At 32.6% G+C, this 72,089-nt stretch overlaps 1 protein-coding gene across 1 annotated transcript; it reads left to right on the forward strand.

Annotated features, from left to right (window-relative positions):
- Window positions 1-6,752: 6,752 nt before the first annotated feature.
- Window positions 6,753-48,086, forward strand: LOC119633312 (protein Wnt-6). Its single transcript, XM_038026804.1, has 4 exons — window positions 6,753-6,814; window positions 37,864-38,084; window positions 45,669-46,090; window positions 47,566-48,086. Exons 1-4 carry the CDS (start codon window positions 6,753-6,755, stop codon window positions 48,025-48,027), a joined length of 1,167 nt encoding a protein of 388 aa, XP_037882732.1. The 3' UTR covers window positions 48,028-48,086.
- The last annotated feature ends 24,003 nt before the right edge of the window (window positions 48,087-72,089 follow it).

A 72,089-nucleotide genomic window follows, 5' to 3' on the forward strand; every position in this document is an offset into this window, starting at 1 on the left:
CTTTGACGAGGTCTTCGCAACTTTCTCTCTTCTATCAATCATTGGCACCACATAGATATCGTTGAATAAATAAAATGTAATGTATGTGAGCGGTATAGGAATCCCTGATAAGCCCTTGGCGGTCTTGCAACCGGAAGAAAGTTCATTGAATACCACGACTTTCCGTGGCCGGATAGTCGGCTAAAAAAAATCAGAATTCAACAAGACAAACTCCCTCTACATCGTTCGCTGGTCTTTTACATTTACTTTCTATAATTTTCATATTATGGAAGAAATTCTTTTCATTTATTTTACGTTACTAATATAAAAGGAAGTTTTTCATGATATGCCACAAATATGAAATCTGAAAATCTCTCATTAAATTTATCGCTGCGCTGCATTTTATTACTTTTTATTTATTATTTATTTTATTTCTCAGAGTGAATAACTTTTGCTTTGTTTACAAAAATTACTTTTAACGATCGATCAAGTGAGTGTTTTTTTTTTTTTTGCTTTTGTTTATTTTTTTTTTTTTTTGTTTTAATCATTTTGTAGTAAAATCATTTTTAGCATTTGGCTGAACGCAACATCTGATCGAAAGCAATATAATGATGAGCACCTTCGCCCTCATCATTATCGTCATTACGATCAGCCTCATAATCTTGTCTATTTAGTTCATTAATAATTGTACAGAATTCTTTAGGTTTGTTGCCAAACACAAGTGTCTGTTTTTATTTGGTTTTCAATTCGTTGTGAAGCAGAACAACAACATAAAACAAAAGCACTCCTACATACTTACATATATATATATATATATATATTCTGACATAAAACCATCATCTAACAAGTAACGTGTTTTTCTACTTATAATATATTACTACAGATATCTATATGCTTGCATGTATCTGTAAGAATCATAAAATTTTTATGAGCAATTGATAGTGTGAACAAACGTTTTCCTTGCATAAAGTTATTTTCCAAAAATGAAAAACAATCAGCTAAAGAAAGAAAAAAAATGATTTTAAAAATTCGAAAAAAAAAAAAAAAAAAAATTAAATAAAATTCAATTAACAACGCCCAGCATACGTCTGTCTGTGCTTGTTTTTACGAAAAGGAAAACAAAAAGCTTCTGCAAGTAATTAATTAACTGACCATATATTCAATGATTATCTGGTTTGGGGAGCAGCACAAGAAGATAAGATTTTCTTAATCTCTAGGCTTACCGCTCAAGATAAACGAAACTTATTCATCTCACTACGCAGTTATAAACAATTTTTGTGGAAATTGAAATTTGTTTGTTGTTGTGCTATTTTCACCTACACTCATATGTACTACGAACTCAGAGGCTGTGCAGTTATCAAAATGTAAACAATAATGAAATCTTCAGATGTCCACAACACGTTACCAAAGTTTCCTACACATACAGTGGGTTTTAACATTAATAAATATTTCCAAAAAAAAAAAAAAAAAAAAAAAAGAAAAAGAATTTACCCGCACTTCGCGATTTAATTTTAACGGCATTCAGTCTTTTCCTCTGTAGAAAGCGACAGCAAACCGTATTGTGTTAATTCTTCTTCTTCTTCTTCTTCTTCTCTTCTTTTTTATTTGCCTCCTTGAATATTATTTCTGTATGTACTCTTTATATGCTGTTATTGTTTTGGATATTGCAGCCTTTTAGATAACACAAGTTGATGCGAATTAACCAGTTAGCGGCGCTGATCTCTTCAGCGATATACCGGCATACTTGTCAAACACCGAACGTGCGTTAATGTGTACATTAGGTGCATAGGTAATGAAATGACAAAAAATATTTACTAAAAAAAAACATTATTATGGTAAGCATACATTCATAATGATGAAATTTGATAAAGAAATCCAACAAGGACGTATGGACGTACATACTCGTCATACACAGTTAAGCGGTTAATGTCTACCTTCATACCTTATAACATTTTTTTGATTGCAAGTAAGTAAGTAAGTAAGTAAGTAAGCATAGCTTGGCTACGTAGGAAATATGCTATGTACGTGAGAATCCAATAATCTGCCGTAATTAAGATTTTTCGATTTTCATTACCAAACCATTATACTTTTGTCTCTGTGCTAAAGCAGTGTTGAAAATCTTCAAAAAGTCCATTAGTTTAAGAAATGGATTGAATACAGATGAAACCGAGGATTGAGTAAAGGAATCGACGACCGAGCAATGACCAGTTTCTTTCAGGACTTTTTCTCCTTTTTTTTCTTGATCATGAAGATAGGATTTTTTGAGCAAAGGTATAGTCCCCCCTAAGCTAACTTCGCTAATTGGTTAGAAAATTTAACTTCGAAACTGCAGCTAAAAATTGGAAAAAGCTTGAAAGCTGAAGGAACCAGTGGTATAAAGAGAGGGGCGTTTAAAATTTTAAGATTGAAAATTAAAGAAAGACCTGTGTGATAAAATTTGTTTAATACTTTCAGACATTTCTGAGAGAGCATGGCAAGGCTGGTTATCGTTAAAATTCCACTTTTCATCATAACTGCCGCCTTGCAAAGTCATGCAAATAAGTATCTATGTTCGGAAAATCGATATCTCTTTATATCCTTTTAGGACCTTTTAGAGAATATTTTAACTAACAAAAAAGAAAATCAAGATGATATGTTCCCTTTCTGTAAGTCCTATTCCTATTGAACTCGTCTAACAGAGTTTATAATGCAATGACATTTGCATATATAAAATGAAAAATCCTTATGTATCCAAATCTCAATTTCATCGCCCTCACAACGCCCAGCGATCCAATAATTATTCCTTCTTCATATTTCCATCCGATGGAAGAAGTTTATAATGCATAAGATCAAGCTAATCGAAGAAAGCTGAAAATGTGATCTTGATTCGCCTTTTGCCCGATATTGGATTGACCTGTTGTTTCGCGATCGTATACATATGTAGTCATATAATGACATCCTGGTAGATAGAAGCCATTGTCCCAAAAAGAGAGCATCTTAAATACAAAACACGTATAAGTCTGCAGCAAGATCTTGATATGAACAACTTACGAAAGAAGTTATTACATAACTTTATAAGCCAACGCGAAGTTTAAATGAAAAAATCAAATCCAAACGCGCATTGTAAACGAATAAATGCTTAGCGGATAACTGCAATATTGGATAAGACGATCTACGTGCATAGACTTCAAATAACGAAATAACTCGTAGTGAAATTTTGATGCTCTAGTTGCCATGTAAGACGTCGCAACGCTTTGCTTATAGTTATGTCTGATATATCAAAATTCATTAATAATGATCAATATTTTCCCATTTTCAACTCCAGCCGACAGTTAAATATGATCGACCTGACATTAGCAGCCGCTTGTTAACCGGACTACTCATCAAATCCTTTTAAAGGCAAATGCAAGGATTACCAAACATTCTGAAGGCATTGCCAGTGTAAATCCCAATAACAATTTAGATTAGATGAATTCCCATTTTCCAAAAGTACAATTTTCTGTCTGCATGCAACGGAAAATTGGTTATCAAACTTCGTCGCCTACTTATACATAGTACTCGCAAGACTTATTTCATTTTTTATTCCCAGGGTTAATTTTTAAAACGATCAAAAACACTTTTTCTTTCTTTAGAATGAAGTTCTGTTCCAGATCCTTAGCACAAAAGACGCTTACGAAATGGTGTTAGTAGGTCATTACAAAGAGCACGCTTATGCTCTATTAAGCCTTTTTATGCCGATATTTAACTTATTAAGATTATGCTCCGGCCTTTCAACGAAATTCTTGCCTTATATTACGCTTAATATAAGATTAGAAAATTACGTACATTTTCTAGTGTTAGACCTTAGCTCCAAACTTAAACTCTTTAATTTTTTTCTTTAGTACTAACAATAGACCTCTGGATTAGTTTAAGAGACGAAATGAATTTAATCTAATGCATATTTTAATATAGTTTTTAATTTGCAGGCCCACTGTTACTTATGACATATATTCTTTAGTAAATATTGTGCCAGATTCCCTAGTAATTTATGATCCATATATCAAATAAGTCTTGACTCTGTAAGTGTGGCACACAAAAGAGCAGAGCACCTACTAACACCTTAATTGAAATTTTAAAAAACAGTTTATCGAAATGATAACAATATTTGTGTGAATAGCGTTTAGAAGCGATCATCGCAATGGAATAATTCACGTGTTTTATGAAAAAAAGAGAGTACAGATACAAAAACTGATGCTTAGTCCCTACACAGCTGAGAGAAGCTAATCAGCATTCGGAAGAGCAAAAAACAAAACAAAATTTAGATAAATTGCTGAGTTCTTTCGAGTGGGGAAAAAAGTCTTTTTACCCATTTAGTAGATACTAAGCAAGCGACACAGAAAAAAAAAAAAAAAAAAAAAAACGTTGAATGCTGCAGAAATGAATTAAACATTTAGAATAAAATAAAAATAAAAAAATTGTATAAAAATAATAAGTTTTGCTCTAAAAAAAACGCCTCATTGCGAATTAATTAACAATTTAGCGGCTGAGGAAAGAAGATGAAAAGAAAAACTTACACAACGTTATAATTGCGAGCATAACATCATAAACATAACAAACAAACCCAAACATTAATAATGACAAACATTTATGAGAATATGTGACATTGTCAGACAAACACTAGAGACGCGGTCTGATCTGCAAGTAAAACTAATAGAAGTGATTCCCCGGTTCCCTGTCGCCCCCCTCCCTCACCCGTTCAGCTCTTTAGGAAATGGGTAAAAAGTGAAATTCTAATTGAGGAGAAGAAAAAAAAAAAAAGAACTCAAAATTTCTCATTACAGCGGTTGATTTTATTAAATGAACGAAATGTTTAAGGAAAACATAAAAAATGTAATTAAATGCAGCCGGCTAAGGCTATGCGGCAATAGAATCTATTTGAAATTTTTTGAGGCAAATTTTTGTGCCACTCAAGCAAAACATATAAGTAAAGCGTTTTGAGTATTAAGAGGCACTCATGTGGCGCATAATGTGTATGTTGTTTTTGTGGGGCAATGGGCGGCGAGTATCTTTTCTATAAATTTGCTCTAAGCTCATCAATATCATCATCATTATCACCATCATCATCAAACAACAACAACAACAATAATAACAGCAACAACAGCAATAGAGTAAATTTACACAAACGTTAGCGGTGCTATTTGCTGTTATTGGTGTCGATCACGACAACAACAGCAGTGTCGGCGTTAGTGAGTGGCGGTGTTTTTCTTTTTTTTTTTTTTGGTTGTTGGTGTGTGTTAATGTTGTGTTGATTTACCTGTAAGATCTAAATGCGATACCGCGCTCAGTCAGTTCATCGTGGCCGATGATTGTGATCAAGTGCATTGTGTGGCAGGTTGTCTCTTAAAGAAGTAATCGCTAATATTAAGCAAAAAAAAATAAAAAATAAAAAATAAAATAAAATAAAATAAAAAAAGATTTTAAAAATATACAAAAACTCTTATAAACTAATCTTTTTTTGCCTTTACTTTTCTTTTTTTTTTTATGTTTTCTTTGTTAATTCAAGAAAGTGTGTACGAAAAAATTCTGTTTATTAAAGTGCATTAAATTTAATTTTTCACGCTCTTGATATTTTTCGCTTAAGAAAAAATCTCAAAAAAAAAAAAAAAAATTCGCCAAGCTACAGCCCTAACCATACCCACAGCTGGTAATAACTTAAAGTCCACAGTTTTACAAATTAAAGTAAAAAAAAAAAAGAAAAAGAAAGAAAAAACAAAAATAAAATAAAATAACCTCTAAACACAAAAGAAAAAGAAGAAAAATGTAAAAGAAAAGAAAAAAAAAAAAAAAAAACGACAGATTAAAGTAAGTGAACCAAAACGTATGCCCTGAAATAACAAAAGGTTCCCAGCTTCTCTTGATATAAAAAAGCGGCTTTTAAAATTATTTCTTATATTATTTTATGTATGCGGCCTTTCGCTTTCGTTCGCCATAAGAAGGAGGAGAAAGATAGAGCTCTTATAAATAAAAAAAATAAAAATAAATAAAAAAAACACCAAGCAGGATCTTCTGAAGCCTAAGCCAGTCGCGGCGCACCAACCAACCGACCTACCAAACAACCATTCATATACATTAAATCAATTCCTGCACTTCGTTTATTGTGTGTATGAAATATATTTTTTTTTTATTTATTTTTTTTTTTTATGCGCATAGAACGCATTGCCACCAGCACTATAACCAACGATCAACGACAACAACAACAACAACAACGCTTGGTAGCCATACTTACGTAAAAACCGCACATAGACCCCAATACAACTCAAACACACGTACACACACAAGTTAAACCGAACAGCTTTGCTACCATCACATATACATCGAAAGTGTTTATGTGCCTTCGATGTCCGAGATTTTCAATATCAAACACTCGAAACGACGGTCAGTACGCGTGCGTCTTTACGATAAGTTTGACGCGTTTTATTAAAAAAAAAAAAAAAAACATAAAAACAAACTAAAAACAAAAACATTATAATAATATTAGAAAAAAAAGAAAAAAAAAAAATGAGAAAAATTAATTGAATTTTTTTTCTTTCAAATAATTTAACAAAAATGCTTAAATTATGTTTTAAAAAAATTAAGATGAATTAAATAAAAGAAAAAGTAGTAAAAATTCACTAAAAACAAATATTTTTTATCGTTTTTGTGCGCGCGTGTGTGTGTGTGTGTGTGTATGTATGTGTGTGTGTGTGTGTACTTACGAGTGTAAAGTTCGAAAAATTGAATAAATTATTTCTTGGCGTGTTTAGAACCGTTAAGATATGCGGTTACTTATGGTTATTGCAATCGTTATATTTGCAATGCCAATAACGGGATTCGGTTGGTAAGTATGCACATTAGTGTGCACCCCTTTTTATCAAAAATTCAAGCATTTCGATTCATTTGAAAAACAACAAAAACAACGAAAAAATTTAATTACTTTTAAGGGAAGCAATTTTCCTTCGCCTTAAGGTCTGCCTACTTTAAGGAAAAAGCAATTTGTTTGGAAATATTGATGACCTTCCAGTCTTAGCTTTTCATCTACATATCTTTAAGCGGACGGACGGACAGACATGATCTGATTTTACTTCGAAAACTCGAAATTCACTTATTCACTTAATTTATTCGGACTAATATGTTGAGCTCGCTACCATTGTCCGCATAACTAATATCAAATTTTTGACGTCACCTAATAAAAAATACCATCACTATCATCGTTTTTTTCTTGTTTGGGCTTGTTATGTGTCACGTGGCCTAACCTGGAACTATATAATAAGCTGCTGTTAAGCCTTAACTTCGTGTTTTCCTAGTAGAGAGAGTTAGAAGTTATATTTTAAAACCGAGTTTTATCCCGATGCGGATGGCGAACTTTACTGGGAGAAAAGTTTACTTCTTTTACGTGAATCGAAAATGTTGGCTAAAACAAAAGCTATTTCGATTTTCATCTGGCTAAGAATTCGTCTCATATTTGCTTACAACAAAAAAAGTGCTTTCGTGTAGGCTTTTTTCGCGATAAGTGGGTAGGTTTAAAATTAGTGAACTTATTAGAGGTACAAAAGATAAAGAAATGAACAAGAATTTTCGACTCTTAGGGGTGACATTTCGGGAACTATCTGTGATTGTTAGAAAGTTGGTGATAAGATTATACCCGCCTTGATATTCCTATCATGGAAAATTCATTATTTAAAATTTTTAGCAATGCTCTGTCACGATTATGTTGGAAAAAAGTCGTCAAAGATTTTGTATGTATATGTTGGCTGCCGTCTGGCATTTGCAGCAAACTCATTTCAACAAAGCGTCGTAAGGTACAATTCAGGATACAATTCGCAAAACAATTCCTGGTATAAATTAGGTAAAGAATTGCGCGAAAGTTACTGCGCCCAGATATACGCTTCTGAGACTATGAGAATATTGAGAACAAAACAAGATGGACGGACAAAAGCTAATGTAATTCATGTGTATATTATGTGTGAAGAGTCTATCTGCACTTTACACTGTGTTAGCGGAGCGGGAAAATAGGTAAGCCATTCACACAAAACAGTTATACTTTACGGGCCCGCCTCTTCTGCATATTCTTGTGTGCGTGAAAAATCTGCATACTTCATACAATCGATAATGGGTGAAATTTAATTCTAATGCACTCTTCTTTAGACATTTTAGAATCCAATACCTGAAATCCGTCGTAAGTTATTGCTGAAAAGGTATTCAAATTTCTTATTCCCCTGTTTTGCCTTTTGATTCGACTATTCGTTTTGTCCATGATTTTTTGGCTTAATCAGGCTCATATTCCAGTCGGACCTGTGAGGAGCTATTGGCGTACCATATGAGACAGGTTTTTTAGTGCTTAATGCCTGGGCTAAGCGAAACACGCACTATAAGCAAGCGAAAGGCTAAACTGATATTTTTAAATGGACTCAAATCTTGAACTGATCGGGAAATGCGAAGAAAAGAGGAGACGGGAAGGGGTAGTTAAGAAGGGAGAGAGGAACTTTTTCATCTTAAATGATCTTAACAGTCAGCGCCAGTGAGTGCCCAGATTGAATAAACCATGCATATGTAACGGTCCCAGCGGAATGAATTTGAAGTGAACAATGATTTTCCTTAACAGCTGTGTTTTCATCCAAAACTAGTAAAAGTAACGGTAACCGGTTGCATCAAAATAGTAAAGATGGAAGCCCAAGTTGTTGTGTAGTAAGCGCAAAAAATTGAAAAGATTAGCAATGTGCAACCAATTTCAGATGACGAGTGGCGCCAGATGGGATGATTCGTTTATCTCATCAAGCGTTAATGAGATTTGCTTTCCCCATGAACCGTTACAAATGTGAAGTTCACTCGACAAGCAAACTTTCATAAAACTCACTGCTACTGCGTCCTTTGATTGGCAGGAAATCATGCATAGTGACTTCTGGACACCTGGCATTTCTGACCATCAATGAATTGTAATTTTAGAGAAGAGAGAAATTATAATAGATTTTTACCATCAAGGTAGTCCTTGAAAATAAAATACTTTCATCCAGGCACAGACATTTGTTGTCCGACTTTTCATATTATTATTAGTGTTATACATAGCAAGATCTCTGCTACAACTAAATAATTTTAAAAAACAAATATTTGTGAATAAAATTAGTATTTATTTCAAACTGTCTAATACTTGGAAAAAAATTCCAAAAAAGTGTCTATGAAATTTTATAAAAATAATTGTATGCTTCACATAAGTAGTTCATTTATCAGATGATTCTGGGTGATCTCTCCGTTTTCAACATTATTTCTCGTCACTCAATTCATTTGAATTATGATCCAATAAAAACACGATATTTCAAAGATTAAGATCTCCATTTCAACAGTAAATATGTCAACATGCCATCAAAATAAACGACAAATGATGTCATTAGAAATTTCCAATTAACTTAAAATAAATCAACACAAATTATCGATACAATAACGCAAATTGAAATCGGTTAAAAAAACAAAGCAAAACAAGAACGCGTTGCACTGCATCTTGAATACCCAACATCTAAAGGAAAACATAGCTGATTGTCAGTTGAGAACGTATCGAACGAGCATAGAGCTTAAAAGAAGGGAAGACGTTTAATACGTTTTTAGCAGTGTGGACAGTTTGAAGACTTCATCACACGACAAATTTCCTTACATTGATGGAACATGGGATCAAAATAGATATTCGAAAAACGTTGATCGAAAATGGATGGAATCATGTTTGCTTGGAGTTTGTTAGCCTTTCAGAAAATAGAAACTGATGGGTTCCGAGAGTATTCGTTTTTTGGATTCAATTTTAATCTCTACCTAAGTGGCAATATATATCCATGATTAAAATTGAAATGGATATCTACTTATTTTGGAAATATTCATATACCAATAAAAATGGATGAGCGATGAAAGGAAATGTATAAGTAATTTCACTACAGTGTGGAAACAGCAAACTTGATATGTAAAATTAATTTTCTATTTGAAAGAGTTATTAGTTGTTGAAGAAAGATTAATGAGAGACAAACAGAAACAACATACCGAAGCATTATCTCTCACAGGTCTAAAACGAATTGAATTGAATTTCAATAGTGAACAACTCTTCATCAATCACTTCATGTTTCGTATGAACCAACAAACTTTGTATACTAATCTCTCGCCATTGTTGCATGCGAAAAAAAATAATAAAAATAAATAAATAAAAAACAAACGTTTTCCACACTCAATTGCAAACTAATTAAATTAGTTTATTTGTATTTTTCCGCTGCCATAAATATCAAACGTTATAGAAGAGAGAATTAAGCAAAAAAAAAAAAAAAAAAAACCACCCAGTCAAATATATGCCACGCCTCAGAATTTCATGTGGAACCTTGAAATCATGCCGCAACTGACTCACTGTACAACAAATACATTAGAGGATTGTATTGAAGCGTGAAAAGTAATGCATCAGATAGACGGCTTGCATGCATTCAGGTCTCATATTCGATGAATTCAAACAATTTTCCACATGTAACTTATTAGAAAAAGAGATGCCGCGCATGATGACATACATATTAATGTTTTTTTTTTTTTTTAATTTTTTAATTTAAACAACTTGAACTTGAAATTATCAATAGGATATCGCTTAACTGTTTCTTTAAAAATTAAAAGCAATTCATTGAAGCCAAATAAAATAAATAAAAAATAATAGCAAAAAATAAAGGAAAAAAAAAAGTGAAAAAGAAGTGAAAAAATTATTAGTTGTCCACCTGCGTTTTTCAAAAATTTATTACCTTTTCCTTACAAATGTTGCAAATGGCACAACAACAAAGAACGAAAAAAAATGAAATTATCAAATTTGTAATTAAAAATAATTAATTTGATTTGGCCGCAATACCCCAGTGGGTGTAAAATATCGTCAGGCAGTCTCATCTCTCCTGACTTTTTCGCTTCTTTTTCACAATTTCGCTGAGTGTTGCTTTTCTCTGCTCGATCATAAAAATCTATTCACGTATTTACGACTGTTAAACAAATGGTCGCACGCTTGCGTAAGTTATTGTTGTATTGCTGCTAATGTTGTTGCTTTGACTAACGTTAGCCAACATACGACGACACACAATCGCACATAATACGGCCACAGCCACAGCTACTTACCAATTGATGCTATGTTGACATCAAGTTAATTTTTCAAAACCATACGAAATAAAGAAGAAAAAACATTTTTTTGTTTTTTTCTTTTTTATTTTTATCGCATTTCTTTTTCGCGCTCATAAAAATAAATTTTCATTAATAGAAAATTTGCCAAAAAAAAAAAAAAATTTCATACAAATTATGACAAAATCAAAAGTTATGAATGTGTTTGTTTAAACCATAGAAAGCATGCCAAAACATTATGCGAAGCCACATGAGCAGGCATATAAATATTCAAAATTGTAGAATAAACAGCGACAAAGTTTTACTTAATAAGCGAAAGGTGGCGAGAGGAGAACAAGGAGAAATTTAATTATTAATTGTATTGTTATTGAAATCGAGAATTAAATGCAAAACTCTACCTGAAGTATAGCGTTATTTTACTAATACAACTACGTTACTAATACTTAGTAGAAGAAATCGAAAGGTCGGCTATGCTTTCTCAAATGATTTTGAACTTAAATTTAAAAGCTAAGCTCTCCTTCCCACTGTGCTTTTCTTAAGAAATAAAGACACTTTGGTGACCCATATCCCACCTGCCCACCAAAATACTGTAACACGTTAAAAGAACTTTTGGGCATTTTTTTTCAGAATGGAAAGTTACAACACATGGACAAATAACATGGACTACATGGTAAACAGCCTATCAGTTCAAAATTTCATCATCAATAAAGAAGCAGATTTATTATGTTCACATTCCTACGTGTTTCCTGTTTCCTTATAGAATTCAACAACTACGTGATTGATTTACGATCCTCGAGAGTCACTTATGTCATAATTGCTCATTATTTCAAACCAATTTTCAAACTTGATTTTGCAGGAATTGACTTCTCCTGTACTTCTTCTTGTATGACTACCTGCAGTGCCTTGAAAGCAACTTATTCATATAATAAGGTATATTCGATGAAGAATACGTAAAAATAATTACATAAGCGCCTTTTTATAACACATTCACGGCATCGGTATTTACATGTACAAAAGCTAATATTTGATGGTGTTCTCCAACTTTATCCACAGCAAACGCATTACGTTCATTATAAATATCACTAAATTACAGAACAATGAGTTCTATAATGCGCGAAGTTTCGATCATTATAACTCAAAAAAAGTTAATAATGAAAATTCTTGTTGAAAATCGCAAGAAATTATCGCATGAAAATGCTTGCGATTCTTTATTTATTTTTATGGCATAAAAATTTTTCATCTCACAGCCGCAAAACGGTAAATATTGTCTATGTATATAACACTATTCTAAGTCAAATTGCATCTGTAAAGGCTAAGGCAGATTTTTTTTTAACCTACACAAAGTATATTTTATAGATTCTAAAAATTGATTTTGAAATTGAGAAAGTTTTAATCACCACAAGACGACAAAAGATGATTATCGCAATGGTATAAATTCTTCTTGAATATCACAAGAAATTATTGCACGAAAGAAAGCAGTAAATACATTCTACATATAGGAACCCATTCGACGTATTCCATCAAAGGGATTGAAAATGTCAAATAAGACCTTTTGTAGATTCTAAATATTTGGTTTTAAAATAAATGTTATATACGCGCTCATAATCTTAGTATCAATTATTGAAGGCATTGTCACATCAAATACTACGCCCATACCAAATTAATCAGTTGCACGCTACATTTTTCAGACCGCTTAGTTTCAGACTATGTCAGAGGTAGAACTTCCTTGCGCATTAGATGCACTATTATAGGATGGAATTACGCAGGCCTTGCTATGCCATTGTGGAACGTAAATTTCTCATTACCAGAACTGAATACATTTTCTCGGCTTTTACGAATGGAAAACAAATCAAGCGTTGTACTGAATTAAGCAAAGTTTGAAATTTACGCAGAGATTTAAACAAAGCACATAGCGTCGTATAGCGCATGTTCACTACGAGGGGCAAAAAGCAATTTCTAAACTTACGACAACATATGCTCCGCCAGCGAAAAAAATGGCTCAAAGAAGTTTAATAAAAGTTAATTTCTAGGCGCAGATTGTGAATTAGAAAGCTAAAAATAGCGGTTAGGCTTAGGAGATCAGTTTAGATTCAAAAACCAAACTTCATAAAAATGGCTTCTCTTTAGAACTGAACACAATCGACCCCTAAAAGTAAGAAACAATTTTACTACTGTCGTACACATTACAACATACTATATTGAATGTATAGAAATTTCTTGTTATACTCGGTGTTCACAATTCGCCTTCAAGGCGTATAAAAAATTTTCATTAGTTTTTTGTTTTCTTTTTAAATCACGACAAACGCTTTTAATATCTAAAATAAATTTTCAGTTCATCTTTGATCATATGTTTATGTTTCTTTTTTTTTTACGCTTATAATCACACACTTTTGCCTAAATTTCTTTTTTTCAATTTTCGTTTCCTGTGTTGACTGATGACGATCAGCATACATTTTATATATGTATATATAAAATATATAAATATATATATATATATATATAAAATATATATATATATATATATATATAGGCGGCTGAGGCCATTTGTGCCATGAAATTTGTCTCTTTGTAAACTTTGGTTTACTTTTCAAATATTGAATATGTCACTTGTGACAGATAGCGTATACGCGCTTTTTATGATCTCTGTATATTTTCTGAAATTTTTTTTTTTTTTTTTTTTTTGAATTATTGCCCAAAAAGCTTAATTCAATTTTATTAAATCAAGCATTACAAAATTTGAAGGTGAAGATGACGTTGTCAATGTTTATTTTTAATAATATATAATCGCAATAATAGCAACAACAATAAGTACACCGCGAACGAATTGAAAGGAAACGGAAATTGTGTAATACTCTCGTGATTAGAATTATAATTAGAAAAAAGAAAAACTAAAAAAAAAAATCTGATTTGACTGAGATGAGAAAGATTACAATTAAATATTTTATAATTAAATCGCAATTAAAAAATAAACATCGTCAGAATCCAATGCAAAAATATGTCGTTAGTGGCCTAACGAATTAGATATGAACGCCACCAGAATATGTTGCACATTATTTTATAATCGATTCTTATAGATTTTCTCCGCTCGGCCTGTATTCCCAAATTCGTCTTTTTCGATCGAGTTTAAGACTCTGAATTCCGGCTTTATCTTGCAACGTTTTGACCAAAAAAACTTTGGTATTTTTTCCCAATTTTTCCTATGGAGTTAGCATTGGGCCGATTTAACGTTTTTCCAAATCGAATATAGATAGCAAATAGATGAACTCGGCATATGATTTGCGTGATTTCGCATCGTATTATTTTGTCATAGTTATTGCTACTATAACCGCATCTGTGGTGCAGTCCAACATACGGCTATGTCTCTTCAGAGAATTACTTATTATCGATCCGCTTCTGCTCGTAGTTATTTTGTCTCTCTAAGGGAATATAGATCTGTGCTACACACACGCTTATCATTATTCATATATATGCACGTTTGTTAAGTGAACTACAAAAAAAAAAACATTTGAAAGGTTTTGGGTCGCTAGGGATATCTTCTTTTAAAATAAAGCTTTTCTTAAGAGGTTCCTTTAACCTCAAAGGCACCTTAATGTTTTTGGCCTTAGGAGCTCTATTTCTTGGAAAAGGATGTAGTCTCATACTAAGCTTGTTTGACTTTATCTATTCCGAAAAATATATATCCGGAAAAATTCATGCTCGTCGCTGCTATTAAGCTTTTAAAATCTATTCATTATTGATTTGATTTGCACATCTTTTAACCTGATGGAAAGTTCATTGAGATGCGGAATAACGATGTTTTTCCATTAATTAATTTCGGAGCAAACAGGGGATATGTGTTCAAATATTACGAACGAGTTTTTGATATACTTCGAGTTCGCAACAGGCGCATAGAACTGATATGGCCCCGTAGTCAGGCGCGAATTTTGTTTTAGTCATATTTCTTTAAATAAAAGAAACGGGTAAAATAACATCTTCCACTCTTTTTGCTTAGCTACATATTTACTTACTACATTGAATCTCTGAAATTGTTTTTTTTTTTGTGGAAAATGTGGGTTGCACCAGCAAAAACGAACTTGTTTTTTTTTTTTTTATTTATTTTTGTGCCCATCACTGCGGGTGATATCCAGAAAGAAACTTCAAAGACCCTATAATAATAGGTATATTTAGTTGGCTAGTAGGGAATTCCAAACCGATTTCGGCTTGTGCGTCTGACCCTGTTTACAATTTTCATGGCAAACGTGTTTATTTTCAAAAAAATTAGTTTATGACTTTTAAATTTAGCAAAAACATGGAAGTGCTTGCAACCAGGTTGGTATTAAAAAAGTGAAACACAAACTGAGACCTCTCTGTTTTCTAAAGCATAAAAAATGTCTTTTGCTTGTTACTTATTAACTATACCAAGAAAAAAAAATGTGCATTTCGGAGAGTGCTTGTACAAAAAATGAAAAGATCTACAGAATATGAAAATTTAGTAAAGCGTTTGTAACACGCAGAGCGTAAGTTCAGAGAATCGACAACGTATGCTATATTCTTGATCAAGATGAAATTCTGAAATAATTGAAACATGTCTGTCTGTCCCTTCATCACTGTAAGAGATATTTCTTGTAAACATTCTTCCGGTCGCAAAGAATTGCGACATAGACTTAAAACAGGCCTGCGTTCGAAGGTAAAAATTAAATTTTTTGTGCTCATTATTTTTCGCGTACATAGGATACAAATTTTATAAGACCAATGTAGAACTCGCTTATTTCATACGCTGCTCTAGCTTCAGAAATGAAATCAATGAAGCAACATACTATTTACAATGCAGTACAGCAATACAATAAACTGCTCGACCGATTGTATGTTCGCCAAGATGCATCAGCTAATACCTACTGATTGGAGTTTTTAGTTCATTTAAAGCAGTCATGGGCTTAACTTCATTTTAAGAATTCAGTTGAATTCTTTGAGTGATTGAAATCTGAGGCTTCTTCTGCAACTGCTTAGATAAAACGACACTTTCTTTCATTACGCCTTAAACACATTGCCAAAAAGTGTTTTTCCAAAGAACATAGAAATTATTGTCGGCGTACGCAACGTGTGCGTTTTAGACGTGGAAATTTTAATTAAAAAACATTTGCATTTTTTTAGAAAATTTTCAAGTTACCCTCTTCACAGCACTTATGGTGCTAGCTTTTGTAACTGACAACCACGCTTTTGAAGCTAAGTAAAAGCTAATGGCAATGCGCTGCTAGGAAATGAATCTATGCACCGAGATTTTTATGTAATCATTCATTTATTCATTTAATTACTCTAATAGTTATATGAACGGTTAAATTGAACGATTAGACTTTTTTCTTTTTTTTTTTTTAATATTCATCGCAAGCAATTTGTGTATTAATTAATATATGAAATGTTCGATGATTCAGTTTAATGTAATTGCATTTAATTTAATTTGATTTCAAGCTAAATGACTAAAAATTTAATTACTTAATTCGATTTAAAAAAAATACATATTCTAGAAGTTATTCAATAATAATCTCGAATACGTTTTTAATTAACATATATTACAATTTGGAAAATGAAATTATAGTTCACTAAGTTTTATAATTAAACTGCAATTCAAATAATTTAGTAAATATATCTCTAATTCAAAGCAAAATATACTGAATAATTTCATTATTTTTCAAGCTTGAGTGATACGCCTTGAGTACTAATCGATGAATTTGCTATAATTGTTCGTTGTTAGAATAATATAAACCAATTATTTCTCTCTCTGTATAAAGAATTATGTAAAGTTACTTTAATTCATACCAAACATCTGTCTGTTAAACCATAAACAAAGCTTAGTATAAAGCTACTGCATTTTTCCGTCCCGAGTGTATACATATATATGTATATATGCTATATATATGTATGCTATACAGTACACAGTAAGTTTTCTATACCATTTTCATTTAAGTATATTTGAATAATTTTTCAAAAAATGGGTTTTTGTTTGCTTAATAGGTGGCTTGAATCTTTTAGAATAAGAAAAAAAATTTTATTACCAGCAAAAAAATTTCTTCTCTGAATTATCGAGGTTTTTGGTAACCAATCTAGAAAAATTGCCAAAGAGTGCTGGGAAGCTGTAGTTGAATGTCCCAACTCCCTGTTGATTCACAGCTATGTTGATGTATCTAACAGGTTTTCTTCAGACAGTATTTAACATTGATTTAAAATCCATTCTAAATAAAAATATGTTAACTGAACATCAGTACGTATGTGAAAAGTACACCATTTTTGGGCATAGCGACTGGCATTGGTGTGTGCAATTTGAAGGGTGACATGACCAGTATTCTAAAAACTAGTTAATCATAAAATTTGTGCAATGAAGGCGAAGCTAACCGGATCGAGAAAGGTGAGCCGGTTTTTGGCAGATACTGCAAAAGAGGAAGACTGTAGCGTAAAATCTTCGAGAAGAGACAAAAAGGAAGCATATTTGAGCAGGAGGAGGAGGAGCAATTTTACGGTACATGAATCGGAGTCTTTTGGAACAAATTATTTAAAAATTTTTGTGTTTGTAAACATATGTCGAAATTTTAAACACCTTCATCCCGAAACCCAGTTTGCCAGATTTTCATTCTAATTTTTTAATATATTTAGAAAACAACATTCTTTAGGGAAATAGTGTTCCACTAGATATAGGAATGCGGCAAAAATGATTTCTCTTTCTTTTTTAATTCAAATTTAGATTAGTTATGCTGTTCGCCATAGAGCCTTTTATGCTTAAGATGTCTCCAGAAAGTGACTTCGGTATGGTCATCTTCTTTTTTAATTTTTCAAAACTACATTTTTTTTCTAACACTTACTTACAAACAAGCTATGCTCAACATAACCTCCGCATATATTATTATTGTTCCTTCGATCCAAAAAAAAAAATTCCTCTTACAATGGCCCTTAATCCCTTAATCGACTTTAATATTCAATGACTTCGGTGACACTAAGATAATAGAGAAATGTTTTTCTCTCTCTGTATATTGAACTGTATTTAAACTTATATTAATTTATACCAAATAGCAAAAGTGCCTTGTCCGTATAGTGGAATAAAAACAACAAAATATTGCATGTTTAGATAGTTTCAATGCCAATGCATCGCATACATTTTATTAATCGACACAATGTGAATTAATAATTAATTGAAAACACATACATCACAATGCAATTCTCTCAACCTTTCTTACTGTTGGATTTTTTTAGGCGGCAATGACGTTACATTAACCATTATTAGCGTGATTCCGATCAATGTGTCTGTCTGCGTTTGGCTCTGTGTGGCTTTGTGTGCGTGTGTATATATTCGCCTATATGCACGCATATATATGTGTACGCGCCGTTTTGAACAGTTCGCCCAATTCGCGTTACTTATTCTTTTTTTTTTTTTTTTTTTTTTTTTTTTTTATTGCCGCTTTGGCTTTTTTCAATTCTAAGTGATCTCCAACTGCGATCGTGTAACGTTTTAGTTGCCCACAAAACATCTTAATTGCATTTTCATGCTGATTTATGTCATCGCCATAGATCTCGTATGCGAATATTTTCGCTGAGTTGTTAGAATTTTCTATAAAGTATGGCGCACTTACACGCCGATAAATTCTATAATATTTAGATATATAAAAGGCATGTTTGGCAAAATTCAACAAGAAATTACAAAAATTCTCACCCATCAAAATTTACTATTTTTTCGTTTTCCTCTCTTTACTGCATTATTTACCATAAAAAAGAAAGAAATGTTATTGTTTATTGTGTGCCAAATTAAATTATATCATAAATAATATAAAGAATATAAATAATATAAGTGCGAGAGAAGAATTTTTCATATTCCAACAAAAAAAAATAAATAAATAAAAGAAGAAAGTTACACTTGTACACTACGATGAATTTCGCATACGCTCTACCTTCTACGAAAATAGACTATATAGAGAAAACCCTATTTTCATTCGCTCCCTCGAAATATTTTATCCTAGTCTGTCTTCCTTGTAAGCTTCTCCTTAGCTTCAACAACATTATCCTACGGCAGAAGCTGCAGCAGCTTTATAATCTCTTTTCTAGGTCTGTTCGCAATAAGCTTCCGTTGATTCCACGAGCTATGAGCTCTTCGACCAAATCCTTTCAAGTAAGAGTCGTAAGAGCTTATTATTCCCCGCCTACGGAATTGCGACAATTTAGACAAATGAGTTTAGCAAGTTGTTTAGCATTGGAATGGAAGTGTCGTTATGGTACATGTTATTTGCTTTCATACGAGTCTAGTTACTTTCTTGGCTTCTGTTGCCTTTGTATTTTCTTTTTTATCTTTCATTCTATTTTTGTTTTCGTCTTTACCTTCATTTTTTTGTTCTCTTTGCCCTCAATCTTCCTTTCTTCGCCCTTAGATTGTTGAAGAATATTTCGTATTATTTTACTTCATTATTGAACCCATGGTAGACGTTGCAGACCCTCAATAAATAAATAAAACATAATTAAAAATCTTAGGCGAAAATAAATTTGAATGTACCCTATGTCGATAAATCCTTGCTGGCATATCTTCTCTATTTTTCAGGTACATACGTAAAGGGATTTGAATCAGACGAAAAGACGACGAAAGGATCAAATTTTTGGAAAGCCTTTAGAGCTTAGAGGAAACGCTATTAATTTGATGGCATTAAAACTGGGCTCACTTTTCTAAGCAGACATTACCTAAAAAAAGTATTAATAAGTGTGGCTTTCATATACGAACTTGCGAGCTTTTTAGAAATTTGAAGGTTAGAAGTTGGGAGTGAGATTTGTCGGAAAACATTAGTTTTTTTTATTGATTTCTCTTATCACATCGCCACAAGTCAGTGTTGTGCATCTAGAGCATGAAGCTGAATATTTTCGGAAAGTAGGGCAGAAAGCCTAGTGATTTTTGTTATTATTTACTTTTTTTTTTTGAAAAAATGAAAATTATGTTCTTTCTTGAAATTTCATCAGAAAAAATTTAATTGATTAAAAAACAAATAAAGAGATGGTCACTCTAGCAGTCACAATTTCAAAGCGAGCTCGAAAAACATGGTTTCAATTCTGGAGGTGTGTTTTTTATTCTATTTTCCCTCTAATCGTATTCTAACTGCATCGTATCACACCACTCAATAAGTCCCCGGTCTGACATATATATAATATCAGATATGAACGCTCTCAAACATCTATCAACCGTGATTTCTAATTTGCATGAATGTTTACTTTGCCACGACTAATTAGGACTAACGTAGTGGTGAGTTCTTAACATGCTTTTTCACTTACATATTCATGATTGTCATCAAAAATTAAAAATATAAAACAATATAAATAAGAATAAAAGGCAATGTAAAAATTGTATGGTCGAAGAAGCTATCTACACTCGCTTGAAGAGTTATCGTCGTTTTAGACACTGCCAAAAGATCTACTATACGGGTCTGTCACTTTGTTGTCAAAATTGACATTTCATGTATATTAATATATACATATATAAGGCTAATAGCCTTAGACCTTTGCTGATTCCTTAACATATATGATTATTAACGTTTTTCTCTACAATGACGCTTGAGCCGATCGATCGGTTGCAAAAAATGTTCTGACCGCTTAATGAAACTTTCTGCTTAGCTTTGATTTATTGATTATGAAAATCAAGGCCTATCTGCGCACTGAATTTCACTTAGACTGGTATCTGCAAGAGTATGTATATTCTGCAGACTTCTTATTCATTTCATTGCTAAGCGTGTTTGTGAATAGATCATGCCCGTCTTTATTAATGGTTTATGGTCATAAAACACATTTACCGGAAAAAACATACTAGTAGATGGATAAAGGAGCTTATCGAGTTCTACACTAATTTTAATGCCATTATTCCAAATAAGCTAAACAAACCAATACAAACCGACCACACTGCTGCCATTATCAGAAAATATAAATATAATAGAAAGCGAAAATTGTCATAAATCTGTGGGAAGAAATTTCTTTTCTTAGTTTCGATTTTATATATATATATATGTTATAAAAGTGAATGAAAACTTTTATCAATGAGAATTGCAAAGAACTTATGAAAATACATGAACTGATTTTTAAGGAAAACAGAAAAAAATTATGTTCGGCCGCGACAGAATCTTCTATATACACGTCACCGCCTAATACTGATCAGTAATATGTAGACTTTATAGGGCCTCTGAAATTTCTTTCTAGATGCTGGGGCTTCGATGAAGTAATGAAATTTGATTATTGTATAATGCTGAGTAGGCTTTTACGGGCAAGTCCTTCAGGACTATAAATACAAATTTTTATCATTGTATCTGTAACGAGGAAAAATCCAACGTTTTTCTTGGTCGTATTCTTTGCCCGATTTAGCTCAATTTCAATAGCAGCCTGAAGATGATTGCTAACTAGGAGAATGTTTACCACAGACCTTATACATTTCCAACACACAGACGAACGAGCAGAGAACGTTAATGCATATTTTTAACGTTGTACATGTTGCGAATCGTCAGGAACGGACAAAAAACCATACTTTTCTTATTTTTGAGAACAGATTACATTGGATTGTGATCGCGTCCTTTGGTTTGTGTTGATTTGGGTCAACTTCAATACCAACCTGCATGCAAGAGCTTCCAATCTTTGGGCAAATTTGAAGACGACTGCAGCATTTTTGCAACCAAGAGATTGTCTATTTACACAGACAAAGTAAGGTATGGACGAACGGACGGATATACAAGTAAAAATTGAAAAGTACAATATTTTATGATTTCCAAATGAATAATAAAATGCATTATCATGTCGATGGCGAAAATGGTAAAAAGATCAAATCTCAGCCAGTAGGACAGAGCAAGCCCCTCCCGCAACAAACAATTGATCGGTCGATCATTGCACATTTGCGGAAATATGGGCATTTAATTGAAAATGAAATTCTGTAGATAACGCAAAATATACAATTCCATTTTCTTCTATTTCTGCTTATCAAATATTGAAAAGGAAAAAATTGTGTATAATAATATAGAATGAATTAAATTTGGCATTAGGCACACACGTATATCCCCATGCATACTTATACATTTGCAATAATCATTTCATCCACTAAAAACCTTATACATACACTACAAATAAATTGAAACGATAAAATGAAACATGTAACGCGATTAACAATGTTCATGTTGTTCATTTGTTCAATTTTCTGAGTATACGACGCTTGGCATGTGGTAAAAGCCGTCACTTGATTGATTTTTTTTTTTTTTTTTCTTTTCAAAGTTCATATATATACACATATATATACGATTGATATCATTTAGAAAAGAAAAAAAATCAGGTCAAACTTAAAGTCATGAAAATTCTGTTAATGTAGGTTAGATGATTAAATCATTTTGGAAAAAGTGAAAGAATGATTTATGTTAATATATTAAATAATATTAACCCATATATATATTAATTAAATTATTGAAAATATTCGAAATGTTGTCGATTGTAAATCACACAATTTCATTTAAAATGAAAATGATTTTATGCAGAAGAAAAAAAAAAGAAAAAATTAAATAAAAGTAAAAGTAAAAAAAAAAAGTTTTAAGCAATTAACATTGGAAGCTTTATAGCGAATACCGTGGACACAAGACGTAACACCAAATTGAAAATTAATGCTTGTCTTTTTTTTTCATGTTTTATCGGCTATATATGATCGTTGTATTACGACGTAGTCCGTTCTTCAGTTATTCATAAACACAAACTTTTAAATAAAACACTTTCATTACTTTGGTGTTCACTTAATTACTTACTTGTACCAATTTCCTTAGTGGGTATCATTGCACTGATTATTAAAAAAAAAAAAAAGAAGTTTTTTATTAAGTATCAAGAAGGAAAGAAATCTTTGACATATCTACAGGGGATGAAACAAAACAATATATACCTTCTTGTTACACGTTGGCAACACTGCTCATGTATCAATAGGGTTACGTGTACATATCGACAGCATAACTCAATACTAACTTGATTACTGCAGGAGATCCCCAACACATTATGCATGGGGTGCGATTGCGAAACCCTTTATAGCGAAAGTCAACGCTAAGCTGAGAGAGAAGTGGTACCATGATCACAAACCCACGACACTTGATTATGGTAAGAATGCGATATGAGACGACAAATTGTCGCTCATATTGTTGCCTCCAAAGGGCCGGGTTTATTTATGAAGAACCACAACCCAGGCCCACGACCCGGATTATCCGCCTACTACAGTCAACCGCTGGGAATTTTCTATTATGATTTGGCCGGATTACTGCAGATGAATACCTCGACATCCAACGTCTAGCAAGGATTATAAATAAATGGCTTTTTCTAGATAAATATTAGACAGTCTCGATAGTAATCCCGTTAAGGAGTTCAAAGAAAGCTTGATAAAATAAGAAAAGCATCAGAAAATTTTGATTGTTTATGCCGAGACAAATGTACGAAACGGTGAACGAATATTATATATATGTATATGTGAATATATAAAATAAAATTATAAATTAATTTCCAACTATAGCTAGAGTTTACTTGAATCTCTATACACTTTTGATACGAGGGTATATTACCGATCTATGTTCTCTCTTTACCTCTCAGTCCCACTAGGCGGCGAATCACTTTTTCAACCTTCCAATCTATTTAGAAGAGTTGTTCTACGAATAACTGCATTAAGCGAAGCAGGGTAGGGTATGGTAGCCCTTTATAATGTCAACAATTTCTATGAAAATGGCGAAGCAAAGACCCAATTATAATACCTACTTAAATCGAATTTATGAATATATTTCATTCATCAACTATTTTGTAAATTTTCTTGTTCTTGACGGTTGTTGGTAACCTTTATTGTTGAGGTTAAGGAAAAAGAATTTTTTTTTTTGCTTGACTTAATTAGCTTTTCAATCGATATGTAAAAGTTTATTGCATTGCGAACTCCTTTCCTGTTCCTATTTAAATTTGTACTCTGCCATATGCAATGTCTAGTGAGTATGGCCGCCACTCTATCATTTGAAAAACTTTTCCATTACATGTATTATATAATATAAGATTTTGATCCTGTCGGCGGTGATTTTGCGGACTTTTTACCGAAAAATAGTTGAATTGACATCACCAGAAGTTACTTATAAATGCAGTAACATTACTGTAGGCAAAAATTTTCAAAGCCAATAAAACAAATATTTATTAACATATGATTATCTATCTATAACATATACCCCACAATTATGATTATAATAAGGAAATTTTATCTTCTTTACATAAACGACATTAAGAAGTCAAATAAGTGACGAGCGATCAAATTTTAAAATATGACGTAAAGTGAATTATTAACGATAGAAGTCTTAGTATATCGTTCGCACCTGCTTTTGGACCATATATGCACAAGTTCTGCAACTCATATCTCATTTCTTCCAACAACTTGGAATGAATTGATAAAGAGATTGGATAAAGGACATATTTATATACGTATACACGCTTTTTAAATATATAAGCAAGCAGTGTTGCATATTGTATCGCTTATATACTTCTTCGTTATTATATTGAAAATCATCAAATTAGCATAACCGCCGATACTGGTCATAAAACATAATACAAAAATATGACGTGAAGCGTAGACGTGAAAAAAAAAACACACACACGCACACACACACCAAACCGAAATGGATAAAAACGAAAACAATTGTTGTATTTAGACAAGAAAAAACGCGACACGTTATAGTCACGTACCAATCTAGAAAAGCGAATAAAATAGAAAATAAAGAACAAAGTGAAGTTAATAGTGCAAGAACGAGCTTAACCGAAGACCTAGCGAACAAGCAATCTAGGCAATTACAAGGATGAGAACACAATAACGACAGCAATAATGAATATCACGACAATGATGACCGTAGAGCAAGAATTCAGGTGATGGTGCTGACTATGTTTTGATGATGAGAAGAATACAGAAGAAGAAGAAGAAGAAGAAGAAAAAGAGAAAAAAGTCTCAATTTTTCATTGAGACAAATTTACGTTAGCTATGGTTAAATGTAATTACCTTAACTAACAACATGTTTAAGATAATTACGTACACAGACTACACGAACAGCAACGTGGTTACAAATTGCTTAAGAAATTGTTGTAAATAATATTAAAAAGTAGTGAGTTGATTAAATACAAAAAAAATAGAAATGTTCAACAAAGAAAGCAAAAAAGAACAAGCAATTTTTGTTCAAATTTTAATTTCTGCGATCAACTTAACAATACATTTATTCATATAACGACAATTCAAAATAAGGTATTACCGGGGAAATGATTGAAAAAGTGGTTCGATCTAAACCATTTTCAATGACGTTCGTCACAGCAATGTATCAATTTTCCCCAATTATCTCAACGATGGCGACCTATAGGTTGACTACAAAAACACAAGATAGACGGACGGACGGACAAGGTTAAATCGATTCTGAAACTGATTCCGAATCTATCGGTATAATAAAGTGGAGTCGTTTCGCGTGTTCCATACATCCGCACAAACCACGTTTATACCACACGCAATGTGGGTTATAAGATTAATTTAAACACATTCTGCTGGCATTTGAGCCTTAGATAAGTAAATAAGTATATAAAAGTAGAAAAGATTTGGAAGCTAATAAAAACTGTGATACAATATAAAAACGGTCGTAAAAGAAATATTACGAGATTTCCGCTTGTCTGGTTTTTGTGGTTAATTATAATGTCCACACTTTGGTATAATCACTCAACTTGACGCATAGGGGTTCGTTTTTTCCTTTTCTTTTTCTTTTTCTATTTCTAATTTTTTTTTTTATTAATTTTTTTTTTTTTATTATTAATATAATAATCTTTTTGCGATCTTCATAACCAACAAGCCAAGATAATTATCAATGTGATGGCAGCATCTTCACCATCATCATCATCATCATCATCATTATTATTATTAAGCAACAGAGAGAAGCATTATCTGTCAAAATAAACAAATTACGTTTATAAAAATATCTAACTTACACGCCTTCGTGACACTTAATTAAATTTTTACAAAAATAAGGCAAACTGTTCTACTCGCATTTTCTCATTAAGATTTTATCTACGTTTATATACATATGTATATATATGTATATATGCATTGCTAACGTAATATCCTGTTGGCACTAATTCGTCTAGCGATCATATAAAAAAATCAATGATCTCAGTGTCTTTAGAAACCGTCAACTTGAACGTGAAAATGAACTACATTCATGAACTTGGGACCGAGTATCAAATAATAATAAATGAAAAGGTGACATTTCAACAAGGAACAGCTAGACAGAAAACACTTATAAGAAATATTGTCAATTTTTCGTTTTTTTTTTTTTTTGTTTTTTTTTTGTTCGTTTTACATACACCACAGACACTGTGTATATCTATGACATAATCTTTAACATCATTATCAGCATTTTCATCTGCAATTGAGATATTTCTTCATCTCTTATATTTAGTGCATATATTCTCTACGCTTGTCTGCAACTTTTGTTTACTTACGTTACGTTTAGACCTAAGTACATATATATATGTAAGATTATACATATATATTTATATATGAATATCTATAAGAAGAACGCCTATGACCAGTGTCTCAATAAACAAAATTGGCATTGGTCCCATATTCTGTCTGTCTACCTTACGGTCGTTTCGATTGTCTGCTTAGAATGCCTTACGTTGTCATTTGTCTTCATGTTGCTTCTCAATGATGTACAAAATTTGACGTTGATTACTGATGAATTGTTGTATGCTGAAAATTTAATTCTTTATTTAATTATTTTATTTATGTTTTGATATTTTATATTTGTCTTTGCTTTTTTTTTTTTTTTTTGTTACTTCCTGTATTATAAATGATATATTAGGTGGCCATTATTTAAATGTACATTCGCGAGCAAGCATTTTTCACAAAGGCAAGGTAACAATAGTAGTAAATAGTGAAAATAGAAGGTTATGACTTGTACTGATGAAAAAATGTTGCCAAGATTTTGATCATGTTACAATCGTTCGAAAAATTTTGATCGTATATGTGGGTAATTATTAAAGCTATTTACCGTTACAATTTTATAATCTTATCAAACGACTTTCTTAAGCGACAAATAATAAATCGGAAATGAATTTTTACTTAGTTGAACACAAAGAATTTCTTTAAAATTATTTATATTATAATTAATTTACAGCCTTACGTATGTGGGGGAAGATTTACACATCATATTTTTAAAATAAGACTCAGAGGATACCTGCTAATCATGTAACACTATGATCGTAGTCTACTAGGTATGCGTCCACTCAATAATTGTTATGCCTTTAAGGACTGCTACGACCAACGAGAACTCTACCGCACTTGAGGTTGGAACCCTCGAACACTGACTCGGTAGTCGGTAGTAGCGGTACTTACCTTCTCGAGCTAATTAAGTGTATATGGAGTTTTTCGGTATCGATGGACCTTGAACATTGCGATGAAATTTAATTTTTCAGATATTTTTTAATATATGCAAATTTCTATAAAATTTTTTATAAATGGGATTTTTAATGATGATGGGTACGTAATAGCCCAAACAAATTAGATTTGTCTGACAATATCGTTTAAAAGGAATTAAATATGTGAAGTTCCACTCTTTGGGAACTTTTCCAGTTCGATTTGTACGTTGTCCTTTTTCAGAAACGGTACTGTAGCTGCACAAGCTAGTTAGTAGCGTTAACTTCGTTGTTTGGCTTTGCAATGATAATGATGATCTTTACTATGTATGCACGCTTTCTGTAGTTATGTAATTTTAATTTTTAAAATTTTTTGGTTTTTGTAGTTCGGGATAACTTCAGGATAACTTAGCAAAGACATCTTTGGCAAAAACTCAATCCTAAAGATAAGTGAGCCGCTTTAGTAGGCTACTTCCACTTACTTTTGAATGCTGGAATAGTTCCAGTTATATGAGAAAAGCTCCTGTTTGAGGCAAAGGTTACTTTTCCAGGCTGAAAATGATACCGAAACATGAAAAGCTACTATTCGGACTAAACGACACCATAATATCTTGGGAAAAACTCAATATTTACTTCACGATAAGCTCATGCCATGGTTTTTGTGAAATCCATCGGGCACACAAGGCATGATGGACTGCTAAAATCAAATTAACCATCATCAGAGAAAAAGTTATCATGAAAATTTCATGCAATTACGCCAATGGCTTAAGGACTAATGTTACTTTGCGTAGTTTACCTTTTTTGTAATTGGCTTAGATAAAGACTGAAGAATGACATAAAACGACATTTGCGAATGTGAAAAAATTCTGTATGGTCGGACAATGGTTAGTTGTATAGCCACACTAAAGGTACTTACTTAGAACGTCGGTTTCTCGAAATCATGCGCGCTTCTAACACTCTCACTTATTTTCATCCGATTTTTTCATATCAAATTTCCGAGAAAACCAACTGTAATGATCATTAGATTTTTAGTCATATTTTCAGAAAATCTTTGCTTTGTCACACTTATAAGTAACTTATTTTTTAAAAATTCGGAAAAAAAAAGTTTACTTTGTATATAAATTAAAACATGAGCCCATATTTAATGTTGACAAGACGATATTACTCACAAAGGTAGAGAAAGTACAGCGGCCAACTGTGGATAATCAATCAATTGAACCAAATTCCTGACAACATGTTTTTCCATTATTGGTACTTCAAATATCATGGATATCTCTTAGATATTACAATTACAATTGTTGTTAGGAGCAAAAGTCATGAAAGCTTCCTATCAATTTCAGAAGCAAAGCTTATATTTAGATGTGGGTTTCCAATAAATACGTCCAAAATATTTTAAAACTAACCTTTGAAAATTCAATTCTTTCATAGGGAAGCATTTTTTATGGAATTAAATCCAATATGTTATCGAAGTATTTAAGCGAGAATGTTAACTATGTAAGAAGCTAGTTACACGTAACACAAGAAATAGAGAAAAGTTTGCAGTTAAATATTACCCAAGTAGCAGCGATCAACAGAACATATTTTATAAGGCTCTAAAAGTATTCAATTGATTTTCCCCAACGATGTCAGAGAAACCAGGAGTCTGACCATATACTGCAGAGCAGAAGTAGCGACATGATAAACTAACGTAATAAATAAATAAACAAAGTATCCTGGAGTTACAAGCGATCAGTAATTATAAAATATATATCAACATATATTCCGAAGGAGCAGTCACAGTCCGATATCAGTTTTATTATAGAATAAAGCTGTTAACTGCCTTAAGCACTACAGACAAAAAACTCGTTGTAGCTTGTGCGGTCTCTGTGATATGGCTCAGAATAAAACTTATTCATGAAAATGTGATTACGTGAAGTTTTCTACACAAAAAATAACATAATAAATAGAAAATAGCCATAAGTCACTAGCCGTAGTCTCTTTACAAAAAGCTTCGGATGTTAATCTTTAGTTGACTTATTTTTTCCAATTATACTGAACACCGCGTATTGGCCGCGGTTTTGCAATCGTAGTCTAGATATAAACTTGGACACTGACGTTGAGGGGAGGAAAGACAGCCACATTGGGCCCACTGTTCATCGAATACATAAAGTAAAGCTTACGAAGTCATAATTAAGCGATTCCAGGATAAAACCTCTGCGTTGGTTGTAGTAAGTAAGTAAGTAAGTAAGTGATGAAATCGAAAATCGAGCGATTTGACCCAAGTCAGACAGAAAATATTTTTCTTTCTTTTCAATGACCAGCTGGCGATTATTTTAAATTCCCATAAAATGCAATGAAATTTTACAGAGATTTTTGAGTTTTTTTTTTTTTTTTTTTCCTTTTATATATGTGTAAATATATATAGATATATGTATGTTTTACGCAACAGACAAAAAGCATAATAATATTTTACCGAATACAATCGCACATAATTTTCATTAATATGTCGATCATTTCAGCTAATATTTGCTTAAATAATAACAAACCGTTTAAATTAAGAACAATTTTTTTCGCCAATGCATTTTACTTACTAGCGTCTACGTATGTGTGTGTGCGCCCGTATGTATTTACATATATATATATATATATATAAGAGAATGATGTTGCGTGAATGCAACATCTCATTCACCATAAGAACCAATTTACCATTTTTTTATTGCAAATTTTTTTCCTTTTTCTTTTTCTACATATACATATTTATTTATTTGCTTAACATACTAAAGTTTATTTTCTCACGTCGTTCGGTGGAACGAGAGGGAAGAAGAAGCTGCATAAGCAAAACAAAACTTGATATTGATTATATTTCTTTTTCATATATCGATGTATATTTATGGGTGTGTATGGGTGTGCATGTGTGTGCATGTGTGTGTATGTTTGTAATGTTTTTATTATTTATTTATTTATTTAAGAACAAATAGTTGATGAGAAGAGTTAATAAGCGAAAAATAGCCAAATATGAATATATTGGATTTTTTTTTTATTCATATTATGAAGAAATATAATTATTAAGCAAGTTGTTTATGTTTACATTGAAGCAATGATTTTTAATGATTCATAGAAGTGCTTCTTCAATTTAATTTTCAAAATTCGGCCAATACTTGGCAATAGATTATCAAAAAAAGTATCGAGTCTTTACGAATTCAAGTTGAAATTGTTTATGTTTATTACAAGTAATCCGCATTATCTTATTTAAAGACCTTCTCTCATTATCTTAGCATATTCCCATCAATAAGAAAATTTTACGTTCGTTAAGCGAAAAATGCATAAGATTTCTTAGACGATTATTCAAAGGATTTCGCTACCACGAAGATGCCAAGTTGAACTAATGACTTGACGCATCAGACTATCTCTTAATTTTCGACCTGAGAGCTGCAGAGGTTCGGTCTCTACCATTACCAGAAATTTTGTAAGAGGCAAAACTTCCTATTGTAGGAGAGGAACCAACAGCTTAGACTGTGCTGTGGTCTCTTTCAGAGAGTTTCTTAACGGCGCCTACATTTCTCTAAATACCTGGTAAGGGATGTTCGATTCTTTGACCACGCCACAACTGTTTACTCACTGCTCTTTTATTATGAGATCGTCGTAGTTGGTCTACATCATCTATGTTTTTAATGTACTATGATTTATTCTCACCACAATACCTTACTTCTTACTTACATAATAATTAAAAAATGGTATTAGCTTGAAAGGCCAGTTCTTCGATGGCTTTCAGCTCGAGCGGTCAAGCAACACTGCACTACCTATTGATCACTGGCTAAACACTTTTGAAGATCTATAGATAAAGTTTGAATGATAGTGAAAGTGCAAGTGCTATACACCCACCGCAAATATTTTGAATTAACAAAGAATTTTTGCGATCCGCAATTTTGTGGCTTGTGCTTGCAAAAATGGCTCATCCAGTCGCTGCCTGCTAAGCAAAGGAAGAAAAAATTCGATCGATTTTGGATCAGCATAGCCGCCCAGGTGAATAATTATTGCATTGTCCACCAATTTAACATAAACCTTGTGTATTATGAAATATCAAAAAACTGCAATTGAGTTTTCGATTAGCAACTCTCATCTTAACAGCCGTCGGAAATCGGGAATACGAAAAAACGATCAAAACGATTACAACCACTTTGCTTTGAAATTAAGATAAAATCGTTCACGATAATTTATTGAACGGCACAATTGACGTTTGCATGACACACATACAGATAAATTTTTTCTAACAGCAATATTCAAAAATTGAAATAAAAAAAAAAAAGTAAAAATAAAAAAATATGATCACTGCCCACGCATTTGCTATTTAAGTTGCATGGAAAATTTCGTAATTAATCAATTATCATTCCATTTCAAATTCGTTCAACATATTCCTTTTGCTATACATTACAATAGCATTTGCAGGAAATATTATCGCATTGCAACAATTTATTTAAAAAAAAAAAAAAAACAAAAAACTACAAATCACAATATGTAAGAATAGATATATGCGGTTTAAAACTGTCGTACTTAAGGGCAAGGTGATCGGGAACAGAAGAAGAAGAACAACAATGAAGGATAGACGAAGAATTGCCAGAAGTATTGGTTGTAGAGTAAAATATTGCGCGATCAAAATCACGACATATCCAGTTTCAAAAGCAAATGGTTTGGTTATACGATGATTAAGTGAATTATCCGCTGAGCGAATTATTACTAAATAAACATTAAACGCAAGATTTTTCGAATGATAAGAAAAAGTGAATTCGCAACATAAGAACTCTTAACATAAAGATATTTTTCTATGCTAAGCTTTTGCTCATTATCCACGGCAATGTTAATGTCAATCGCTCGCTGATGCTCGATAGGATCGACTTTCTTATCAAACTTTCCCAGGCAATCAACGGAGAAACAGTTATAAGCCACAAAGTCTGCACTACGCCTAAAAATCTTCTTCAGAGGTGTTTTAACAAAGCAAAAGACTCATTGTCAATTTAAGTTCAGATCACGATCCATATGCTTTCAGAAGTCAGATATCATATTTAAACTAATCAGAAAGGTGTGACTAAATAGCTTTTCAGCTCTTTCGAAGACATCAGAAAACAATGTAGTCGTGGGATTGCCTCGTAAGACAAGCGTTTTCGAATTCGGGAAAATACTGATCATATCTTCCGTGGCTGTGAGAGTTCACTAGACTTTCAAGATCAAAAGAAATGAAAAACAATGCTATTCCTCTTAGCAGACGAGTAGGCAAAGGGCATTGACTAACTAAGCTCAATAAAGCTGGATAAGCTTGGATGCTTACCCTTTAAAACTTTAATCGTAGAATTTACTTCTTTACCTAAATCATTATTATTATTATTAATTTCGCCAGAGAAATAAATTCTAAGACTAAACTCTTAAAAGCATTAGCATCTAAGGCTATCGGCTTTTATTAAAAACTCTACCGCACTTGAGATTCGAACCCACGACCATTGACTTGCTAGTCGAGATTCCTCGCCTTCGGCTACTCAGGCGGATTTTACCTAAATTAATTATAATAGTACTAATGATAATAATGATAAAAACAAATGCAATCAATTCGTTTATTTATTGAAAATCTAAATTGTTTAGTCATGAAGAGAGTAGTTTTACTTTGAAATGTTTTTTCCATTGTAAATTTGCAAACATTTAGTTTAGTTTTTAACACGGGGCGTCAACATGACCACCCATCATCATCATCATCATTAGTAGCATTACCAGCATGAATAATTTAGTACAGCACAAGCTAAGTTTTTTTTCTAAATAAAGTAATTTTTATAAACATATATATATATATATATATATATCTATATATATATATATATATGCATAGCCGGTTTGTCTATCTGTTTGCCTTTATTGGCGCTAGCTAGCTACTAAATGCTTACTTACTTACCTATTAACAACGATCATTTATTGTTGTTAACATGTTAATTCGCTAATTTAGCAGCGACATGACACTACTTGATAATATACAAACTGCAACAAATCAACCAACAGGCAGGCAGTAGTGGTTGCGATTTGAATAAAAATGAATAATAATAACGATGATAATAATGAAACGACAGACAACTCGTACAACTGAACGCCTACTTGTTGTATATTGATCAACACTCTGCCTTGCGACAGGCGGATCACCAAAGAAACATTTGTGTAAATCTCCGTAAACGCGTATGGATGTGTGTATATTATATAAATGCTAAAAGAAGTGAATATATTTAACACTTGCAGGCAAGCAAAAAATTTTTTGCATACACAAATTGACAAACTGCGCGCGTCAAGTCCCCAGAGGGAGGGAGAGAGAGAGAGAGAGAGTGTGGATAGGAGGAAGAAATAAAAGAAAAAAACTTATTATCAATAAGTGGACACCCACCATATTTATGTACAAATGCCGATGTTTCGGTGTCTTTTTAAAAGATTTAGCTTTACATACGTACGCGTATGTATATACATATATGTGCTCAGGCAGAAAAATGAAGCAGTTTTATTTGATAAGTAAATATTTGTTAGAGAATTGAAAGTTTAAATATAAATATCAACACAACACTGACCACACTTAATATCAATCTGCTTAAGATATCGTCAGGCAAAGACATTCGAACGGAAAGACAATACAAGCCTTACATATATATACGCGAATCTAAAGTATGTGTCATCTTAAGTAAACATTTGTATATATATATAGGGAAGAGTCCTTCTCTTCTGTTGCTTACATACTCGAGAAGCAAGAAAATGATCTTCAACTCTTAAGTTTGTTTTATTTATTTAACTAAAACTTTTATTGATTTCTCTTCTTCACATTCAGAATGATTCGTTTGGCTTCCCTAATATCAATAACTTATAAGTTCACCTCTAAGCTTTAAATATACAACGTATGTTATTCCTTTTGTAACACTTAAAAAACTTTTGTATCAGATTATAATCTAGTGTTAATTTATTAATGTCCGTCCTTATGTCCCCCCAAAACAGAGGAACTCTCAAGGTTACAGAAATTGAAATAAAGAACGGAAAACAGCGGAACATGATGACCGATCTTTAATTTTTAAATAAAAAATTAATATAAACCGTACAAACACACTCACGCCAATAACCTAAATACAAAATATGGATGAGAAAATATTGCAAATAAATTGAACCAATAACTAAAAACTAACAGTGGATGTGGATCAAAAATTTTGAGTACATTCTTAACTGGAACTATTAGTAAAGCTATTGTCGGTGAAAACATGGTCTCAACCTTCTAATCGATGCGCATATATTTATATCTAACTTTGTAATATACTAGCTTTAGCAGAGATCAAAGAGGGCGTATATAGCTTTCACTTTTGATTTTTTTTTTTTTTTTTTTTTTTTTTTTTAAGAAAAGTGAATGAGTAAGTTTTTGATTCACGTTCACCCCTTCATTTTCTGATCAGAAATTTTCTTTTTGGTTTTCAAATTGAGTTAAACTCTTTAGATGTAGCCGCCAACTTTGAAAATGCATTTACTATTAGAGTCAACGTCAATTTATCGCCTTGTTTGGTTTAACATAAGCATACAAAGTGTCTGATGCGTAAACGTGTGCGATCCTTCCTATGAATAAATGATTTGAATAGACAAATGAAATTCTGTAAAAACTGTTTAATATTCAAATAACTAAGACAAATAGTTAAGTGGCGTGGTTAAGTTAGCGGTTTAGAGAGTACGTGAGAATTCTTTTCTATATTTATATTGATCTTAAAGATTAGTGTATGCCGCAGCAGTAAAAGTTATTGATTTGACGATTTATTTTTTCCAGAGTGATGACAAGTTAAAAAAAAGCAAATATTGATATATAATGGTATCGATCAATGAAGGCATGGACAAATTGATCGAATACCCTATACTTTCGTTTTATCAAGATATCGGATATGTTCGTGTTAACTTTCTTGCCGATTTTGAGCAATGTAAGCTTCGAAGTTTTTCGAATCAAATCAAATCCTATACAAAAAGCAACGAAGTTGTACCAGCCATCGAAATCAAAATTCAATTCGCTTATTGCTTATCTTAGTAAATCAGTGTTCTCGCAATGTCACTCACATTAATACAATAGTCACAAGAATTTTATCGCCTTTCATTAGTAAGACGACAGCGCATTATTACACACCAAATCCTAGCAAGAGAAATTCTCACAAAAGACATGTCCTGCATTTTTCCCTACTGAGCTAAAAGAAATTTGCGGCTTGATTTTTTAACTGAGTTCCTACCATCATCAAATTATGTCTACTGAGCAATTCAGTGACTAATTAATGTGTTCGAGATAATGAGCTAGATATGTTAGATAGTAAGTGCTTCGTTTATCTAGTCCCACCGGATGGGCTCATCCACTTTGCTTGCAATTTCTCGATCAGTCGCCGTCTTGCCTTTTAGAATTTTGTCCTTACACTGAAACTTAGTATAATGCCCTTAACTATAGGAGCACTACTTTCTTTTCTTTTAGCAAAGATTAAAACCTCCGTAATTCTAGAAACGCACGTTACATCCTATCCTTCTTCTTAAGATGACAACATATACTTGAGTGAGTAATTCCTTAACCATAAAAGGTTTCGTTGAATTGCAAAAACTTTCTCTCGAGATCATGTCCATCCACCCATGTGTTATTTTGTGTGCAAATACCTTACGATCCAATGGCGTATTTGAACCATAGTTAACAATTGCTTTCAAACTATCTGCCATCAGATCATTGGCTACGCAATGTGTCTACGTCGATATATTTCACCTTCTAGTAGATTATTACCGATTTCGTCGAACCTACTTTAGTACTCTTCACATAATCTCGTGTAGAAGAAGGTTTGCAAAATACGTTGCTTTATTTCTACCATTTAAAAGTTTTTAAAAACAGACCAAGAATCAAAAAAGTATAATATTTTGAGGCGAACCCTCAATTCACTATCCTTTAGATTCCTAGCAACTTAAAGAATCTCTCGTGCTCTTTATGGAATGAAATACATTCTTGAGATTCTTCTGAATTTTCATATCCTGCACTATATATGGTAAGAGTTTATCAAATTTGTGATTCAGAAATCTATGGAATAAATGCTATGATGTTTTATGAAAGCGAGAGAGAGAGAGAAAGAGAGACTTTCAATCTACTTTAACCTACATTTGCTTGTCTATTTTGATGAAATTTGACAAATTGGTATAGTTTGGTGAGAATGCTACGGGAAATGATTGTAACGGATGATGTTCACGAACACTCAACGAAAATCAGTGCAATATAGTTTTTCTTTGCCTTAAGTAGAAAGCTCACATCTTACTGATCCTTGCTACCACTTTTAAGTAGTCGTTCACGTGGCAAAGATCGTTGTATTGAGCTCGATTTATGAAGACAGCAAGTACTGATAATGATCATCGATGCCGTTCCTGATGTGATTGCGTAGAGCCTGACAGGTTTTTGCTGACCGTAAGCCATATCTCTTTTGCTCCATTTTTTGAATTGAACGCGTACTCTGCGTCCTCTGTCCAATGTAATACAAAGATGAGATATGAAAATTCTGGATCGCCTGCGACCAATTTTTAAAACTGTTTCACCAGAATTGTTGTTCATCGTCACCATTCAGAGTCTTCATATGGCAATAAGATGTAATTTTCTCTATTTTATGATAAAAACTAATTCACGATTTGACACAACGATTCATTCTTTGGACGCTTCATATATAAAAAAGAGTTTTCAAGAAATATAAACCTTTGTATAGAAAGAAAATAAAATTTTTTATATAGATAAAGATTTGCATGAGGCGAGTTATTGTAGGGTATTTAACGATCCTAGCTATAACATTTCAACTATTTCTTTTTCACTGGCTTTGGATATAAAACGCCAAACTCAACAAATTAGAAAGAAGGAAATTTTTCTATAAATGTATCCGCAATTGTTATGTAATAGGGATGATCATGGCGATCATTTTTCTACAATAATATAGCAATTCTTTTATTTCGCTTAAGTTGAATACACTACACCTCATATAGCTCATTAAAATGCCAGCAAGTCATTAAACGTCATCTTGAACGCTTTTTCCATTTGTATACTTAAGTGAATAATGATCAGTTGATTATCGAAATCATTAGTTCTTGGCATATGATGTGGGTAGCGATAAATATTGTATATGTATACAATATATATGAATGCACATCCATTAAAACATTAAATGAGTGTTCTTGAGATTTTTGTAATTGGAATAAAAATTGTTAAATAATAAAAAAAAAAAAAAAAAAAAAAAACGATTTTTTTTTTGTAATTTTTTCACTTCCGGATTAAATAAATTGTTTTCCCTACTTAGTCATATTATCATATAAATATGAATTTAAAAGAATTTTATATTTTCTTTGGCATTTTTATAGGGCTGAGGGCTCTAATATATTACTTGATCCATATTTAATGTGTAAAAAGACACGCCGGCTACGTGGTAAAATGGCTGAAATTTGCCGTCACGATTCTGCTCTTCTAAAGGAGATCATCAACGGCATTAATCTAGGCTTCCGAGAATGTGAATTTCAATTTCGGAATCGTCGCTGGAATTGCACTGCTTTACGTAAAAGCATGAGAAAAATCCTAATGAGAGGTAAGCAATTCTTATACACATGCATAAGTATAATAAGCAAAATTTCTCTTAAAAACAATAACACACAGTTACGTATATTTTTGTTTTTTATTATTTTTTTTATTTTTTACTTATTGCGCGCTGTGTGATGTGCAATAAGAAAAACGTGAAAATATTTTCTGGAACTCATATAAAGTAGCATTTAAATATCCTTTCATTGCTTGGTCATGTTGACATAGGCCTCTTAACCCATTATCTGGTAATGTAATTTGCATATAAAATTGTGCTTAATACAGACAGCCGGTCGATGTAAGAGAGTGTTTGTTCTGACTAAAAAAAGAAAACAAAAAAGTAAAAAAAAAAAAACAACAACAACAAAAAGCAGAAAGAAAGAACCAGAACATTAACTGTTTGTTCTTATTGCGTCGTTTTGTTGTTGTTGTTGCTGCTGCTGTTGTTATTGTTGTACATTAACATGTAACAAATTAAGTTCATTATTATGCAGTGTTGACAACATTGCTAGTCAGCCCTCATACACACATAAGCACACGAACGCAATGCAAGAAAGATCTACACATGCACATATTTATTTGTACAAACATTTATATTTAGATGTTATTTTTTTCTTTTATTTATTTATATTTTTTTATTTTTTTATTTTCTTTACTTTTTTTTTGTCTTCTGCTTTTTCGTTGCTGTTGTTGGCAGCTTAGATCAGTGAAGAGACATCAGCTTGCACTTGTTGTTTATATGCATTGCAGGTTGTGTTTGTTGTATGCATTTATATGCAGATATCTGCGCTTGTCTGACTGTTCATTGCAGTGTGTGATGTAGATCGTTTAGTTTGATCTCAGTTGGCCGTTCGGCGGCGGTCTATGAGGCGGCGCTTTGTGTATTGTACAGGAAAACATTGTCATTTCATTGTAAAGCAAGTGTTGACAAGCTTAACTCGTGCATAAAAGATTTAAAATATATATATATATATATATATATATATATATATATATATATATACAGGTATATACCATACCATACCATACCGTACCATACACTTACACAATCTGAGCAAATGTTTACTAAAATATCTCTGGAGTGTAAAGTAAGGCAAGCAGATGAAAATTAACACCGCATAAATTAATTGTATGTGTAATAATTTGTAGGGTGTGAACCTAGGCAAAGGAAAGGTATTTGTTTTATGATTACACATGAATCGCATAACATATGTAAATAACAAAGAAACTATAATAAATCGGAAATATGAGTCAATCATCAATGAACTCCCAGCTAAAATGAAATAACTATTGCAAAAATATTTCTCGATAGAATTGCTTTGCAATACTATGCTAAGTAATTGAATCCCTCGTTAAAAGTCTTCACGACATATAAGTTCAAAACTTACTTTTCCTATTAACAATTAAATCAATTAAATACATGCCAGTGATGGCATTAAAAATTTAGAAACACACTTCTCAAAGCACTGCTCAGAAGCAATAATAGAAGACTAAAACACATTTGACAATATAATAAAGATGATCAAAGCAATATTGCTATAGATAGATAATAGTACAGATAAAATGGTAAAACGGTGTACATAATAGACAGCTTAGATAGGTTGAGTAATATAGACTGACTATATGGATAAGACAGCCAACGTAAATAACACAGACAATATGGCGTAAGAGAGAGACGATATAGAGTAAGTACTTAATGTAAATGAGAGATAGAAGTAACATATATAATATGTCTGCAGAACGATGAGTTTTTAAATCTAAACTAAGCCAGACTCGATTGAAGGCATACGGTAGTCAAGTTATAGTAAATTTACGAAATATAATTTCATATATACTCGGATGGCATTTTTGATAGATGCGAATGGCCATATTGAGCCGATTCTTTTTATGCCAACATGGTTAATAGCAAGCAATCTATGCCAAATCGTTTCTATTTATATTAGCCCTTAAAGTTCAGGTTTGGATGGAAAGTAAGTACATCAGCGATAAGGGCGCAGGGTTCCTGAACGTAGGGTGAAGTACAAAGACATCTATTCTCAAGTAAGCTAGAATGTGTGAATGACTGATACGGCTTCAACGCCCATATTGTCAGTCCTATAGTCACACGATGGCAAAACTCTATCGCTGCACCTAAAGTAAACAAATATATATATATATATATATATGATACTGATCGAGACATGATATATAATAGAAAATATCTGCTTGATAGTGGACAATATATGTTGGATGTTAAATGCTTTATACTAGTTGCGAGAAGTCTAGCAACTAGATTCTAAATGCTAGGTAATAAAAACTAGGTACGGGTTAGACACCGTATACTAGATATCAGCTATTGGGTACTGAATATTAAGGACTAATTATTGCATAACTATATATTGTATATCAGATGTTAGAGGCTAATCAGTAGATATTATATGCTAAATGCAAGTGACTTGATGCTAGATATTGAGTATTAGCTTGTAGGTACAAGAGACCCAACCATAGATTGTAGTAGATTTTTTAATTTTTTTTTAACGGTCGTAGTGACAGCGCATTGCCAGCTAGTGGCCCCACGAGATTTGAACAAAACCGTGTTGGGACCTGCATTCCTCATCCTTGCATGATATTAGGAGTTCGAACGTCACCTTCACGAGGCTTTACTCCGGAGCTTTCCCGTATCCATCGGGCTGATTGCTTACGGGGTGTAAGAGAGATTTGAAAAGCGCATTTCTCAAAGATACCTAAGGCGGGCAAATAAAAACATCTCCATTGATGCTCTGTCATAGCAATCTAATCTGCAAAGTTAATTCCAGCAGGTTCCATGCCCAGCCAAAGCTTGGTTTAAGAGAAAATTTTTGTCTCCACGTTTTCTCCACGCGCATTGTACAACGCTTGGAATTACGATACGTTGGTTTCAACTTCCTCTCGAATATTTGTCCCGTCGTTGTTGTCACATTGCTAACATATTCTAACAAATAGTGGATGTATAACGACTCCACCAGAAGGCACTCCCAAATACTTCATACTATATACAAGGTATTAGGTATTGAATACTGGATACTAGATATTATAATAAGATGTAAGATACTATACACGAAACCCTACTCACCATGTACTATTTACTGAATCACGAGTAGTAACAGATTAGTACATGCAGCAGATAATGAGCAGCAATATCCAAAATGTATTAGTTAGTATATACTGCGAAGCATTTAATCAAAGCAATAGCATAGGAGCTGCATTATTTATCATATATACGCCGTAGACAGAGCAGTGTAGATGAAAATAGCCTCGAATTCCAGAATTTACGCCTTCGAATTTGACAACACATGTGCAAAAACGCATTCCGTATTTCTCATACTTTGTTATGCGCAAACTTTAGCTAATTATTGCAACAATTTGCGGAATACAAACTGTCATTAACAAAACAAAACCACATCATCCATCACTATGTATAATAAAAATGTTGAAACCTGATGAATAGCGCTTAAAATGAGCATCCAAGCTGTCAATTTAAATAAATTATGACCAAGTTTACAAAGCAAATGAAAGGCAGCCCAGTGAAAAATGTATGGCCAGCCAAACAAGCTGCTCCGCTTATACAGGTGACGATTGTAAATAAAAAAAAAAATAAAAAAAAAATAAAAAAAAAAAAATGAAAAAAAAGGAAGCCGCTAAAAGAAAAACAATACACCTATACACTCATAAAAGACAACGCGAACACATGTATTCATGTATACCCCACAAATAAATATAATCGCCAAATGACTACCGCCGACTATCGTCATAATGATCATCATCTTCCCGAACAAAATGCAACTCATGTATTCCATACACTCTAGACCTCTACACTACACGACACACTACACTACACACTACACTCTACGAATTGTGATGAAGGTGGTTTATTTGATGATGCGATGCGATGTGATGTGTCAACTGGCGGCTTTAGATTTTTGTAAAACAGCAGACGTTGTACTTGCTTCGATTTTAGTACAACTTATAATTGCTGCTGCATGACAAAAGCAGACCCAAATCATTGGTCATAAATAACAATGCTTAAGCATGGATTAAACCGTGTTAAGTTTTTAAGGCAATGCATGCATTGCAATGCAATATATTATTAGCCGATTATTTTGTGGTCGCTCTCGCAGAAACTTCTTTTTATTCTTCTTCTTCTTCTTATTATTTTACTTTTCTTCCCTTTCTTCGTATTATTATTATTATTATTATTATTATTATTATTCCTTAGTATGTGACAGTTGAGAACGTTTTCCCACTTGACTTTATAGTGTTGTCGTCTTGTCAATCTGTCGACGTTTTTCGGGTATTTGGAGGCTCATTACGTTTTCACCGTTTCATCGTCGACCGTAACCATCCGCGAATACCAAGTGTCATCGGTAACAATTTAAATGTCCAACTTAGTTAACTAATGCGAAATTTATTACGAATTTCAATTGCCGTTCATCGTTTACTGCTCTTACCAGCTTAAGCAAAATGCATGCCTACAACTTTTTTTTTGCTTTTTTTTTTTTTATTTTTTTCGTATCATTTCATCGTTCTTTCTTCGTTTGAATGTATATATTGTTGTGCGAAGAGCGGCCCACTCTTTATACAAATTCTTTCTTTTTTTTTTTTTTTTGATATCCATTTGTAAAGTAGTTAGCTGTAGTTGCAGTTGTTCAACATCGTTTGATTACTTGCGTTGTTTAGTTAAATTGGTTTTAAAACTTTCTGGTTAAGTTGTCCCAATGATTCGTTTTCTTGTGAATCAGTGTCATTGGAAATTAGAGTGATTAATTTAAGACTTAAGTTCAGACTAAACAGGAAAACAAAGATGTAAGGAAGCAATCGTACATGAATACTGAAAGCAAAGGCAAAGGTGCAAACCGATAATAATGCGAGAATTCTTTAGTTCTAATTAAGATTTCGTGCAACGTTGCCTTCTTACATTTTATTAAAGTCATGAGAAATTTAACTTTCAATAATTTTTAATAAAAAAAAAAAAAGAAGAATAAGAGATTGCTTAGAGACAACTTGAAGGTAGAATATAGTATCTTCAAGATCTTTCTTTTTAATGAGCCTATCACATTTTTATTAGTATATGCTTGTTGACCTAGTATTTAAGGCCGTATGTCACATTCCCAGAAAGGTTTGAAAGGGACCCAAGTTCGTGTTACAGCAATCGGTTTTGGACGTTTATGCACGTTGTGGGTTTACTTTGTAGCTCGCAATTTGTTAAACCTCTTCGCCAACTTTTATTTTCGTCTTACATGCTCGACGCTTGTGGGTATCTCCAATTTTTTTTTGGATATTCATTCCTAACGCCACTTATGGCAATGAACTGAAAATGTTTCTGAATCGATCAAAGCTTGTATGTGCGTGTAATGCCTATCCATACATTTTTGTGTTCAACTTATAGATCGTTATTTTTGAAATATTTCGATGCGGTTTGGTGCACTGGCATGTTTTTTGACCGAAGGACAAAAGTCATCGAAAATAGTTCGAATTGCTCGCGTTTTTAATTGTATGGAAAAGGCTTTCAAATTTTCAAAATTTTTCTCCCAAACTCACTGTGTGATAGTATTTCGATATTCTAAATTAGTATAAAATACTTGCTTTGGTTAGGAAAATTTTTTGAATCCTTCCCTCAATATAACTGCTCCTACGAGAATTGAATCTTCAAATGGTAAAAACTCCAATTTTCAATATTTCATGATGAAAATTGGTTCATAATAGTAAATTAAAATAGTAACCAATCTTACCCAATTTGGATACCACTGCATGTAAGAATTCTCATGAAATGTAAGCGCTTCTATGCCTAAAAGACATATGTAATGTAATAAATAATTTTTTGTGACAAAAATTTATTCACGATAATTATTTAACATAAAAATTAACTAAATCAAATTTGAGCCACTCCTTTTCTTAGGCGCCTTTCTATATAAAATTTGTCATTAATAGTAAGTAACCCGTTCAGGGAAACATTTAGTTTTTAATATTTTATGACAAAAATTGGTTCATAGTAGCAATTTAACATAAAAATTGACGGTAAGGAATTTGGATCACGTTGATCTATTTTTTAGACGCCAACATACAAGTTATCATAAGAAGGAAACTCAAACATGAAGAAAAAGTCAAATTTTTAGTTTCTTATGACGAGAAATAAAATATAATCAAATTTTTGGGAAGTAAATTATATGGACTAAGTGTGAATCATGTCCCGTGACGTTTTAGGAATCCTCTGGCGTGCGGGCATACTTTAGCCTTACCATGAAAATTATGTGTAAAAATAAAACGACTGAATAACTGTTCTAGGCGACAGTGGTGTAGTATGTCTAAGAGTCGCCCTTGCCCGACTATAATGTTATCTAAATGGTTACATATTCGTATAATCGATACGTTCAAAAATTGACATTCGACTTTTTTGGCTTCCATAACTGCTTCCCAAAGGGTCCGCGAGCAGCGAAAAACTTCACATTTTCGAATCTTCAGTTTTAATTAAAGCTTTATATGATCTCGTTTGCGCTACCTGTCGGTCTTTTTTTTTTGCCAAACTTCACAGCGAAGCAATCTGAAACGGGCAACGCTTTCGAAAAACGCTGCAATAAAGGCCTGGAAGAAAACATTGTGCGAGCTTCGAGGTGGAAAAGTGAAATTCCTTGATTAATTTATTAGAGACGAAAAGTAGTGAATGGTAGCGACAGTATCTTCAAGGTAAAAGCAACGGATGTCAAGATGTGGCTTGCAAAAACCTCCTTTCTCAGTAAGAAAGAACTTCTGCCAAACTGTGCCAACTGTTAACTGCAAGTTACTTTCAGCTGCAAGTTAAACGGTTTTCGACGAAATTGTTTTTTGTAACATTTATTATTATTTCATAATGTAAAAATTTACTTTCATTAAAAAAATCATAATTTCGACCTTTTTCATGTAAAGTAATTTCCTAAACGCATCGCATCCCGATCGATGGAATATTATTTCCGTTTTTTAAAGTTGAAAAAATGTTCCCACAATTGTCTTGAATTTCAGTTTTCGAAAGCAAAAGCAATGTTTTATGGGATCTTGAATAAACATATCATTATGTGTCAACAATAATTACGTTTTTAGTGCTGACAGTAAGACAAATATTCACTCCACATTGAAATGAATTTTTAAGCGACGCTAATTATTCACTGAGCTATTAACACTAAAAAAAAAAATAAAGAGGGAAAAATAGAAGCAATAAATAGTTAAAGATAAAATTGCAATAAAACTCAAGTAAACAATAGACACAATCGTCGAAACAATCCGTATTCAAGTCAATGTGTCATACAAAGTAAATAAAAAAAAAAGAAAAAAAAAAGAAAAGAACGCAATCACAAAGTAAATGATAGCTTGGCAAACCTGCAATAATGATGATGATTTAAACATTTGTATGTATCTAAAGGATTGATATGGAAATGAGTACGTGACATGTGTCAAGCAATGACATGTAACAAGTGTCTACAGTCAAAACAACATCATCGCAATGTCAGCAAAGTAACAACGTAAAGAAGCGTGTACATATAGGTGTATACATATGATTTAATTATAAATTTCATAATAATTTGTTTTATTTATATATTTTTTGCAGATACTCGAGAAACCGGTTTTGTAAACGCTATTACTTCGGCCGGTGTTACTTATGCGGTGACCAAAGCATGTACCTTAGGGAACTTAATTGAATGTTCTTGCGATCGCAGCCATTCGCGACGAAATGGCGGTCAACCACAAATGGTAAATGCTGTTACGGCGGTTGCAGCCTTAGAACGACAGCAAGCAGCCTATGAAAAGATTAATACAACAAATGTTGCAAAACGTGGCAGAGGTAAAAATCGCCGGGGGAGACTTCTAAAGAACATTAAATTCCCAGAAGGCGAATGGGAATGGGGTGGTTGCAGTGATAATGTCAATTTTGGATTTCGTCATTCTCGCGTATTTTTAGATTCTCGATATAGGCGTCGAAGTGATTTGCGTACAATGGTAAAATTACACAATAATCGAGCAGGACGTTTGGTAAGTAGAATAAATTTTAACAGTATGATATCAAAAGGGATTCTGAAATAGAAAGGTCAACAAAAAAAATAATTACTTTCGTAAAAAATGCAAAGAGATAAGAGAAGAATAGATGGAAAAAAGGCAAAGAAAAAGCCAAACGAAATGAGCCAAGTGAAGAAGAAAAGGGAAGAGAAACTGCCATGCAAATGAAAAAGGGCAGGGAAAGTCGCAGGGAAAGTCGCAGGAAAGAAGAAAGGGAAAAAAGGTGGAATGCAAAGAAATCGCTTGGGAAAGGAAAAGAGAAAAGGGAGAGGAAAATGAAAAGCCATAAGAAATGGTAAAAAAAGGACGATCGGAAACGAACGAAGGTAACGTAAAGAAAAAGGCGAAGAAGAAAGTCATGGAAGAGATGAAGGGAAATGCAAAAGAAAATGCAAAGAGAAAGCCAATAGAAGTGGAAGGAGAAGGTAACGGTAGAGGTAGAGGCATAAGCGAAGGAAAAATTGAAGAGGAAAACAAAGGCAAGGGCAAAGAAAACGACGAAGTGAAAGAATAAGGCAGAGGAAAAGGCAAAGGGCAAGAAAAGGCCAAAGGATAATGCAATGAAAAGACTTGGGGATACGAAAGAAGAAGAAAAGGAAGGGAAGGAAAAAGAATTTTAAAAAAGAATGTGGATGTGATAAGGCAAAGGAAATAAAAAATGGTAAAGGGAAAGTGAAAGGAAGAAGCAAAGAGAAAAAATGGGAAAGACAAAGGAAAAGCATAGGTAGCGGAAAATTAAAATGCATGGGAGAGAGCGAATGAGCAAAGGACACTGCAAAGGCGAACGGGAAAGGCAAAGGCAAAGCAAAATTTAAATGCAAAAAATTGGAAAGGCAGAGAAAGAGCAAAAGAGGAGCAAGAGAAAGGACAAAGGAAAGGGTAAGGGAGTGCAAAGCACTAGAAAGAAAAGCGGACGAAGCAAAAGGCAAGAAAAGAAAACAGCAAGGAAGGAAGGACAAGAGAGAAAAAACAAATGAGACTACAGGAAAAAATAAGAGAGCATAGCGTAGGATAGGAAAGCATAAGATATGATACAATAGAAAAGTACAGCAGTATAGAATAGGATAAGAGAAGATAGGTTATGAAAGGATAAGATGAAAGGGAAAAGGGAAGAGAAGAAAAGAAAAGGAAAAAGTAAGCACAATAGATAGCAGTAGGAAACACCATGGAGGGGAAAGAAGAGAGTTGGGAATAAAAGTTGAGAGAAAGCAACGGTCGAGAGGAAGAAAATAAAAAAAAAAAAACATAAGAAGAACGAGAAGAGTAATACAGAAAGGAAAAGTGCTTTCAGGGAAACGAAAAGCTAACATTAATTTATTAAATAATTCTCTTATATGATGCAATCCTGTAAATCACTTTACGATTACTACTATGTTCGCTCCCTATATTTAGCGGCTAAAAAAAGTACTGAAACTTTCTACAAATTTTTTTTTGTTACTTCTTCCTTACAGACTATACGTGACTCGATGCGATTGGAATGCAAATGCCACGGATTATCTGGATCATGCACTGTGAAAACATGTTGGTTGAAAATGCCACCTTTTCGAGAAGTGGCTGCCCGTCTACGCGATAAATTCGATCGTGCCTCGAAAGTTATATTACGTAACGACGGTAATAGTTATATGCCCGAAATTGAAACGTTGAAACAACCCACAAAGTATGATTTAGTCTATTCGGATGATTCGCCTGATTTTTGTGAGCCGAATATGCGTACCGGTTCTGTGGGAACACAGGAACGAGAGTGCAATGCTACGTCATTAAAATCAGATAGTTGCGAGCAATTATGCTGCAATCGGGGCTACAAGCATCGCATTGTCTCCGAATGGGTTAATTGTAAATGTGTATTTAAATGGTGCTGTGAGGTAACATGTGAGAAATGCCTTGAAAAACGTGAAATCAATACTTGTTTATAGTATGTAAACAATACTTTTGTAAAATTTTAAAAATTTCTTGTAAAAAAAAGAAGCTTTCCATTACGCGTGATAATTTTCGAAAAAAAAAAAAGAAAAAATTATTTATTAACCAGAAATTTTATTTTATTATTATTTTTAGTATTTTATGTATATTTCTAGTTTTTCTAGATTTAACTTTGATAGTATTATTTAAAATGTATTAACGTGATATTATAGCATATGTAATAAATTTTTCTCTTTTTTTTTTATTTTATAATTTAGAAAGAATATTTATAGCGAATAAATGTGTACTGTACAGTAATAAAAAGTATGAAAAAATTTGAACATTTTTCAGCAAATCAATACTTTTGCTAAAGGCCCGTACGAGCGAATTTCAATCGTAAGAGAAATATAACTGCAAACCTGGCTGGTAATTAATAACTTTTTTTTTTTTTTTGTAAAATATTGCATTTGTCTACAACAATAATGCATAGCGAAATGCGTTTGCAATGGAAGTTTAAAAATCCTTAAAAAAAAGTATATATGTCTATTATTAAATATCAACAAAATTGCACCAGATAATCAACAATTTTATAATACTTTCTCTGAAGACAAATTTTATATTCATTTCTCTCTATATCATGCAATATAATTCAGTCATATTAATCGCATGGGATTTTTATTAAATGAAACGAAAGATACGACGTTACACGACTATGATCCGAAAGAGACAAAAAGCTTTCAACGCTTCGGCCAGAAGTGGTGCATTACCCACGTAACCCTTTGATCATATGGATTAAGAGCGTTTCCCGAAACACTTCTCTTCGTTTTGCGGCTGATAGCGCTATTCTCTTAAACCGCATCAAAGTCTTGAAATGGCCATACGGGATTTGGCGTAGTCTACAGAGCAAGGACTCAATTTCTATGGAGATAAATGAACAGTTGTACTGCTTTTTCGCTTGTCCCGCTCTAAGTCGATTAATATCTGTTTGAGCCGCTTTCAGCACGTCGGAGTGCATGGCTAGACAATAAGCGAACTTGCCAAAAATGAGGAAACGTGACTTGTGACAAAATGTGAAGCCTTTCTTGCTTCCTTTTTTTTTTTTTGGTTAAAGCATGAAAAGGTCTCGTACATAAGCGCAGTAATGATTGTGTTTCAACGACTTTTGCACCATTTTACGCTCGCAGACCGTTTCATTCCATTCCTTTGTGACTCTGAGGATATAAAGATCGACGTTTTCGCTGCCTGCGTTACAAGCGAAGGGGCCGTGGAAAACGGAAAGACTGTTCATCAAAATATTTTATTCACTCTTTGTACTTTTCGTATTCGTGACGCTAAGAATAATGAGCGCCTGCGCCGATGATTACATATTAAAAACAGCAAAGCAGAGAAAAGATAAAATGAAATAATTTACGTAAATTGCTTCCCAAGTGTAAAATATTACATAATTAAGTACGAACTTGATGCGACATGGCCTCACGAAGAGACAATATAACATAACCTCAAAAGAGGCAAACGAAAAGTGATTACAAATAATATGTCGGCCCTAGAAGACACTAATGCATGTAGAACTGTGCGTGGAATGCTTTCGATATATGTGTCGACTGTAAACTCTGTTAATGCTGCAATAATGAAATTTTTCTGTTCATTCATCGCTGCAGAACGGAGGGGAATAAACCTACTTAACTATTTAACAAATCATTAACAAGTTTTTTAACTTTGTCATCAAATTCATTTATTAGGTATTTTCTTAGGGTAAACACCTGTTTAAAATCGATTTTAATTAATTAATTAGTTGAAAATTGTTTCTCAGACTTTATATAAAATGCTTGCTTACTCCCTACTTCGTAGGCATATGTTAACAAAGCGCTGTTAATTAATTCATTCATTGTTTTAAGCTCCAATACAACTGGTTTTCTGATACGCAATAAAATATTATCATATATAATTTCTATCGTAAACATTAACTTGAAATTAATATCATTTTATTAATGATCTCGTAAACTCTACTAGTGAAAATGACATGAGAAGATAAACAAGTGCGTGTGGTCTTCGAAATGTGAATATTACTTTAAATTTAAACATTGTTTATGAAATTTTATCATCTTTTAAAATATATTTAATAAGAAATTTAGTAATGATTGTTAAAACGATTGTGGGCAGATGGCATTTACTTATTTTACCTGGGAATTTAAACTATGGGCACTTAACCTAATTGTGAGTTCAGTTGGTCCAACCATATTGACTACTGCTCCACGTTACAAATATATTTGAAATTTCACATGTGTAATTGCGGTTCAATTCTACATATTAGGGAAAAATTCGAACACAACCGCCAAAGAACTCAAAATGGTTGTTTTGCTTACGCTCTAGATGAGGCAAAATAATTATTGCGCCACTTACTTATTAACTACGCACCATCAAATGCATATAACACAGCCGATTTTTGCCACAGTCCGATGTCATATATATGTGACAAATGTTTTTGGACAGTTTACTAAAGAATATTTAAACGTGTTGCGTATTGACCGGTCTATTGCTCTCAATTGCCGATACGATGTGCCGATTGACAAGTTTACAGCTGTCGATGTCATATAATCACGAAAAAAATCTTAGATTGCAATTGACGTTTTCTCTAGGGAACTCTGGTAGGGAACGAGTTAATTGCTAGTACCAACTTATTTAGACCCGAATTTTGCAGATATGCAAACAATATTTTCGGACAAAGTATGTAAAGGCCAAAGTCATAAACTCCCTTTCGTTTTTCATTTTAAGAGTGGCAAGCTAGCTTAAGAATTAACATGCAAGGCAATAGAATAACTTATTCGAAGTAACGGTATTTGCATTTCAAATATAAAGTTTTCTTGTTGATTGGCAACGCTAATCAGTGTACCATTAATTGAAAGTAGGAGTTGAAGAGAGCTGATTTCGAAAGGACCTTACTTGTTACCGTTTTTTGTGGCGTTCGCTTGTGGCTGCTATTAATTTAAGAAAGGTCCGTCAGAAAGACACAAGAATAATCCGTCGCCCTCAATATAAAAACGAAACTGTAGTAAAACGCGAACTAAGAAATTTAAGACTGTATAGGAATGTGTAAATCCGTCTTTGGGTCAAAGAGATCCTCGTAGAATATGCCAATAAAATGAAATTGATATACGATACTAATGCGTGAGTTGGCTGCAGGGTTATATAGCACAAGTTAAAAAGAAAATTCGATTCGATTCAAATGAACTCATAAAAAAGGAACGAATTTTTTAAATTTTACTAGTATTAGCATATATTCGCAATAACGTAGCCACCGCATGAGCAAACTCTAGTAAGCAAAAGATCGCGGATTCAAATCTCAAATCTCTCAAATGCGGTAGAGATTTCAATAGTAAAAGACAATAAATACATATAATCATTATTTTGAAATATAGGAGAAATATTTTCAAAAGGTCAGGATATATAATCGATTGGCTCGTGCAACTAGCCTACAGTTAATAGAAGCCTAAATAAGGTGAAGGCTATTGGAAATTTGGTCACTACGAATCTACAATGGTAATTTTCACTTATTCTTAGATCTTTCTCTCATTTATCGTACAAGTCGTACAACTATCAAATATTTCCTAAATATATGCTTAATTTACCGACGTGAATATCGCGGCCTTTAAAAGTGTAATCGTGGTGTTTGAAGGAGAAATGCATGAAGATTTTTCGGCGATTACGGAAAACTCTTAGCTAGAATACGACTGCAAGATCGACTGCGATCTTTCAGTTGAATTAACTTTAAATCTATCACTCAAAATATTTTAAGACGACGAGCACATGTCAAGCTCGAAAATGTTATTTTAAAAAGTTTTATATTTAGATCATCTTAAAAGAGATAAAGCAACTATAAAGCAAGCTAAGAGTGCAACATTTTACAACATAACCAAACGATTGATCGATCGTGAGATGAGATTACTTTTATATAGGTATTTTAAATATATTTTTACTTAATTTAAGCAAATGTTTTTAAAATTTGACATACAATTTGTTTATTCGATTCTTAAGATTTCTTGAAATTCAGTAACTTCTTTATATATAAACCGATTATAATGACATTATAATACCCTTTAATTCCCGTCCAGTTAGAAATCATCTCATTACTTTATCGTCTTGATTTCATTTTGTCACAAAATTTCCTTTCTTTTTTCTTTAACCTTTTTCTTCACAATTTCATATACAAACATATATTTGGTTAATATCCCCACTTCAAAAAAATGTACATTGCCCGGTCTTGCGTTTTGATTTTGTTGTTGAGAATTGTTGTGAAACTGGAGAATGTTGAAATTCTTCTCTCCCAACAAATTTGTTATCTTTGGTGGCTTAATGAGATTTGCTTGTAGCTGAGACCATTGAAAGATCGGTATCAGTTACAGTTTTCAATTAATTGCATCACAACTTATTAGTCATCAATCTAAACACAAATCATTTCAATATGGTGCCTGCTGCTTCACTACTATCCTGGTGATAACTTGCCAGTTGTTTTTGTATTTTAGTGTTTTTATTATATTTTTTTTTTTTATTTTTTTTTTTTATTTTTTTCTTTTTTATTTTATTGCTTGGAGGGATAAGCTGATGAAGAAGCCACTGACCCAAACCTTAATCAACCTTGATTTTGAAAATTGATAACATTTTTAAGTTAATTTGGCATAGCGCCGCAACAATGCCACACTGTGTGTATTGTGTACGGTGCGACTCGCTTATTGAATGAATGTGAATGTGAACGCAAACGTAAACGTTTAAAGGAAGCATTAAGAAAGTGCATAAAATATTCATTTAATTGGTGATAAATGTATAATTTTATTAGCAATTTCATTAAATTATGTTTTTGCTGTTTTTTTTTTTTCTTTGCTTTGTTTTACTTTTGTTTTGTTTTTTTTGTTTTTTTTTTTGTCATTTTTGCGCTAAAAATGGCGCCTCTCGAAAAATAATAAAAAATAAAAAAATTTATTTTTTTAAATTTAAAAAAAAAAAAAAAAAAAAAACAAACAAAAAAAAAAAAAAAAAAAAACGAAAACACAAAAAAAGATAAAAATGTTAAAGATGAGTTTTTACAATTTAAGTAAATGTGCGTGAGTATATGTGCGTCTTAAAATTTTATGCCCAAAAATTTACGATCATCAACAATGCCGTGCCAAGGTGCACATATAAGGTAGTGGTCGATTTAATGGCTTAATTTGAACTCTGCAACACCCGCTTGTGACTTGTCTTCCACTCTTTTACATTTATTTTGATATCTATACATATGCATATACATATGCATGTGCATACATATATGCACATATAAATACATCTATGGTTTGTACATTAAAAAACTCGCAAAACCTCTTAGTTCAAAATGTGTGTTAATGGTTTGTCTTAAACTCGCCGGTGTTGGTATATTTTTGAAGATCTTCCTTATAGCAAATATTCAACTTTTTGTCTGAGATCTTCGTCTTTTTTTTTTTTTTTTTTTTGCCAAGCATTATATTGAATTCCGTCGTTTCAATGTTTTCGATGACTTGATGGTGCATGTGTGTGTTTTTTGCTTAGTACCTTCAGAATCAGTTTGACCAAATTGCATATTATAGCCATGCATACCCATACTTTCCTTTATTTAGCTTTTAGCTGGGCATACCCCCCTTTGTCCGCCACTTTCCTCTTCAACTTAAGAGCTAAAAGTTATGCCCTTTTTTTAACGTTTGTTCTTTGTTTCGGATTGTAAGAGAAGAAAACACGAAACATTCCTGGGTAATTTGTATGGAAAGGCGTGAAGAACACCAACGAAGGCAACACCTTAATTAATGTTATTAAAATGGAATGAAAGAATGCGGCATCAGAGAATAAACGAACGTAGATTGAACTAAAAACGGCATGCATGTGTTGATTCCGCATATTACATATATAGTCAAACAGAATACAAGTTGGAAAACAAATTTTCAAAGATCCCCGAATAAACGAAACTTTGGAAAAAAGAAATGATTATTAGAGGATGTACTTAAAAAATTGAAAAGAAATTAACAAAAAAAAAAAAAATACCGAATAACTTATGATTTACAAATAATGTACTTTAAGACAATTCATCCTAGAAATTGGGAATGCGTTATTAGCCGCATGCAGTAGCAAGTGTCCGTAAACGAATTCTATGTAAAGAAGAAAAAAAACATTTTTTTAGTCATTATAGCGAACGAAGTTCTTACAAGCATATGTTAGACTAATTGTAACATCTAGATATATGCCTCAGATATATCATACAGCCGTGAAACTCTTTGGCTGTGACTTTTCCCAATCCAGTCCATTGGAGGAGGGCGCTCGTGAAAACCAAAATAAGTTGATTTCCATATATTGGTTTCTAAGCTAAAAGCGGCATATCATGTTCTTGTAACGAGGGTGTTGTCATAAATAGACCACGCCCCCTTAAGCTATACGATACTAAAACTTGCAATCCTTTCTTACTTTCAGGTATCAATTTAGAACTTGGAGGCCATTTCATCAAGGCCATTTAATGAAAATGGGCATGAACCGCCTACAAAAACTTGCAACTTTCCAAGAAACATGCTGAAGAATTGCAAAATCTGTTAGAACTGCTTCCTGTCATTCTTTTGAAGGATCACAATTAACGAAAGTCTTTGTAGACGTTCATTGATATTAAACAATCATCCCATGGCGAACTTAAGATATTTACGTTTTCTCATTTGCCACGCCTCCATTGTTGACAAAAATCTTGAATTTCCAATAATGCCAATTAAGCTAACAGAGCATTTGGAGTTACTTAAAAGAGTTTAAAGCTAGGGTTTACCAATTGAATAAAACAGTGATAAAGTCACTAGGCTACAAGGTCCTCTCCAGTTTTGGCAAATATACAGAAAGATCGCTTAGTTTTCTACCGATTTATGATTCGATCTTATTTACGATAATATATACTAAAAGTTTGTTTTCTTTGATATTTGCTTTAGTTGATCGGATCACACCCGTTCCCTTTCACAACCATAATGCGCACACGGTAATATATACTAAAAATTGTACTTATCTTCCATATCTTCTTCAGCTGTTATTGTCACATCCTTTCCCTTTCAGATCCCACTTAAGGAAATAAGAATTTTAAAGAAAGGTAAAAGATGTCCATAGGATAAGAAAAATGCCTTTTTTAAAAACTGTGATGAGCAAAAGAAAAGAAAGACTCCACCGTTAGCTCTTGCTCTACATATGTGTGTGTGTCTGTCTCTTTGTATACTTACTAGGGCTTAATATGAAAATTAGATAAGTACATGTCATGGAGATTACGCGTCCATATGTATTGAAATGAAATCTTTACTTCTTTGGACATGTACATCGAGAGTGGCAAAAACATGAAGACGCAATAAGAACAGAAATTTTCTCACGTTCAAGTTAAGCCCTTAGAGTAATTATTAGAATGAGTCACGAAAGCTCTTCACCTGCGCTTGTAGCGCACATGGATAAAATTTTGTAAATGAAAAAACATAACTCGACTCGATGCTTCTATGTACTTTACATGAAGTGCGCATTAATAGGATTGTTGGTTGATCTTTTTGCCGTGAGGTCAAAAAATCGTGGTCACATTAACCCCACTATCAACCATCTAAAGCATATACAACCCACTAACTTCCGGTATTTAATAAATTCTCTTAACCCAAAAATATATAAGAGAAAATTCAGATAAGCTAAAAACTATAAAACCGCCGTCCTACATGATATATAGATAGAGATGTTTTGGGCATTGATATTTGACGCAAGTCGGCAATAATTTTTGGCTTTACTATGACAGAACGCTGGATATTCGATTATAAAATTTGGCTAAATATTTGAAAATCTGTGTCGTATCTCAAAGGAAATACTTTAGGAATATAAAATCAAAAATGAGAATAAAACGATCGCTTAATTATGTTTCGGAAATGTCAACTCAACGAGCAAAAAGTGAAAAGAAGCCAAGAAAAAGGTGCATATATGTGAATTTAAACCCTCATGTGGCATGAAGAAAAAAAAAGTGACCAGAAGAACGTTTGCAAGCTACGCACTAATCTCTACTAAGCGATCCTATAACGATTCATAACGAATTCGAAACGAAAGCAAAATGTTAAAACTAAAACTTCCCGTAAATGCCGCGATCAAAGCGAGGAAAAACTCGGCAGTAAGTAATAGGGCGCACACTAATACCAAACCCGATAATGCTTTGTGCAATTGACGGGACTAGAAGAGCATAGAATTACTGAGGTGATTGCGAATAAAGACGCAACTAAGCAATGCAGTCAACGCCACAGGATTGCCTTTGCAAATCTACGGCCGGCGTAAATCTAAAACATGTCGCCCAATTGAATTTTACCAACCAAGCGACCACGTCGACTGAATAGGGCAGACTACTTGCAGTCGCGACAATATAACTTAACCACAGAAGGATTACCTCAAACTTAGAACTTATAACGTTAGATACAAGCGAAGCCCGAAGATATATATACGAAAATGAAGAAAAGAAGAAAAAGTTACAACTTTTTAGAAAATTAAAAAGAAAGAAAAAAGAAAAACCCAGATGCAATCTATTCATCATTTTGACACCTTTAAGGCAATAATTAAAGATTTTCAATGCACTAAATTCACTGGTGATGCAAAGAGATCAACGAATTATATGACGCGAACAAAACAAATATTAACACAATAATTTAGAGAACACAAAGCACACCGAAGAAATGTACTTGGAACTAATATCAGAAGAAAATGATAAAATTCACACAAGAGCAATAAAGAGAGAACGCGACGCTTGGCTCGGCTCGGCTCGGCTCATTCACTGTGGCTGAATTGCTTACACATATCTCTGAAGTGAGATCTTAGATGCATATCAGCGACAAAAGCAGTGACGCCTTCTTTTCACCTTGTGTTTCATTAACTTTGGCCCTTGGCATGGCCTATTACTAACACAAGTGCAAATTTTTTTTTTTTTTTTTTTTGGTAACTATATGTTGTGAATTGGTTGGAATCATTAAAAGATTACACACAACGATTGAAAACGATCGACCAAAGTCGAATGGACACAAAAAAGAAAAAAAAAAAATGAAAAAAACTAAGAAAGAAAAAAACCCAACAGGTAAATAAAAGAATTACATACACGAGGAGGATGCAATCTCTTCTTTTTTGTTTATTGTTGACTTCTTGCTTTATGTATCCAATCTGCTAACCAACAACAACGATCTCGAAAGATTATGATACAGCAAAAAGGCCAATTAATTTTGTATTTTCATTTATTCATCTTTAAACATACATACACATGTATACACACACACACACACACGTGCACACATCGAGACAACTCGGTTAATAGTCTCTCTCAGTAGTGAGTGAATCAGTGAATTGTAGCAGGAGGTTTATAAAAGTACAATATGTTCGCATAGGTGCGAGCGTGTATAGTATTTATGAAGTTGAGTTGAGCCGTGTTGTATCGTCGAGCACACACATAAAGCTAAGATTGTAAATTCTTGCCGACAAATTAAGATTAATGAATTATTTGATTTGTATGAGTTGTTTAACCATAAAAAAAAAAGCCAAGAATCAGTTATGATTTAATGTATGGTAAAAAGAGCAATGCAATGCTAAAGCAGATGTTCACTTTAATTTTGCACTTATAGGTATGGAACGTGTTAATAATATTTTTTTCTTTCTCTTTTTTTTTTTGTTTAATTTTTTATTAGCTTGGAAAGTTACATGTTACTTTAATCCGACTTGTTGGAAAGAAAGAGCGTTTGAAAATGATTTTCTAATATTTTAAAGAGTAAATTTTCACAAATTCGAACATTATACGATTACAGTTAGTTAAGATCTATTATAACCTTTGTCAATAGCTACTATAAAGCAACGTGGGGGCTTCTGAGGCTCAGCTATTTGCTTTTAAACAATTTTTTTTTCTCCCTATACCTGAATAGGTATATAGGTTCATTTTCTTCGAATTGACTTTACGATAAAGCGATAATTAGTACAGAAAATTCTTTCATAACCGGGCTTACCCCTTCACACCCTATACCACAAGTGGTATATTAAGTTAATGCGGACGCATGTAACACGTACAAGGTCTTAAGATAGACCCACCTTTTATTATAGCGATCGATTCAGAATCATGATCTGAATTATTCTAAGCTTGTCTGTCCGTCTGTTCGTATGAAGTTTGTTAATGTATTTTTGTTCAACTTATTCGTTGCAATATTTAAGGTATTTTGGTAAAATTTGGTGCATCGATGTGCTTTGACCCAAAGACGAACGCTATTGATAAGGCTTCCGGTCGATTCACTTTTTAGATCACTCCGCATATAACGACGTATTCTGAAAAGTCCTTCTGCGGAAAACTTTGTAATTTTTCAAATTTCTCGTCAAAAGTGGCTAAAAAATAGTATTTCGGGCTTCTAAATTGGTATGAATACTTTGGACTAGCTGAGGCAATTTTTGAAACCCCCGTTCATAGAGAGAAAACTGAAGTTCATACGACAAAAAGGTACAATTTTCAGTGATTCATGAAGAAAATTGTATCATAATACAAATTGAATATGAAAAAATGAACTGTGCCAAATTTGGACCAACTCGGCCAATTTTTTGGAATCTACCCCAATAAAGATTTTCACGAAAATTGATCCTTTGTAGAGCAGAAAAGTTTAAGTTTAGGTGGTGATGGAAATTTGGACCATCTACGCCTATTTTTGGATCCTGCCGTATGTAAGGATTAAACTTGTACTACACTAGGTTGCGTTTTAGGCCCGCTTCTTCAGAAATACGCATATGGAAACAAGATATAATTTTTGTGTTTTATAATAAAAATAAGCATAGTGTCAGACAATGTGGTGTAGGGTATCTAACGATCGGCCTTGTCCGACTTGTTTTTTTTTTTAAACAGTAAAATCTGTACATCATTTTACGGGTCAAAGTAAACGAAAACAAAACCCAATACACAATAATGAGATAATTTACCGCAAAGATTACCCGGACGGATAGAAGGACATGCTTAAATCAATTGAAAATTTTATACTGATTATTGATGCATCCTTCTGAATAATGAAATGAATATGCTATGTAAGATAAGATTACACATGAAGAAGTTATGGCTGCGCGTCACTTTTTTTTGCTAGCTTACTGCTTTGTAGAAATAGATTCCATTGAGTTTTAATTTATTTCAAAAATCCTTTATCTACAGCAAAAATTTGGATTTCGGACGCTTATCAAGTTCAGCGTATCGTTGACAAATTGTCTTCAATCGAATACTACCTAATTTTTTTTTTTAACAAAAGTCACAATTATCTTTTTATTAGATCTGTCAGCTGCCATATAATCGATCAAAAGATATTTAAATTTTATAATTAAATCAACCGAAAAAAATATACAAATTTTTGTGAAAATATAATTGTATTTCTAATACTGATTGATACCCAATGGGGGGCATATTACAAACAGACAAGGTATTGTGTATATATAATCTGTGTCTATAACCTTAGATCAGTAGACAACAAATAAACTAATAAACGTCAACACCTTTTATTACATATGCATATATGTATATATGAGAGAGAGAGAGAGAGAGAGAGAGAGAGAGAGAGAGAGAGAGAGAGAAAAGCACAATAACAAATATTTATTTAGAAAATAAAAACAGATCAAACAAACAATCATTTCAGGAGGAGGATAATCAAAGCGAAACTGTTGCTAATCAAACTTTTTAAGGCAATTCAAAAGAATTTTGCCACACACGCTAAACGCTCAAGACAAAATTGGGCGTATTTCGGCTTTATTTGGAAATTTCTTGTAGAAAAGACCGCACACATACATCTATTTTATGGCAAACAGAAAAGGGGTTAAGATCTTTGAAAAGATCATCAAGTGTGAAAAAAAAGTGTTTTTTGTGGATTTTTTTTTTTTTTTTTTTTTTTTTTTGTTTGAAGCGAAGAACAATTAATCAAACATGATTCCTTTTGCCATGGCATCAAAGTAAATCAGAGAAACATATACAATTGCATAAATATATATGTAAATATATATATATATATATACGCATGTCTGAATATTCTATTGTGTAAAACAATTATAAATAAATTATGTATAAGAAAACATTAAGAGAAAACACAAAATATCTTTGTTGATTCTCTCTCTCTCTCTCTCTCTCTCTCTCTCTCTCTCTTTGCAATGCCGACAAAGTGAAAAGAAGATACGAAATGACACCCAAAAATTTCGTACAAAGTCGAAAAGATGGATTTTATTTAAACTGACTGTTTTAAGCATTTCTTGAACTCCTTTTGCTTATTCTTTCAAATAATTAAGCATAATAATCTTGATCTTCAACGCTGAGAAAGGGTAATCATCAGTTTTAACATCATTATCCGCAACTAAGGTAAAAATAAGTTTTGAAAATTAAGTTATTAATATTTTTGGGGTTAACTTCAGCTCAGCGGGTGTTAATATTTAATATATTAAGCGCGCAAGACATCGAAAGGAGAGGAAATATCCTGCAAGTGTATATAAATTAAAACAAGAAAATTTTTAACTGCATTTTAACAGTTTGCCAAAGCAAAAGGCCTCGAGAGAACAAATGTCTTCAGTAGGCCGTTCTTATGACTTTACGTCAAGGTATCATCAAGTGCGAACTCTGGCGATTTTTTTATACACATATATATTTATTTATTTATTTTTTATTTTTTTTTTTCGTTTTTTTTGTTTTTTTTTTTTTTTGTTTTGGTTTGACTTTATAAAGCACACATATACGCGTGTGTTTGAGAACGAGTTATCAACTTTGCCACCTTGGAGGTCTTAATTTTTTATGTTCATCACTTGATGAAGAAAATTTACCAGTGAAACCAAACACAAAAAAAACGTATATTTAATGCATTTAAGAAAAAAAAAGGAAGCTTCAGATAACATCGTTGATCGCTTTTGGGTAATAAACATTTTTAATGTGATTTTTATGGAGTATATGTAGCGGCATTTTTATATCCTTTGTAATTTTAACACATATCGCTGCAAATTACGAAAAAGTAGTAGAAATGGTAGTAAAAAAACATAATAATAACGTTACGTTAAAAGAGTGCGACTACTAGACTATGTTAAAATAAGAAGCAACCTATTTTACCGGGGCATAAATTATTAAGTCCTCAACACTGCGGCCTTAAGAAATTTAATACAGTTTAAAGATATTGCTTCAATTTGCCGGTCATCTGCTTAGAATTTAAAATAAAAAGCAAATATTTCAACAATTTGCCCAAGAGCGGGATAGTCGAACTAATGAGATAGGCTTAGTTTTCCCAAAGTTACCTTAAATCATAATGATGGCTAGCATTTGAAGCGAATAGACTTTATTCAAACGTGAGCTGAGGAATCGTGGAAATAACTGAAGCATAACTCTGAAACTATATTTTACATATCTATCTCTGTCAAGTTCATGACAATACTTAGGCTGTTTATGTTGTCAGAATACATTTTCAGTAACCAAAACCATGTTTCTTGCATTAGACGCAACTGAGCATAAGCTAAAGATATATAATATTGCGCCAAAAGTCAACTAAATTTGCAACTAATCAATGATAAAAACGTTTCAGTATTGAATGCCAAAGTTTCGCCTTTGGAGATGGCGCTATCCTCGTTAAAAAGCTATACTCCATCGAATTTCTCATCCGCGAACAAAAGCGTGTTGTAATTGTAATTGGTAATGGATAATAGACATACCATAGAAGCAATATGGTTAAGAAAGTCAGTATATCCCAACGAATAGAGAAGCTTTTCCTAGCATAATCCACAGAGGGGTTCATTGGTATTTCTAGTACGAAATCGATACACTTCTGTAAGTACTGAAGAATAAGTGAGTTACAAAGAAGAGAACAGTAGAACCGAGATTGAATTCCACGGAGAAAGGCTCACACTAGAGTTGATGGATTCAATTTAGTTGTTTCTTTTTTTGTAAGCCTTTATTGCGAAGCAAAGAAGTCGAGCCATTTTTAGATGGCTTACATAGCAGTGTATAATCAAAATGAGAATTCAATAGGTCAACAGTTACGGTTTGCTTCCATTGCCGCTAGTCAGGATTATAAATGACTAGCACGAATAGGAAAGTAAGTGTACTTAAAAGAAAGCAGAAGCTCTGCCGCGTATATCGGCGGCAACAAGTGTAGACCGCCTACATTCTTAACGATCTCACGTTAAATCGAGAGATTGTTATTGAATTGCAATCGAACTATATAGTTCGGTCAATTTTTCCATTACTCTGAAGAGAAGAGCACCAGATCGCCATAAAAATAAATATGATGCGCGGTTTTTCCCCCAACTATCATAAACAATTGCAAACATTAGCGATGTAATACCTTTTGGATAAACTATCATGAATTTGCAGTCACAATGCATATCAAAAAACATTTCATAGTACCAAAGGACTGGAGAATCTTTTGAGACGTTTGATATTAGGTTTCTGTTAAAAATAACAGAATTCTTCGGTAAAAGTAGTAGTAATAGTCCTACGGCATTATTGTTACTTAATAAATGAATAAATGAAAAGTGAAAAGAAGCAAGAAAGTCTGCTAATAAGAAATGACAATGAAGGGCAATAAGACCCTCTCCTGATAATGCCCAGATATTGGTACGCTACGTTTTCATTATTAGCGGACTATATAGCGGATATATATATATATATGTATTTAACTATATGTTACATCTAAATTCCATCGCAGCCACACATATACACACATACATACTTAGTTTAAGCAGTCAATATAAATATCTTTACTGTCTACACCTATTCTTACATAAATTTATAAATTATTACCATTGGTTTTTCATTACAATTCTTGATGACCTTAAATTAAATGCACGCAGATCTACATATACACACAATCCTGGTCCTGCACATGAGTTATGTAAACGTTTAATAAAATGATTTCATTTGCATTCATATTATAATGACCAGCCTTTATGGTCAAGAAAACAGCGTGTAGTCATCACGAAAGAAATATATACGGATAAGAAAAAGTTAAGTTGAAAAAAAAAAAAATATATATATATATATAAAAAATGAAGAGGAGAAACCACAGAAAAGAACAAAATGTAGAAATCGAATTGTTTGTTTGTATGTGGCATGTGAAAATACAGAAAACAAAAAAAAAACAAGCAATGTAAGAACACAGATATACCACAAAACGCCACCAGCATATACGAGTACGTTATGCATGTAAATGTGTAATCCTACATACGTACATGTGCAACGTAGGCACGTGAGAGATTATAGTTTTTATATTGAAAAATACCAACCAGCGCATATATAGGCGCACGCGCTCTTGTACTTTTTACAATAATTTTGCATTTATGATGACTTACTACGCTTGAATTGTGAAGACAAGAAAATAAATAAATAACAAAAAAAAAAAAAAATACTTGTAAGAATTAAATGACTAAGTACATATGTGGTAAATAAATATATATACATACATATACATGTTTATCCGTACAGTAGACGCCCATATAACACGTACTGATAAGAGGTGCCTTCGTATAGCATGGTAAAAAAAAATTGGGACCGCTAAAGGAGGTTTGTATAAAACGGAAGAGTTCAGTATAACAAGTAAGTTAATCGCTCACACGTTCTTATAGCACGGATTCATACAAGACAGAGAAAGAACCTGGCTATCGTGTTAGAGGACTATGTATTATATACAAAAATGTTCGAAAATTGTAGAAAAATCAAACAAATACATTTGAACTCGTTTTATAAACACAAAGTACTGTCTAAGTAATGTGTAAATATGTTTCTCCGTTCCTCTGGTTAAAATTGTTATATATATCTTGAAATTGGAAATAACTCGCATAGACTATTTGTAAAGTATATTAATATTGTTTTGCTCGACACTGTACTTTTCTTTTGCTTTTCCTACAGGGGCAAGAGTGTTATGAAGAAATTTGATTTTGAAAGTTTCTTAAGCTTTTTCTATTCTTTTAGAAACTTTACCAACCTGTCAACTTATAGTCCATAGCTTGTTTTCAAGTAATGTCGAGCTTAAAGCTTTCGAAGAACCCATTATGATTTATTTCATTTTGTTTTGAAATTCAAACTCCACCCATTTTACATTGTTTTCACGGTCATGCGCAATTAATGCAACCCCTTTATTTACACTGCTAAGCGGAGTAGATAGGCAGTTGACTAATTAATAATTCGTTTCAAAATATTAAAATACAGAAAAAACCATTCGAAAAAGATAATAATTAAAACGTAATTTAACTTTCAACGCTTAACCGATCCAAATATTAGGTACTTGCTGGCGAAATGATGTCCTTTCAATTATCAAATATGTTTTTGTGAAGAGGAAATTTTATAACAGTAACAATGTAATATGTAATGAAAAAAATGATAAAAAAAATAATGATAATAAATAAAAATATTGATTAATTTAAATGACACATTAAAAGTGTTATTTAATAAATCGTAAGTAATAATACAAAATTAGCATTAATTCATATAAAAAATAAAAAAATTAATAAACAATAATTATAAAAAAAAAAGATTAGAATTATAATGATAATAATAAATAAGAACAAGCACATCCCACCTTTAAATATCTTAAGACAATCCTAAAATTATTTATAAGACGATTTTTTAAAATGAAGCGCTATATGGGAAAAGATGGACTGGATGGTCCTATCCAAGCCGGTTTTAATAGCACTCGTCCTCAGATCAAAGCACGTCAGTACGCCCCATTACATCAAAATATCTCAAAGCTATATTCAGCCTGTACGCTGAACAAAAGTAAATAAGACGGACATACGGACAAACAATATTAGTATTAAAAGAAGTGAATCTATCCTCCTTGAATTCATTCTGAATGCTGCATACATCCGTACAAGCTTAATACTCCCTTACGCCGCATATAGTATAGGGTATAAAAAAAGACAAGAATATTTCGTCATTAATCTGCACCCTGCTTGTATATCCTACCATTAAAGAACGATTAGATTTTCCTAACATTGAAAGACTACCGTGTGATAGAAATGGATTAATAGATGGATGCAAGCTATTAAGCTTGCTAATACATTCAATTCAAACAAAAGGATGGAATGCTGTTACAAACAACATGACTTTTAGTGACTTCATATTCTACTTATGACACCAGAATTTAAACGTTTCAATAGTATATAGATTAGCTATAGATGTATACGTATGTGTACAACAATTAATTTTTGTATTCATTTGTACGCGAATCTTTCACAACCCAACGTTCTTACACATTAAAAAAAAATGAAAAAAATATATAGTTTCGATGCTTTATAATACTGGATGGATTTTTATGCAACCACTGTAGGATTATTTGTGGAATGTAGAATGCTTCGATGCTTTATAACACTGGATGGATTTTTATGCAAGCACTGTAGGATTATTTGTGGAATGTACTTAAAGCCTGTGACTAATAAGAAATAAGCTTCATTTTCTTCGGTTTTGAAGACAGAGATGTGACGGGCTTATGCTCTATTGTGGGCGTGTTCTTTCCATATCTTCTTCATGACAATCTGCGTGCAGTTAAATGCAATATTTTAGCCAAATTTGAAGCCAATATCTCAATCCTTGTGACGTGAAATACGTTCACCGCGGACACACGGACATGTCTATTCACAATTACATGTTAATTACTAATATAGGGATTCTTCTTCCCGGGCATTGCAAAAATTTGGACAAAACGAGCTTAGCCTAGTCCTTCGGTGATAGGTATAAATACCTAGCAAATATTGCCAACGCATAGAAGTACGTGTCGAAGATCCTACAAAGTTTTTTCCCGATCAACGTAAAGAGCATAATGAATCTGACAATGGTTGTGTTTGCCTGTTTTTCGGTGAATTGCTTCTGTTGATTTTCATTGCTTTCAAGTATAGCTTTATAAAAACATTCTCTAGTGAAGCACTTGGGATTTTCTTTCGTTTGAATCACTCTAACGAATTTTTTTAAGAGATTTTATTACAGTAATTTTTACAGTTGTGACATATTAAAAGTACAATTAAGTGAAATAATTATTGAAAATTTTCTATGATTACTTCAACAAACATGTGTGAAGAGAATTAGTTCGAATACATTGTTTGAACTTTCGAAAATAAGTATCAGATAGTAATTCGTAATTTCCTTTGCTTATAAAAGTAACGCTTTACCCGTTAAGTTGTTTTTTTTAATAAATCTCTATCTGCAAGTTTAGCTTACTATGCAGGCTTTTTAATTTATATATTATATATAACCTCAGATTTTGTTTTAAATATGACCCATTATATGGAAGATACCTCCTCTGTACGTCTACGATTAAGGTAATGACACCAAAAGCAAACAGAGATAGCGTGTGTATGTAGCTTAACTGGCATATGCTTAAATAATAAGCTCGAACGGACTTTACCGATTGAGCATTCTTTATAAAGCTCGGCCGCAGGCAACGTAGAATGCTGTCCATCAGACATCAAGGGTGCTTCTGCACCCAGACGCTGATCACATATGTGTTTGCTCACGTAGAATTTCTGTTTATCATTAGGTACACGATTTATAAAAAACTCGTTTATCATTTTCCACAGTCTGATTGCAGAAAATTTGTAGTAGATCAGGAAATTATCGCTGGCGAAATTCATATCTTCATCGATATTTAGGAGGAATACATAAGAAAACACCTGAGTTTTGGCTGCAATTTTCGGTGGAAAATTTTTTACATATATAAAATTTATATTAACCTAAGTAATATTCGAAATGAATGCAGACAAGCAAAGGGAGACCTAAAAGGCCAGGATAAAAATTGCAGAAATAAATTTCCACAACGAAATAGCGGGAAAGCGCTTTCTAAATAAAAGAAGTAAAAAGCTATAGTAGGCGGCGGCCCACTATAAAATACATCAAACTAGCCTAGAGTTATTTATATAACGACTTTTCAAAATAAGTCGTTATATGGGAAATGATTGAAAAATTGTTTCGATCGAACCAGAAGGGCAGACGGGCTTAGATCGATTTAGAAAGTGATTCTGAGTCAGAATAATAAAAGACAAGTCTATTTTAAGTCCTTGCGAGTGTTGCATATATTCGCACGAACCGCTATGCCATAAGTAAGGTAGTGTAGGGTTTAGAGTAAGCTATCAACATTATTCACTTAAACTTTTTAAAAGAGAAATATTTTTAAAATGTACATAATTCAGTATGTCGTTGTCCTAACTGTTAATATTCGCCCGCATAATAAAAAGTTTCATATAGTAAATCGCATAAACAAAATAAGTCGCACAAACAAAATAAATCGCACAAAGCTATTTGCACAAATAACAAGCGCATAAGAAAAGAGCATACGAAAAAATCAGATTTTATTTGTGACGTTTTGAGACTATAGCTTCTTTGCAATATGATAATAATGTTCCTGACGAAATAAACATATTGAACTTAACAACAATATTTCACCTACACTGACTGACTAAGGAGTTGTTAATCGCTTCGATTTTCATTAAAAATTTTAAACAATTTTTTAAAATGTTACTTAAATTTTTTCCCTAAATAATTTCAGTTTATTCTATTTTAATTAAATGCTTTTAATATATAGAAAAAGCCAGAACATTAATACTTGTTTATTTATATCTCAGCAAGGAGTAGTAATAGGAGTTTTCTTTCTCTCACTCATTTTTTCTTCTTCATTCCACGTTTGAAGCTTCTTCTAAATCTTTTTGAAAATAATTTCAGTGAAATTAATTTTCAAATTATTTCAAAAATGTCTAAAACAGCATAAGTATGCTGCTGTCTTAAAATCTTTATTGCCGCTCTTTGCCGTCCATAACATACTCAACCCTTAATAAAACCTCTTTTGCTTAGAAACGATGTGGTAAGAGAAAAATATTTCAAAAAATATCCAGTGCTCAACAATTTTCCGAGAGAAAATTATTTAGTAGTATTCGGAAATATTTTGATATTTAAGTAATGTTTGCAGCAGCAGCAGCAGCAGCAGCATCAGCAGCAGTAAGAAGCCAAGCAAGCAACAATTAAAAATAGTTGCCTGCGGTTTTTGTGGCAAATAAGAATAAGAAGAAATATGTTGTTAAAAAGTTTAAGTGCTTGAGATAATGTGTTTTATGTCGAGGAGGGAGGAGGGAGGAGGGGGGAGAGTGTGATTATCTAAAGTGAAGCCAGCCAGCCGGCCAGCCAGTCATTTTTATTTCTCCACGAAAAGGATATTTTATGCTTGTTTGTCTGTATTCATTAAATAGCTTCTGTCCTGCTCCTTAAATCAAAGTTGCGAACTCTCCGAACATACTCACGTTGTTAGAGTAGCAACAGTTGTTAAAGTAAAGTTATCGTCATTGTTATTGCTGTTGTTGTTATTATTGTTATTGTTATTTGTAAAGGAAAAGGCGGGACTGTTATATACATATATATTGTAAAGAACTGCACCGTACAACTTTTTCTTTACAAAAACACTTCAGTAAATGGTTCACTTCATCATTATTTGATTCTGTTGCATGTTATTCTAACTTTTATTGTTGTTGTTTCCTTCTTTTTTTTTCTTTTGCATTTGCCATAAACTGCATTTTGTTGATTCGTTCGCCCGATGTTCCTCGAAAAGTCATTTCAAGTTTTTTATTTTTTTTTTTTTTTTTTGTTCTTTTCTTACATCTTTTCCTTCTTCAACTTCAACTGATTCCATCATTTTGAAAAATTCATCAAAGTTATTTTGTTGTTTTTTTTTTTTGGTCTTACTCCAGAGTAGAGAAAATGCATCTTGTATTGCTTGTGTCTCTTGGTTACCAGTTGATTGTAAGAAAAGTGTACAAAAAAAAAAAAAAAAAAAAAATACAAAAACTGCACTTTAGGCTGCCATATGTGCTGCTGCTGCTGCCGCCTTTGCTCAATGGCGTTGATATGCATCATCACATACAAACGAACAACGCCATCATCCTTCAACATTTCATCTTTTTATTATGATTTGTGGTTTGATGACTCTTTATGTTGTTGCTGTTGCTTTTTTTGTTTTTCATTGCACTCATATAATAATAATAAACACATACGCACGCACACTTAAATATACTGCAAGAGACGAATGACGTTCTTTTCATTTGTTTTAAAATTTTAATTCATATAAATAAACTGATGGCTGATAAATTTTTTATTTTATCGTCCTTTTGTTTGCTACGTTCTTTTGTGCAAAAAAGAAAAAGAAGAAAACAATATGGCTTTAAGACGATAATATAATGAAGTGGTTGTGGCAAGATAAAAATGCTTGATTTTAAGAATCGGTCGGCAACAAAGTATTCCTTTTTCTGCCTGGCTTTCCGAGAATATTCGTTTGTCATTTGTCGAGTAACATTATGCCTTGATAAAATCTCTGATTTTAAGATTATATTGAAGAAAAATTGAAGATTACCAAATATCGATTATGGGCAAATTTTAGAGCCATTACGCTATGGCGACTTTTAATATGAATTGTACTGGAAAGGGGTTTTTTTTTTTTTTTTTGACGATGACACTAAATCGTTCAATAATTCCCGGGATTGTCAATAGAAGGCCCTAGAAAAGAAAAACTACACAATTTTTCAGCGATGTATGCTGATTTTAAACAAAATCGTACGGATCCCCAATATGATGAAAGCCGTTCACATTTTAAATATACCAAAAGGCAACCGTTTCGTTACTTAAAGCGGCAGAAAGCAGCTTTTCATATAGGAAAAGCGTCTACTCACGACGAAATAAATGCCTCTTATCGCAATAGAAATGCAATTCCAATTGCTACGTCAATAGCCCTATTTTCTCAAAAGGGTCCTTCAGAGAAAAACCTTTGGTTGTTACAAAAGTCTCTTCACAAATAGATCATTAAAAAAAAGTAAACTCATATAGCAGGTCACAGCGCACCATCAAATGCCCTACACCACAACACTACGATTACTCATGCAATGACTTTCAAAATAAAAAGTTATATGGGGAAAAGCGTCCAATCCAAACCGTATGCGGCAGCGATTGCTCTTGGGCGGAAATATGTCGGTATACCAAATGCAATCATATTAACTCAAAAACGTGACTTGTTGATTGAACAGAAAAACCAAAATACGCAGAGTGACATATGGGCAAAAAGTGATTCTCAATCGATCGGCATAACAAAAGCCACATGTTGCATAAAAATGCATAAGCTTAATATACTTCTGCACCACAAGTGCATAGTAGAGAAATGCTTAATTTTATAATTTTCTACTTTTTACTTACTCTATTTTGTCTTTAGTGCCTCTACAATGCAACAAAAATTTGTATTGTTTTAATAATATAGAGGATCCTCACAATCGTTATTACGCATTTAATATAATAAAAACAAGTAACAACTGATATCGGATCAGTTTCTCATGACTATTCCCTCGGAATGCCAGAATTGATATCAAAATCAATACAACTATGACAAGAATAAAGTAATGAACGATCACAAAAGCAAAATATAACCCTTAGTATTAGCTGGCGAATCGTTCTTTTAAGCGCCTAGAAGCACAAAAGTAGCACGCTCGCAATTTGAATTCCAAGAATTCGTAGTTGAAGTTGTTCAAAGCAAGCGTTCAACTCTTCTTTAAGAAGAAGAAAATGACTTTAGAAATTTGTTTTCCCGAAAATTTGAGAGAAATAAAAAGAACACTTTCTCGACTAACTCTTCGTTACGACTCTATGCAAGCTTTTCGCATCTAACAACAACAGATATATGTGTTATATCTGTTACACATATATGTGTTATATCCGTCTCTCCTCCCATCGCTTCCCTCATTAAAAATTCGATAATGAAAATAATCGTAAGATGGAGCCATTATCGCCTATGCATCTGCTCTTCATAAGTCCATCCATTAGTATGTTTGTCCATCTGCTTCTTTAACGTTTTCTTCCGTTTACGACTTTGTTCTTTTGTCCGTCCATCTTGTTGGATTTTATGATAAGGTAGTAAGTGTATCTAAAAAGCTCTCTAAACGGCTGAAACTTACTAGATTTGCATAAACCAGAAGAAAAATTTATTTCAATCAACCTACCGACAATACAGGCAAATAAATTTAGAATAATTTACACACGAGATAAATGTTCAAAAAACCATTTTAAAAGTTCTGATCTGATGATTCTCATGTTCCTCTGTTGAATGCCTACCTTACACCCTTCAAGTTTTCATATACATTGACTAATTATTCGTTAGATACAAAATCTGTCACTTGTCCTGCTTTGTGGACACACAAACATAGCCCCAAAGAAATTCTTCTGATTTTTTTTCCCTCGAAAGAAAGAATAGTAAGAGAAGTCCTTTGAAAATTGTTTCGACTCTAAGACGTGTAAGAAGAATTCTGTTTCTCTACCAAATACTTCATGCATATATAAAAGGATTCTCATTTATATTGCATTTGATGATTTTAATCTGATTTGATTATACACATATATATATATATATATATAACTTTCCTATAACACCTTATGTTTTCAATGCTTAGCAACCACTCTAGCAGATCGTAATTCTTTCTCTTATAAACCAACGTCGCTAGAGGAAAACATTGTAAATATATTTCCCACACAGATTATTTGAAAAAGTATTCGAAAACACTTTTCAAGTGACACGTTTCTGATAACTTTGTTAAAAATGTGGTTAAAAAGCACTGAAGGCATTTTACTTAAGCTCTCAGTTTCTCGAAAGCAAGCAAGCAAATTTGGAAACGTATATATATCAAATCGTAGTAAATTGTCTGCCACCCCCTGATTCCTGCTGCTTTGTCTTCCTTAGAAGAGAATTTTTTTTGGTTTCTTTAAAATGAAAATTTCTTTTCCTAAGAGTTTTTTCTAACAGTGAATTTTCTTTGAGATTGAAGGTTAGAAGACTTTTATCAAGAACGTATTTTTCTTCGGAATGAAGTCTTTTTGATACGATCTAAGTTTTTTTCTTGAAGTCAATTCGAGCTTTTGTGAGCCAATTTTCTTTACAAATGAATTCCCCCAAAAAGGAGATTTTTACAGAACAAAAATTTTTATTTCTTATATGAAGTGTTCACAGTATGCGAGTTTTTCTCCCTTTGTTTGACTTCGCAAATTTTTTTCGGAAAAACCATACTTTTCCCTAAAACAGGAAAG

Source organism: Glossina fuscipes, unplaced genomic scaffold, assembly GCF_014805625.2.
Source record: "Glossina fuscipes isolate IAEA_lab_2018 unplaced genomic scaffold, Yale_Gfus_2 2, whole genome shotgun sequence".
Classification (NCBI taxonomy): domain Eukaryota; kingdom Metazoa; phylum Arthropoda; class Insecta; order Diptera; family Glossinidae; genus Glossina; species Glossina fuscipes.

Coding starts and splice junctions, on each gene's coding strand:
- LOC119633312 (XM_038026804.1), top strand. CDS start 6,753: ATGCGGTTACTTATGGTTATTGCAATCGTTATATTTGCAATGCCAATA. Junction 6,815..37,863: donor CCAATAACGGGATTCGGTTG/GTAAGTATGCAC, acceptor GCATTTTTATAG/GGCTGAGGGCTCTAATATAT. Junction 46,091..47,565: donor ATAATCGAGCAGGACGTTTG/GTAAGTAGAATA, acceptor TCTTCCTTACAG/ACTATACGTGACTCGATGCG.